We start from the raw sequence: 72,089 nt of genomic DNA on the forward strand, positions 1-72,089 counted from the left end.
CCTAACCAAAAAGTTTTGCTTTTCTTCTCTTACTCTATTGCTAAGTGCTGAAAAGTACCTCTAAAACTTTCAAAAAGTTTCTTAAAAGTTGAAAAAGTTTTTTTCTGTTCCTTAAAAAGTTCTGAAACTTTGTCTTTCTTTTTCTGTCCCTTAAACTCTTTTCTATCATGTCTGGTACAGGCCAAACTCTTGATCTGGCCAGCACAGCTTATGACCACCTTAGCTGGAAAGAAGCAAGGAGTCTCTGCATTGATAGAGGTTTAGGGGTAGGGAAGAATCATTCTAGAGGATTATTGGTTAATATGCTCATTGAAAATGATAAGTCCTTAGGTGGCACATCAGGTGAGAAATTAGCAGATGGTTCACACTCTGATTCAGGGGTAGCCCCAGTAAAAGTGCTAGATAGTATTCATCCCAACCTGCCCCATAGCAGGCCACCTAGCATGGCTGGTACTAATGTGAGTTCTCATCACAGTAGGAGTGTTACTTCTGCAGGCAAGGTTGTTAGAGTGCCATCTGTTAGGGACAGGTCTCCCTCTGTTCATTCACACCATTCTTCTGTGTCAAGGCATGCCCAACCCACCCACCCTGATGACAGACTGTTAGAAAGGGAACTCAATAGATTGAGAGTGGAAGAGACCAGACTGAAGCTGAAAAAGCAACAGCTGGATCTAGACAGGGAAGCATTTGACTTAGAAAAAGAAAGGCAGAGGTTGGGGGTTGGACCCATGGTGGCAGCAGCAGTATTACAGACAGTAATCCTGTAAAAGAGCATGATTCTATGAATCTGCACAAGATAGTTCCCCCTTACAAGGAGGGGGATGACATTAACAAGTGGTTTGCTGCACTTGAGAGGGCCTGTGTTGTACAGGGGGTCCCTCAAAGGCAGTGGGCTGCTATCCTATGGCTATCTTTCAGTGGAAAGGGTAGGGATAGGCTCCTTACTGTTAAGGAAAGTGATGCCAATAATTTTACAGTTCTTAAGAATGCACTCCTAGATGGTTTTGGCTTAACCACTGAACAGTACAGGATCAAGTTCAGAAAAACCAAAAAGGAGTCTTCACAAGACTGGGTAGACTTTGTTGACCATTCAGTGAAGGCCTTGGAGGGGTGGTTCCATGGCAGTAAAGTTTCTGACTATGAAAGCCTGTATAACTTAATCCTGAGATAGCATATTCTTAATAATTGTGTGTGTGATTTGTTGCACCAGTATCTAGTGGACTCAGATCTGACCTCTCCCCAAGAATTGACAAAGAAGGCAGACAAATGGGTCAGAACAAGAGTGAACAGAAAAGTTCATACAGGGGGTGACAAGGATGGCAAGAAGAAAGATGGTGAGAAATCTCAGGATAAGCATGGGGTCAAGGGTAAAACCAAAGATCCTTCTTCAAATCCTAAACACTCTTCAGGGGGTGGGGATAAAACAAATTCTTCATCTTCTTCTTCACAACCTGCACACATTAAAAAGCCTTGGTGCTTTGTGTGTAAAAACAGAGGCCATAGGCCAGGGGATAAGTCCTGTCCAGGTAAACCCCCTGAGCCTACCACCACTGATACATCAAGCTCTAGTGCCCCTAGTAGTAGTGGTAATAGTGGTGGGACTGCTGGCAACAGTCAAACTAAGGGTGTAGTTGGGTTCACTTATGGGTCCATCATAGAAACTGGGGTAGTCAGTCCCAAGACAGTTTCTGTCACACCTAGTGGCATTGGCCTTGCCACACTGGCTGCTTGTCCCCTTACAATGGATAAGTACAGGCAGAGAGTTTCAATAAATGGTGTTGAGGCTCAGGACTACAGGGACACAGGTGCCAGTATCACTTTGGTGACTGAAAACCTAGTGGCCCCTGAACAACACATCATTGGACAACAGTATAAGATTATTGATGTCCATAACTCCACTAAGTTCCTTCCCTTAGCTATAGTTCAACTTATTTGGGGTGGAGTTACTGGCCCTAAGCAGGTGGTAGTGTCACATAGCTTACCTCTAGACTGTCTCTTAGGTAATGACCTAGAGGCCTCAGGTTGGGCTGAGGTAGAGTTTTATGCCCATGCAGCCATGCTGGGCATCCCAGAGTAATTGTTCCCTCTCATTTCTACTGAAATGAAAAAGCAAAGGAGAGAAGGCCTGAAAACTCAGGATCCCTCTCCAACAACAGGTAAAAAGGGTATCACAGAATCCCCTAACCACCCTGCCATTCAGGATACCATTCCTGTGGTGGGAGAAACCTCTCCTGGGGTGGCACCTGTTCCAACGGAATCATCAGCTGGCATAGCTGTACTCCTTGAGGTGGAAGTACCTCTCTGTGGGATAACTAACATTGGTGAGAAAAAGAGCACCATTTTAGTTAACATGGAGCATCCCTCCAACCCTCCCAGAGAAACTTTAGTGCAGAAACCCTGCACTGCCTCACAACACTTAGGACAGCATCCCTGCCCTAGTGTGGAGCTCATAGGACAGCATCCCTGCCCTGCTCCAACTCAAGAGAAACAGCATCCCTGTTCTCTCTTCCAGCCATATGGACAAAGTTTTTGCCCAGCTATGGCTTTTCTGAGACAGCATCCCTGTCTGGCATTCTCATCACTAGAAATAGGTTCAGTGGATAATTCCCACTGCTCTAAACTAAAACTTACTGATAGAAACTCTGAAAATATATCTTCACATTGTTGCTTAGCTAAAAAACTTAAAACAGGGTGGTTCACATCCCCACAGGGAAGTAACCATATAGTGGATGATAAAGGGAGTAACCAGTCTATTGCAGAGCTACTCTCTACTTATCACCACTTAGACAATAAAGTCTCAACTGGCCAAGGTTAGCCTTATTGTCCTTCGTTTGGGGGGGGATTGTGTGAGAAAGTAGCCTCTTTCTAGCCTTGTTACCCCCACATTTGGCCTGTTTGTGAGTGTATGTCAGGGTGTTTTCACTGTCTCACTGGGATCCTGCTAGCCAGGGCCCAGTGCTCATAATGAAAACCCTATGTTTTCAGTATGTTTGTTATGTGTCACTGGGACCCTGCTAGTCAGGACCCCAGTGCTCATAAGTTTGTGACCTATATGTATGTGTTCCCTGTGTGATGCCTACCTGTCTCACTGAGGCTCTGCTAACCAGAACCTCAGTGGTTATGCTCTCTCTGTACAAATTGTCACTAACAGGCTAGTGACCAATTTCACCAATTCACATTGGCATACTGGAACACCCTTATAATTCCCTAGTATATGGTACTGAGGTACCCAGGGTATTGGGGTTCCAGGAGATCCCTATGGGCTGCAGCATTTCTTTTGCCACCCATAGGGAGCTCTGACAATTCTTACACAGGCCTGCCACTGCAGCCTGAGTGAAATAACGTCCACGTTATTTCACAGCCATTTACCACTGCACTTAAGTAACTTATAAGTCACCTATATGTCTAACCTTTACCTGGTAAAGGTTGGGTGCTAAGTTACTTAGTGTGTGAGCACCCTGGCACTAGCCAAGGTGCCCCCACATTGTTCAGGGCAAATTCCCCAGACTTTGTGAGTGCAGGGACACCATTACACGAGTGCACTATACACAGGTCACTACCTATGTATAGCGTCACAATGGTAACTCCGAACATGGCCATGTAACATGTCTAAGATCATGGAATTGTCATCCCAATGCCATTCTGGCATTGGGGAGACAATTCCATGATCCCCCGAGTCTCTAGCACAGACCCGGGTACTGCCAAACTACCTTTCCCGGGGTTTCACTGCAGCTGCTGCTGCTGCCAACCCCTCAGACAGGTTTCTGCCCTCCTGGGGTCCAGCCAGGCTTGGCCCAGGAAGGCAGAACAAAGGACTTCCTCAGAGAGAGGGTGTTACACCCTCTCCCTTTGGAAAAAGGTGTCAGGGCTGGGGAGGAGTAGCCTCCCCCAGCTTCTTGAAATGCTTTGATGGGCACAGATGGTGCCCATCTCTGCATAAGCCAGTCTACACCAGTTCAGGGATCCCCCAGCCCTGCTCTGGCGCGAAACTGGACAAAGGAAAGGGGAGTGACCACTCCCCTGACCTGCACCTCCCCTGGGAGGTGCCCAGAGCTCCTCCAGTGTGCTCCAGACCTCTGCCATCTTGGAAACAGAGGTGCTGCTGGCACACTGGACTGCTCTGAGTGGCCAGGGCCAGCAGGTGACGTCAGAGACTCCTTCTGATAGGCTCTTACCTGTGTTGCTAGCCTATCCTCCTTCCTAAGTAGCCAAACCTCCTTTTCTGGCTATTTAGGGTCTCTGCTTTGGGTAATTCTTTAGATCATGAATGCAAAAGCTCATCAGAGTTCCTCTGTATCTCTCTCTTCACCTTCTGCCAAGGAATCGACTGCTGACCGCGCTGGAAGCCTGCAAAACCACAACAAAGTAGCAAAGACGACTACTGCAACCTTGTATCGCTGATCCTGCCGCCTTCTCGACTGTTTTCCTGATGGTGCATGCAGTGGGGCTAGTCTGCCTCCTCTCTGCACTAGAAGCTCCGAAGAAATCTCCAGTGGGTTGACGGAATCTTCCCCCTGCAACCGCAGGCACCAAAAAACTGCATCACCGGTCCTCTGGGTCCCCTCTCAGCACAACAAGAATGGTCCCTGGAACTCAGCAACTCTGTCCAAGTGACTCCCACAGTCCAGTGACTCTTCAGTCCAAGTTTGGTGGAGGTAAGTCCTTGCCTCCCCACGCTAGACTGTATTGCTGGGTACCACGTGATTTGCAGCTGCTCCGGCTCCTGTGCACTCTTCCAGGATTTCCTTTGTGCACAGCCAAGCCTGGGTCCACGACACTCTAACCTGCAGTGCACGACCTCCTGAGTTGTCCTCCGGCGTCGTGGGACCTTCCTTTGTGACTTCAGGTGAGCTCTGATTCACTCTTCTTCGTAGTGCCTGTTCCGGCACTTCTGCGGGTGCTGCTTGCTTCTGAGTGGGCTCCTTGTCTTGCTGTGCGCCCCCTCTGTCTCCTCACGCAATTGGCGACATCCTGGTCCCTCCTGGGCCACAGCAGCATCCAAAAACCCTAACTGCGACCCTTGCAGCTAGCAAGGCTTGTTTGCAGTCTTTCTGCACGGAAACACCTCTGCAAGCTTCTTCATGACGTGGGACATCCATCCTCCAAAGGGAAAGTTCCTAGTCCTCTTCGTTCTTGCAGAATCTACAGCTTCTACCATCCGGTGGCAGCTTCTTTGCACCCACAGCTGGCATTTCCTGGGCATCTGCCCACTCCCGACTTGATCGTGACTTTTGGACTTGGTCCCCTTGTTCCACAGGTACTCTCGTCTGGAAATCCATTGTTGTTGCATTGCTGGTGTTGGCCTTCCTTGCAGAATTCCCCTATCACGACTTCTGTGCTTTCTGGGGAACTAAGGTGCACTTTCCACCCACTTTTCAGGGTCTTGGGGTGGGCTATTTTTCTAACCCTCACTGTTTTCTTACAGTCCCAGCGACCCTCTACAAGGTCACATAGGTTTGGGGTCCATTCGTGATTCGCATTCCACTTTTGGAGTATATGGTTTGTGTTGCCCCTATACCTATGTGCTCCCATTGCAATCTATTGTGACTATACATTGCTTGCAATGTTTTCTATTGCTATTACTGCATATTTTTGGTATTGTGTACATATATTTTGTGTATATTTGCTATCCTCATACTGAGGGTACTCACTGAGATACTTTTGGCATATTGTCATAAAAATAAAGTACCTTTATTTTTAGTATATCTGTGTATTGTGTTTTCTTATGATATTGTGCATATGACACTAGTGGTACTGTAGGAGCTTCACTTGTCTCCTAGTTCAGCCTAAGCTGCTCTGCTAAGCTACCTTTTCTAGCAGCCTAAGCTGCTAGACACCCCTATACACTAATAAGGGATACCTGGACCTGGTGCAAGGTGTAAGTACCCCTTGGTACTCACTACAAGCCAGGCCAGCCTCCTACACCCGGTCTCCCCGTTCCTGCCGCTGCGTCTCCTGTGGCCCGCCCCCCTCGTGCCCCCATTCGCCACCGCCTCCCGCTGCCCAGTTGCTCCTCCTTCCCACCTCTCCTTAATAATGGCGGCCCCTGCACAGTGCTCAGAGAGACCCCTGACCTGACTTAAGGCCAGGTACCACTCTGCACGCCGAGCAGCTCCACCAGACTGCCCTCGTGTTCCTGACCCCGCCATCGCTGCTGCCGCAAGTTCGAGGCCCTCCAGCACCCGCAGGTACCTGCCTGCGCCTCATCCCTGGTGTGTAGTGGTAGACGTAAGTATTGTGTGTTTGTCTTGTTATCTTTTGTGTTTGTCTTGTTATCTGTATTCTGTGTTTTTGTGCCATTTTCATCTTATTGTCTTTTTGCCTGTTTATTTTATTGTCTCTGCCTGTTTCTGCCCTTTTCTGCCTTGGTCTGATCTGCCCCGGTCTCCCTGTTCCCGCCGCTGCGTCCCCTGCGGCCCTGCCCCCTTCGCTCCCCCATTCGCCACCGCCTCCCGCCTTCCAGCTGCTCCTCCCTCCCACCTCCCCTTCTTAATGGCGGCCGCTCTGTGGCTGTGCCGCTGGCGAGCCAGAGGCGTGCCAGATGCAAGCCCATCTACACCCATCCGCGGCTGGACCGCGCCCAGTGCCTGTCCCACTGCCCCTCGCACCTCCCATGCCGCCAGACACCACTACACCTCCTCACAACTCCTCACGCCAAACCACCTGCATCCAGGCCTCTCCTAGGCACACCCACGGACCTTTTACTTGCCGCTCCTGTCACTTCACCTGTGCTCAAGCCACCATGCATCCCAACAATGCCTCCCAGCACAACCACCTCAGCTGCATCCCCCTCAACACCCGCTGCGTACACAAGCACGCCATCCAACTCTGGGACCTGCTCACATCAACCTCCCCAGACATCGCCTTCCTCACCGAAACCTGGATGAACCCCTCATCGGAACCAGACATCGCCATAGCCATCCCTGAGGGCTACAAGATCACCCCAAGAGACCGTACCAACAAACCAGGAGGAGGAATCACCATTGTCCACCGAAGCTCCATCAGAATCGCAACCGACACCCAGGACGCCCTAGATACCGCAGAACACCTGCACTTCAGATATATGTCAATGCCAACACCACCCTGAGAGGAACCCTCTTCTACAGACCCCCATGCCCCCACCCACAATTCTGCGACGCCATAGCGGACACTATCAGCACCCTTGCCTCCACAGACTACCTGCTCCTCAGCGACCTGAACTTCCACCTGGAGAACACCGGCGACTGCAACTCCTCAGCCCTACTGGACAACCTGGACAACCTCGGCCTCAAGCAACTGGTCACCTCGCCCACCCACTCAGCCGGTCACAGGCTCAACGCCATCTTCTCCTCCAGCAGCCACGTCAACTTCACTCACACCACCGAACTCTATTGGACCGACCTCCGCTGTGTTCACTTTTCCTTCCAGAAGCCCACCAGCCACCACCAACAGCATCGGATCCCTCACCGCAAGTGGAAAAAGATTTCCAAGGACCAATTGATCTCCAACCTTGCTCACGCCCTATCAACCAAAACCAACGACCCCAACACCGCCGCCCTCAACCTCAAACAATGGCTCGACAACTGTGCTAACACCCTCGCCCCACTCAAGAAAACCACCAACAAGAAAGCTCCCTGGTTCACATCAGACCTTCAGGCATCCAAACGCGAATGCCGGAAAGCCGAGAAGATCTGGCGCCTACAACATTCAGAAAACAACAACGCTGCCCGCAAATCAGTAATGCGCAAACATCACCAGATCATCCGAGCCACCAAAAGATCTTTCTACAAAGAGCGAATTGACAACACACACAATAGCAAGGAGCTCATCAGCATCATCAAGGAGCTCACCAACCCCAAGTCCTGCTCCGCAGACCCACCCAACTCACAAGACCTCTGTGAATCCCTCACCACCTTCCTTCACAGCAAGATCACCAACATCCATGGAAGTTTCGCACCGCCGCCCCCCACCACCTCCACGGGCAAGGTCGACCCCAACGCACCCTGCCACACCAACGTCCTGAACGCCTGGACCCCCACCAACAATGAGGAAACCACCAAGACCATGAGCACCATCCACTCTGGCTCTCCCGCTGACCCCTGCCCTCACCACATCTTCAATAAAGCCAGCCAAATCATTGCCCCCCAGCTCTGGACCATCATCAACATCTCCTTCGAGATCGCCGTCTTCCCAGAGAGTTGGAAACACGCCGAAGTCAACACCCTGCTCAAAAAGTCCAAAGCCGACCCAGAAGACCTCAAAAACTACTGACCCATCTCCCTTCTCCCATTCCACACGAAGGTCATCGAGAAGATAGTCAACAACCAGCTATCCCGCTTCCGGGAGGACAACAGCCTACTCAACTTCTCCCAGTCAGGATTCCACAAGAACCACAGCACTGAGACCACCCTTATCACCTGCACCGACGACATCAGGAGCAGACTCGACAAAGGAGAAACCGTCACCCTCATCCTCCTTGACCTTTCTGCAGCCTTCGACACCGTCTGCCACCACACCTTTCGCACACGCCTCTCTGGCACCGGAATTCACCACAGAGCCCTGGACTGGCTCACCTCCTTCCTCTCTGGAAGAACCCTGAGAGTCCACCTTCCCCTGTTCCTGTCCAAGGCCACCAAGACCATCTGTGGAGTTCCCCAGCCCCGCCATCTTCAATGTCTACATGGCTCCACTCGCCAACATCATCCGATCCCACAGCCTCAACATTGTCTCCTACGTAGACGATACTCAGCTCATCCTCTCTCTCACGAAGGACCCCGCAACCACCAAGAACAACCTCCACACCATCACCAGCTGGATTAAAGAAAGCCGCCTCAAGCTAAACTTGGGAAAAACTGAGATCATCGTCTTCAGCCCCAACAGATCAGCGTCGGACGACTCCTGGTGGCCTGCCACCCTGGGGTAGGCCCCAAAGGCCACCACCCACATGCAACCTCAGCTTCATACTGGACTCTTCTCTCTCCATTACCCAGCAAGTCAACGCCATCACATCCTCATGCTACAACACCCTTCTCATGCTCCGCAAGACCTTCAGATGGATCCCCATGGAAACCAGAAGAACGTTCACACATGCCCTTGTCAGCAGTAGAATGGACTACGGTAACGCCCTCTACGCGGGAACAACGGCCAAGCTCCAGAAGAAACTCCAGTGCATCCAGAACGCCTCAGCATGACTCATCCTCAACCTCCCTCACCATGAACACATCTCAGCCCACCTCAGAGATCTCCACTGGCTCCCCGTCAACAAAAGGATCGTCTTTAAGCTTCTGATCCACGCTCACAAAGCTCTCCACGGCACCGGATCGGCCTATCTCAACGAGCGTCTCAACTTCCACATCCCTATATCCCAACTCCGGTTCGCCAACCTCTCCCTTGCTACCGTCCCCCGCATTCACCGCACCACATCTAGCAGTAAATCCTTCTCCCACCTTGCTGCCAAAACATGGAACTCCCACCCCGTCAACCTACGTCTGACCCAGGACCTCCTGACCTTCAGGAAGCCCCTCAAGACCTGGCTCTTCAAGCAGTAGCTCCTCCCCCCCAGCGCCTTGAGACCCTGCCAGGTGAGTAGCACGCTTAATAAATCATTGATTGATTGATTGATTGATTAAATGCCCACAATGGCTTCACGATTATGCTGCCTCAGTATTCCGGGCTTGTACATTTAATTGCAGCAGCCGTGGGTTTCAAAGGAGAGCTATGGGCACCACACATTTTTATTTACAAATTAAGCACTGGTGCACCAGTGTTTATTCATTTACAAATCAAGAACGGCAGTGTGGCTTAGTTCAACACTGAACAAACATGTCCATCTCCAAAACAAGAAGTAGGGTCATTCATGGCAAAAGTGACATCTTTGTAGTACAGGTCTGAAGAGACCAAGTATGAGAGGTGCATACAGATACATAAATTATTTTTGAAAGTGATGTTTGACATCCCTTTCAAAGGCACATAGGGGGACATTACAACCCTGGCGGCCGGTGTTAAAGCGGCGGTAAGACCGCAAACAGGCTAGCGTAAAAAAAAAGGGAATTATGACCGTGGCGGAAACCGCCAACATAGACAGTCACTTTAACACTCCGACCACCACAGCGGTACAGACAAACAGCGCGGCGGTCACCGCCAACAGACAGGCGGAAGACAAAGTACCGCCCACAGTATTACAACAGGCCAATCCGCCACCTTTTCCGGGGTGGATTCACCGTGGATAAAAACACGGCAGAAACAGACATTTTAATGGGAAAACGCTCACCTCTACACACTCCACGAGGAAGGAGGACACCATGGAGCCGGAACTCCAAATACTCCCTGCGATAGTGTTCCTGCTCCTCTACGAACATCTGCAACGGCGGCGCAGAAGACAACGGTGAGTACTGCACCTACGACATAGTGGAAGGGGGAGGCAAAAGTCATGGACACACACACGCAACACCCCCCACCCCCACCCCGACCCTCGCACACTACAACAGACACACCAATGCATTTCCAAACATCACAGTAACAACCCTCCCGGAAGAATGCAAAGACAAAAGGAAATGACTACAACCATTGTAATGTATCAAAATACTGTAAGCTAATATATACAGAAATATTTACAAAAGCCAAAATATATACATCACGATCAGTAGTGCAGGTATGCACCATCCAATGTCCGTGGACCACTGGACCCAAAATGCATGGGCGAGGCCCACACTAGATACCTGTCCAGAAACGGAGAGAACACTGCAGGGGCATCAGATAGAAATACAACAGGCACCTCAGGGGGAAGGGAAGGGGGGGCACCTCAGCCGGATGACAGCACCACGCCAGATCCACGACGGGGCTCCATGCCCATTGATGTATCCTGGGGAGTGCAAAGCCACAGTCTCTCAAGTCTCTACAGTGGGTGGGTTGCCCACTGCCATATCCTGGGGAGTGCAAAGCCACAGTCTCTCAAGTCTCTACAGTGGGTGGGTCCCCCACTGGACCATTCTGGGGAGTGCAAAGCCACAGTCTCTCAAGTCGATAACAGTCTCCACTGGTTCTGGAGGGGGACTGGTGCCCAGAGTGCTTCATCCTGTTAAGGACAAAGGTAGTGGTTGGATCTCTCCACTGGTTCTGGAGGGGGACTGGTGCCCAGAGTGCTTCATCCCGTGACGGACATAGGTAGTGGATGCATGTCTCCATTGGTTCTGGAGGGGGACTGGTGCCCAGAGTGCTTCATCCTGTGAAGGACAGAGGTAGTGGATGCATGTCTCCACTGGTTCTGGAGGGGGACTGGTGCCCAGAGTGCATCACTCACCCTGTGACGGTCCCAGTTGCGTCACTGCCCCTGCCGCCCATGGGCTAGCGGGGCTTGAGTTGGCAGTCTTTGCCCTGTTCAGCGGTGCTTCCCCTGTTCGGCGGTGCTTGCCATGGCGGTTTCTGCCCTGTTCAGCGGTGCTTGCCCTGTTCAGCGGTGCTTGTCATGGCGGTCTTTTCCCAGTTCAGCGGTGCTTCCCCTGTTCAGCGGTGCTTGCCATGGCGGTTTCTGCCCTGTTCAGCGGTGCTTCCCCTGTTCAGCGGTGCTTGCCATGGCGGTTTCTGCCCTGTTCAGCGGTGCTTGCCCTGTTCAGCAGTGCTTGCCATGGCGGTCTTTGCCCTGTTTTTCATTACCAGCACATACATGTCCTACTTTTTAAATACAATGCACCCTGCCCTATGGGCTGTTTAGGGCCTACTATAGGGGTGGCTCATGTGTATTAATAATGAAGGTTTAGCCCCGGTAAAAGGTTTATTTTGTCAGGTCAATTTGGCAGGTCTGAGGCATGTTTTTAAAAGGCTACTTTAGTGGAACCATATACAAGGGACTTACAAGTAAATTAAATGTACCAATCAGGTGTAAGACAATAGTGCCATGTTTTAGGGGAGAGAGCAATGTTTAGCAGTGGTAAAGGGCACAGAGTCCTAAACGCCAACAAGAACAGGTTCAGAAAACAGGAGGGGGTGAAGACAAGATGTTTGGGGGTGACCCTGCAGAGGAGGCCAAATCCAACACATGTGTACTGTGACTTCATAAATGTGGAGATGAGTTCAGCCACCCAAGGCTCATCAAGTTATAATCTCAACATGCAAGATATTTAAGCATAAATAAAATTCAATAAATATCAAGAACACAAGAACTACAGGACAAGTACAAACTTCAATTCAAAACAAGCAAGTATTATGACTCAGTATAAAGGAGGCAGTATAAGCATTTTACATGTGACACAAGCCATTACAGCAGTAACAGTTAATGGCAACCAGCATGGCACAAGCACTACTCAATGCTCACAGGCTCTAGTCTGTCACTATCTGAATTCTTCGACGAACAAGAAGCTTTGAGGCCAGGACCATATGTGAAAGTGACACAAGCCATTACATTTCATGTCACTCCTCTCTACGTAGGGCATTTTGGATCAGTAAGGACAATCTGATCCAAGTCTGCAATAGCTACAGCTATCTATGCAAAAGCTGACTGAGGCCACAGCAGCTACAGAAGCATTTGGTACCAGTGCAGACTATATTAAGTGACATCTACAAGCACTGAGGTGAGGTGCATTGTTTAGTTAATATAAATATGTCAGGGAGACTTTGGTGCACAGGCTCATTTTGAAGTTGAGAAACTAAAAACAAATTGGGTACTGGAATAATAATACTCAATGTTTTGAGACCCAACTACTTTAGAATTACAGCAGTGAACAAGCTTAGCCATCAAAATGTACACAAAAGATGGTATTGCAGCATCCACATGTGTTCTTTTCCTTTCCAATTGAACTCATTATGTATTGGACTGAGTAGAAGGAATACTTTATAAAATGCATTGAGACATTTGAGGATGAATGAATAACAGCAGAGAGGAATATCCCATTGTACTGCATGCTCTAGGTACAGAGGGTTTAAGGATTTATTGAAATAGGGGAAAGCAATGAGAACTTTGAACCTCAGTAGACTTAGGGCCTGATTTATATTTCTGTGGACAGGTTATTCCGTCACAGCATTATTTCCCTTGGAATTTTGATACTTCTGCAGATGGGATATCCATCACCACTGTGAAAGAGTAACCCGTCTGCCAAAATCGAACTCAGGCCCTTAGACTAAAGTAGGTGTGGCTGTCAACAAATTCAAATTCTTTCAAAGGAAGCAGAAAAAAGATGAATCAATAGATGATTATATAACATGCTCAAGACAACTTTTATTATCGCTTGTGTTTGTGATACTATATGATGAATTCATGAGAGAATATTCTAGCAATACTGGGGTACAAGAAAGGTTGTGCATTAATAGTGAGGCTCCACTACATAAAGTTATGGCATTGCTAAAAAGGGCACAGTTGTCTGGAAGATGCACAAAGGCTGTAAAATTAAACAACTGCTAAAAAGGCAGACCAATAATGAAGTCAACTATGAGAAGGGCAAGAGCAAAGCTAGGGGGTGGTAATATCAGGGGTGGCTCCTTCCCAATGTCGAAGGAGCGTCTCCCCACTGGCTGAGCCAGCAGCTGAAAAACAAAACAATATTATACTATTGTTTTATTTTTCAGCTTCTGGCTCAGCCAGCATGTGCAGGGAGGGGCGGGGCCGGGCCATGGGAGGGGGGAGGAGGGGGAGTTGAGTCAGTGCACTAAGTGCGCATGCCAGTTTGGCCGGTCGTCTCAGGCCGGCCAAACTGACACGGGCATTCATGTTTCTCCAAACCGGCTGTGTTGCACAGCCGGGTTGGAGAAACTGCACAGACTCCAGTGCTCAGTCTGAGCGGCAGACCAAGCCACTCAGACAAATCCTGATGCTGCTCTCATGCTAAGTATAGCATGAGAGCAGTGCCCGGATTGCTCAGAAGCCTGTGCTGGTGCCCCAGGGACTGCTGAGAGACCAGGAGAGAAGAGGAGTAATGTTGCAGGCAGCAGCAGAAAGGTACTTTTAAAAGAATGATTATTTTTTTATCCCCCCCCTTCCGTCCGCCCCTCCCCTTGAGATTTGCTTCAGCTGCCGCTGGGTAATGTTTATCATTTGGCTCACAGTAATAATTATCCTGCCCTTAAACACAATGCCTATAATGTGAAATCACAGGTCAGGAGAAAAAGGAGAAATAATCTTGTGAAAAGTGTGTTGAGCATGGACATCATTTAGGGGTGGCCAGGGGTCGCAGCTGTGACACCCTGGCTTGCTCCTTGCGACCCCAGGCCTCAGAGGTGGCAAAATGAGTGCTTGGAACACAGTGGCAGCTCGTCGTCATGGACGTCAGTTGGGGACCCATTTTCTTGGTTTCCTGTCAATTTTCTACTGCCCAAATAGTGAATAATATTATTCGCTGTTTGTGTAATAAAAAATGGAGTACAATTAGCTGGAATATGACCCTATCTGGCAGCTAAGGTAAGTAAAAAATGTTTCTAAATGTATCTTGTATGCGTGCTTGCGGGTGAGAGTGTGTTTATGTGAAAGAGAGAGTGTGAATATGTGTATATTTGAAGCATGTGTGTGTGAGTCAAATTAAAGGTCACGTGGCGTGGCCTGTGATGTCACTTCTGCTACCCCTGGCATTTTGGTAAATTGACGCCCCAGGTGTTGAGACAAGAAATGAATCAGGCGAAAGTAAAGTGAAAACACAGTATTGAATGTAAGGAAATGCGTAATATTAAATGTCAAGGGTTTACAAGATAACAAGAAACCAGACTGCAGGATTGCCATTGGGGCAGCACTGAATATCAATGTACCTTACGATGGATCACCCTATACTATATTTCACGAAGGTTTGTGAAAGAACAAATTTGCAGCTAAACTAGGAAAAATAGTGAAGCCTACAGATGTAACCTTGAAGAACACAGCGGTGAAAAGAATTGACATGTGATATTGCACCTTTTTCTTTAGATTTAAGAATCAGAAAACCTCAGTACATTTTAAGCAGTGAATAAAGGCCTTTTGTATCAGGCTAGAGGGACCATAGAAAACTATTCTTAGTACCTCATGCATCTGACTAGCAAGGAACAAGTATTAATGGCGAGTCCTTGAGAAGATACATTGGTGAGTGGCTCTTAAAAGAATTCCCTAAAGCTTTTAGTGAACAAATATTCAAATTAACAGGATTTAAATGCTCTATCCGAATAAAATATAACGCTGTACTTCAGACACACAAAATGAGAAGCTTGCCTATAAATTTACAAGAGGTAGGTATTCATAAAACTGAAAAATGAAATCAATATCGATGGGATGAAACCTACAAGCAAATTGATTCAAGCAATTGAGGAAGCTCTCGCACCACCAAATAACGACGAATTAAGATTTGTTTTAGGCTCCGTATTATAATACCTATTGTTTACCAGAGATATTGCTTCAGAAACATGTAAATCGCGTCATCTGGTGAAAGACAAAAGTTAAATTTGCTTGGGATGGAGACTACCAAAGACATTCATGGCAATAAAAGAATCTCATTATTGAGACGGACTATTACAGGGCAGGGTCAGAATGGCCCACAGTACAATCTGGCAGTGCTGAAAGGGATGGTCTGACAGGTCAGTGGGTGAGCCATGTTTTTTAACTGTTTGTGGGCTAGGTTTATGGTCTGATTTGCACTGCTGAGTTCCCTTATCGTGCCACAAATATTGCCTGCAGTGAAGGCAAATGTTTTCAAATTCCCATACTTTCAAAACGGCCTCAATTTACAGAATCTAGGACTTTTTTTTTAGCCAACTGACTCTTTGGTGGGGACCAGTTTTATTTTTGTGCCCCAGCCTATTTTCTGTCCCAGGTCAGCATTTTTACAGGAGTTTGACCCTTGTGCAAATAATGCTGTGATGACCACTGCCAGTGGTAGAGGGTTGCATGCTGTGCTCTTCCAGAGATGACAATTGAAAGGAAAGGATTATTAGTTTTAATCGAGATCAATCGAATATCTGTCCCGAGCATGTGTGTATGGAATACAGTATTTCTGTCAACTTGCATGGGGAAGGAATTCAATTTGAGATGTGATCACAAATGTTTGTCATGTTTACTTACCATTGAGGATATGTAAAAAGCTCCTGCAAGAATCAAGAGATTGTCAATCTGATTATAAGGCCATATGTGCCTTGCTGTATAAGTGCCTTGAGTAAAGAGTGTAACAGCTGATTGTTTTATCCCTGCAACCATTGGCAGTGGAGGAAGTCGATGAGAACAAGTGCACTGAGTAGTATGTAACAAGTATTATCTAAAGACTTGATTGCTCCAGTCGTGGCTGCTACCAGGAAGGGGTGAGCAGCACGCCGAGCGGGGACAGTAAAAAAAAAAAACTTTAAAAACGTACCCGCCGTCTTCTTGTTCCGCCACTCCCGCTCCGGCCACCTTTTGTCTTCTTCGTCCCTCCCCAATCAATCCCAGTGCTTCCCTCATGCTGTTACATAGCATAAAAGAAGTGCCAGAATTGGCCTGAGTGGGAAGAATTGCTGCTCGGGGCGGGGGGGAGTGGGACACTGCACTTGGCCTCCACCCGGCTGTAAAATACAGCTGGGTGGAGAGTTCTAAGTGCGCATGTCAGTTTGGCCAGCCTCAGACGGCTGGCCAAACTGACATGTTCACTTAGAAGCGTACCACCACTCCTCCTTCAGTTGTCAACCTGGAGGATGGCAGCCCCGTCTCCCCTATGAAAGCAGAAATAAAGGGATAATAAAATACTTTTATTATCCCTTTATTTTTCTGCTTTCAGCAGCGGGGTGATGCTCCTCCACTATAGCGGAGGGGCCGCCCCTGGTTGGCTCTTATTCAAAGGAAAATTGACAAAATGGTTAAGAAAGGGATAACGACGTATTAAAGTTCAATGACAATGAGAGAAATGAGTGGCTGGAATAATCAAACCTTACCAAGAATGAACGGAATGTTAGGAGGTGAGAAGTGAAATAATTGGCCCGATTCAGTTAAGGTCAAGAATTTAAGAATGATGTCATGAAGGGCTTGTGAGGATTGAACACACATAGGCAAGAGCACAATATTTGTATTGATGGCCATGCATCAACATAGCAGTGGGAAGAGAGGTGCATGGTTGTGTTGTTTGGGAATGCATCAGCAAATGACAGAAAACTCTTGGACCAAGGCTGAGTCCTTTCAAATGTTTTATGTCTTGGGAAAGAATTACATTTGACATTATTGGCCAATATGGTTACAAGAAGTGAGAGCTAAGTCAGTGCGACTCCTCTGACTTCCTGGTCACAGCCTGCCTGACTCTGAGTTCGAGGCCCTCCTCCACCCGCAGGCTCCTGCCTGCGCCTCATCCCTGGTGGCCATCTACAAGTATCTTCTGTCTCTCTATCTCTGTCTCTCCTTACTCCTGTTTTTATACTTCTGTCTTTTACCTCTGTTTTTTTTTTTTTTTTTCCTGTCTCTTCTCTTATTTTTTTTGTCTCTTCTGGTCCCCTCTCCCTCCTGCGCCGTTGCTACACCTGAGGCCCCACCATCTCCCCCGCCGTGAATCGTGTTTCCCACCCTCCCACCTCCCAGCCGACTGGACCCCATGCCTCCCTCCCCTTCTTAATGGCGGCCACACGCAGTGGGCGTGCCGCTGGCATGCCGAAGGCACGCTAAATGCAAGCACGTCTGCACCCGTCCGTGCCTGGACCGTGCCTAGCGCCAGGAACCCTAAATCTCTGATAAGCCATTCCATGGCCACACTCTATTATGACTCCAAGACCCTCCACCACCTTAACACCAGATGTCTCAGCACCTGCTGCACCGCATCTCCTAAGGTCACCCCTGAAACTTTTTCCTGACAGAACTGCAACCTCAGTTTCAGCCACAACAAACAACTGGAACACCCCAAACCTGAAACCACCAACGCCCGCCACAACCTCATCAGCTGCCTCCTTCTGCATATACGCTCCCTCCATAAGCACACCACTGAATTTTGGGACCTCATCGACTCCGCCCGTCGAGACCTGGACCAACCCTACCTCTGAACCAGACATCGCCATCGCAATCCCAGATGGCTACAACATCCTAAGGAAGGACCGGCCCTCCCGTCCGGGCTGAGGACTGGCCATCGTACACAAGTCCTCACTCCGCATCACGGTCTACACAGAAGAACACTGCACCACAATGGAACACCTACACTTCCTAATCCATGCCACTCACAACTCCTCCCTCCATGGCACCCTGGTCTACAGACTGCCCGGCCCGGCCCAGCCTTCATCGATGCCATTGTAGACATCGCCACCCCCCACACCCTGGCGTCCACTGACTACCGCCTCCTGGGTGACTTGAATTTCCACCTCAAGGATCGCTATGACCGAAACACCACTTCCCTACTTGACAATCTCGCCTTCCTTGGCCTCAGACAACTGATCACCGCACCCACGCACACCGCAGGACACACACTAGACCCCATTTAAACCACAAGCAACCGGATTACCATCAAGAATATCTCCACCTTGGACTGGACCGACCATCATTGCCTACACTTCGCCATCACTGCACCCAACAGCCGTCTCCCGTCCCTGGGGCCCCCGAGAAATGGAACAAAATCACTGATGAGAAACTCACCACGACCCTTGCCAAAGCAACTCCACTCCCCCAGCGATGACGCCAACGCCGCAGCACGCATCCTCAACTCCTGGATCATCGAATGCGGCAACTTCTTAGCCCCCCCCCTGATCAACTTCGGTCAAGCGCATCCCAAAAATAGCCATATGGTTCACCACCGAACTCCAATACTCCAAATGCACCTGCAGGCACCTAGAGAAGAAATGGAGAAACAGCAAACCCAGCCAAGACCTTGCCTCCTCCAGAGCGGCCACTGCCACCCATCACCAACTCATCAAGAATGCAAAAAAAGATGTACTCCATGAACGCATCAACACCTCCCCCACAACATGAGAGAACTCTTCATGGTAATCTACAAATTCACCAATCCTCCCTCCAAAGCCACCAACATCCCCTCTTCGCAAGACCTCTGCAACAAATTGGCCTCTTTGTTCCACTGCAAGATTAAGGACATCTATGACAGCTTCCTCCCACAGAACCCGCCCAGCATCAGAACCTATGACTGCCCCAGCCCCCAGAACCACCCAAATCGTCCACCATAGTCCACTCTCACCACAGAAGAGACTGAAATCATCATGAACAGCATTCACTCAGGAGCTCCTACCGACCCCTGTCCTCACCACATCTACAACAGAGCCAGTGCATCCATCGCCCCCGAACTCCACAATACTCTGGACTGCTCTATCAAAACAGCCACCTTCCCCCTAGACTGGAAACACGCTGAAGTCCGCCCCCTCCTGAAGAAACCCACAGCCGGCCCATTAGAGCTCAGGAATTTCCGGCCCATCTCGCTTGTACCCTACCCAGCCAGAGTCCTGGAAAAAGCCATAAACACAGCTGCGACAATTTCTCAAGGACAACAACTCTCTGGATACCTCTCAGTCTAGCGTCCACAGCAACCACAGCATGGAGAAAGCTCTTCCTGCAGCCACTGATGACATCCACACACTCCTCAACCGCAGCCACACCGCAGCACTCATACTCCTCGACCTCTCAGCATCCTTCGACACAGTCTCCAACAGCACCTTATGCACCAGACTCCACGAAGCAGGAATCTGCTGAAAATCCTTGCAATAGATTCACTCCTTCCTCACTGAAAGAGCACAGAGAGTCAGGCTCCGACCCTTCATATCCAAACCAACAGAAGTCCTCTGTGGAGTCCCTCAGGGATCCGCCCTGAGCCCAATGCTCTTCAACATCTACATGGCCCCGCTTGCAGCCATTGCCAGAGACCACGGATGAACATCATGTCATACACCAATGACACCCAACTCATCATATGCCTCACTGAAGACCCAGACAAAGCTAACAGGAACTTTTACACCGGAATGAGAGCTAGACAAGACCAAGCTCATCATCTTTGGAAACTCCACTTCAGCCTTGGATGACTCCTGGTGGCCCACATTGCTCAGCGCACCGCCTACTCCAACTGTCCACGCCCGCAACCTAGGAATCATCCTCCACTCTCCCCTATCAGAATGCAGTCACCTCTTCTTGCTGGCAGACCCTTCGCCAACTCTGCAAAATCTTCAAATGGATCCTGGTCGACAGCCACAAGATAATCACCCACGCACTAGTCACAAGCAAGCTCGACTGCAGCAACGCACTCTACGCCAGCACCACAACAAAGAACATCAGAAAACTACAACTCATCTAAAACACCACTGCCAGACTCGCCCTGAACCTCCCCTGCCAGGAACACATCTCCCAAAACCTGAGGATCCTCCATTGGCTCCCAATGGAGAAGCAAATCAATTTCAAACTACTCACACACACTTACAAGGCCCTTCACAACATCGGACCGGCCTACCTGAACCATCACATCTCATTCCATAACCCTGCCAGACCCTTCTGCTCCCCACAGCAGGCGCTAGCCACCATCCCAGACATACGGAAAACCACAGCCTGAGGAAGGTCTTTTGCCTTCATCGCAGCTAAGAGCTGGAACCACCTGCCCATGCACCTCAGACAAAGCTCATCACTCACCATCTTCAGGAAGAACCTCAAGACATGGCTCTTCGAATGAGACCCAGACCCACTACTAGTGCCTTGAGACCTTAACGGGTGAGTAGTTGTGCTTTATAAAAACTGATTGATTGATTGAATATTAGATGTGTTCCCAATGTGGCCAGAGTTAGAAGTGGTCGAGAGCATAGACACCAGAAGAGTGCGGAGTGTGTCATATGAGTGTGTGATAAATGTGTGGAACGTAAATGTAGAATGATGAGTTTAATGTGTCAGAATGTACTGTTGTAATGGAGTAGTAGTTGAGGGTTGGGCAGACTGGGGCAAAATGTGGGTTGTTGCTTCTTGCTGAGGATATCTCTTTTAATAAGTTACTACCTCAGCCGAAGAACTTTGGGGCATACTTACAATCCCTAGCGACTCCTTGCACCACATTAGCGTAATTTTTTTAATGCTAATGTGGCGCTAGAAAGGCATTTTTGCCACGCCAGATTTACAAAGTGGTGCAATGCATGCATTGCGCCACTTTTTGCCCCTTGTACCACATTATGCCTGCACCAGGCATAATGTATGCCGAGGGGGCGTTCCAGTGCAGGGAGGCCTGAAAAATGGCACCGTGAAATCTACAAGATTTCACTGCACCATTTTTTCTGTCATTTTTAATGCCTGCTTAGAGCAGGCGTTAAAATGACACACCCATTGAAATCAACGTGCCTCCCTGCACTTTGCAGCAAAGCACTAAAATAGCGTAAAAAAGTTTAACGCTATTGTCCTAACGCCTGCCACAGTGCACTGTATTGTAAATACAACGCACCCATGGTGTTGTTAGGTGGGATAGGGGAGATGCAAGAAAAATGGTGCATCATTGCTGATGCACCAGTTGCTTACAAATCTGCCCTTTGTCTTTTTATTGTATGAATACTGTAACATAACAAAGAGTTATAAGGGTTCTGGAGTTAATATTTTTGACGGAAGAGGAGCCACTGCTTAATTTGTAAAAAGTGAAGTGCCAGGGCCCTCGTCGGGAGGCCACTACTGCTTCCACCACCCATTGCTCCAGGCAGCACTGCTAGTGACAGTACAACACAACTACTAACTCTCAAACTCTTTCAGTGTGGCAATTCGACTGTTCCAGGCCCCCACAGCTATATGAATGGCTTGGGTGACAGCTAGTAATCATTTTTAATGTATATTGAAGTAATAAACAGCTGCTTTGATCATCTCTAAACAGCACCACGATGTGGCAGGCTGCCGTAAGTGCTGATGTTGACAATCACATGCCGGTGCCAAGCACCGGAAATCACCGGCTCAAATTAAGCACTGAGAGATGCCCTTCATTTTTGTGTGCAACAATGGAATGCTAAGGAGATGAGATAAAATGAAGGAATTTTGATGGAAATGGTGATTTGGACAAAAGTTTACTTCTTTCTATCAACCAAGTATAAATGGAACTGTGAAGCCTTTTGATAGGGTCATCAAAGGTACATCAAGTTGACAAAGAAAGGTATATTTTATTGGAGAAAAAGACATAAGAAAAATGTAATGGACTTATCATGACCAAGAATAGAAGCACAGTTTTCTGAAGTTGCGGTGTGGACGTCTGAAAAGATGAAAGAAACAGGGAGAAGCCCATTTATATGATAAATGCTGACAATAGCTCAGAAGCACAATTCCTCAAGACATCAAGATGATGGTGGGTGTTAGCCAAGAAAGATGTCAGTTTTAGAAGGGAAAAACCTGCATTTAGTGAATGGAGAGAGGTAAAGAAAGTGTATTGTAATTCAGTGAAGTTGGATGATGTGAAGGTGTGGAAATTAGCAAACTTGCCTTCAGTAAAAAAACAGATAGGGTGGGGGATTGTTAGTGTCAAAAAGGAAGTTGGGCAGCAAGTGTGGGACTAATGGGGTTCTTGAAAGTGAGAAAGATGCCTGCAACTTCATCTGCTGAGCTCTGCAAAGAATCCTGCTGGAGCCTGTCGCTCTTGAATGCATACATGATCTCTCTAGACAGCATCATCCTCTGTCAACATCAATGTACTCGATGACACGCAGCTCATTCTCTCCCTCACAGACAAGACGTCCAGTACCTTGAACAAGTTCAATGCCTGCATGACTTAAATTTCCCACTGGATGAAGACTAAGGGGGTCATTATGACCCCGGCGGTTGGTGGTAATATGGAGAAAAGTACTGCCAACAGGCTGGCTGTACTTTCCTCCATATTATGACATTGGCGGTTTGGCTGAAGCCAAACCGCCTATGTACCACACCGATTGCCACAGCAGTAATGGCTGCCAGGCTGTAGACTTCAGTCTCCAGCTCGGCGGCTGTCACTTGCCCGCCTGCAGGATTATGACCCCGCCTACCGCCATGGTTTTCGTTGCATCCTTACTGCACAAAAACCATGGTGGTGGGCACTATCAGTGACATAGAATCCCTTCCCTGTCACTGATAGGGGTCTTCCCCGCCCCCCCACCCCCTCCAGAGGTTTTCCCCCACCCTCCCTTCCTTTTCAGACCCCCCTTCATACACACCCCTCCCTTCACACACGCATACACACACCCATTCCCACATTCATCCACGCATGCATACATCCATTCACACACACATCCGCACACACTTACATACATACACGCAGACACGCATTCACACAACTCAACATACATGCACTCACCCCCCCAAACATGCACACACATACAACACGCAACACACACCCGCATACACGCACGCACAGACTTACACACACACACACCCACACACACAACAACCCCCTCCCCCCTTCCCTGTCGGAGCACCCACTTAACTGTGTCCAGGGGGTCCTCCGGCAGGAAACCGGACGGGGTGCTGCTGCCAGCAGCAGCGCCCGTTAGCAGAACACCACCAGGCCATATTAATTCTCATCGTATAACGGGTGGCGGTCTACTGGCATGGCGCTGCTGCTGGCAGCGGCGCCACCTTACCGCCATCCGTCGCCATGGCCACAGCCGGGTTTCCACCATCCTTCTGGTGGAAATCCGGCTGTGGTCATATTATGGCAGACGGCTGGTACCCGCAGCGACGGTCTTTTGGCGGCCGTCGCCGCGGCAGTAGGTGTTTTTTACCGCCAGTGTTATAACGAGGGCCTAACTGTCTGAAAGTGAATACCGCCAATAATAAAATTGTGATCTTTAGGAAGAGCACTTCACAGTGGGAATCCACCTTGGCCTGAATTACAATAAGGATACACGTTCCCTGTTTGCTCCGTGACGCACCTTCAAAGACGTGCGCCGGGTGCAAACAGGAAAAGTGCAACCTATTATGTTGCGTGCATTTCCCTCAGTGCAGCCGTGAACTCGTGCTGCCCTGGGGGGCAGCGCATTCAGTGAACTATGGAGCGGCTGCTTTAATCAGCTGCTCATTGTTTCACTATATAGGTGGTACCCTTCTGCACTTTCAAGAAGGATTAAAGATACGCTTGCAGGATGGTACAGTGAGTGATTGCACCCACCTGCAAGAGGATGTCTGGGGGTCCATGGGACTCCCTTTCATCAGTCGAAAGGGCTGTCATCAGGTGGCGCACTGACAGATTTTCAAATGGCTCGCGATCAGCACCTGGAAAACCATCATGCATGCCCTGGTCACAACCAAATTGGACTATGAAAACACCATCTATGCCGGGATCAACAAAAAACTCACAAGAAAAGGTGCAGACCATTCAGAACCCAGTGGCCAGAATCATTCTCAAACGTCCACATCACAGTCACATTACACCACACAGGAAGGCAGTCTGCTGACTCCCCACAAACAAACAAGCACATTTCAGACTCCTCACCCACACTTTCAAGGCACGACATAACACTGCCCCAGCATGACCCAACAATGACATATGTTTTCCCAGACTTTCCACACACCTCTGTTCATCCAGACTCCTAATTGCACACATCCCATAAGTACGGAAAACAAGATCCAGCTGTCAAATCTTCTCCTACATTGATCCTAGAGCATAGAAGGACCTGTCTCTACACATAAAGGCCTCCTCCTCGCTTGAATTAAGGAAGAAGCTGAAGACCTGGGTTTTAGAGTAGTCCCCAAGGCCCTATGTTTATCTAGACTCACACCCGCTCAGTGTCAGGATACCTACAGGGTGATGCTGCACTCTACAAATCTAGATAACAGAACAAGGATGAACTCTCAGATGCAAATATGACGAGACTTATGAAAGGAGTGCGCAACTGTTGTAGATGTTAACACGGTTAACAATGAGGATGGAAGTGGTAACAACGTGAGTGTCGTTCTAGGAAATGCGACACATGGGGAAGGAGGGTATTTTTAGCCAAAGTTTGAGGTTTGCAGGACATTCTGGGTAGAAAAGCATAGTAATGCCACCTTCTACTTCCCTGGGAATGTAGTTTTCAGAAATGTTTCCCTGGGTGGCAGCCGAGCCCGGGCCCAAATATCACTGCTACTCATGTAACCAAAATGGGTTGATTCTGATAGTGAAAATTTGATATCCACCAATTGAGATTTGGAGTGCTAGACCTAGCCACACAAGAAGGATCTCATTTTTATTGGGGTAAGTGCTAGAACACCAGGAGGTAGGAATTTTGTGAATACTTGAAAATTCTGGAAATATCACAGAAATGTGAAGAAAATGCTTGGGGGCATATTTATACTCCGTTTGCGCCGGAATTGCATCGTTTTTTTTGACGCAATTTCGACGCAAAACTAACTCCATATTTATACTTTGGCGTTAGAAGTGTCTAGCGCCAAAGTCCATGGAGTTAGCGTCATTTTTTAGCGTGGACACCTCCTTTGCGTTAATTATATGCAAGGTAGGCGTTCCCGTCTAAAAAATCGACTCCGAGGCATGTGCGTCGGATTTATACTCCCGGGCAAAATTCACGCCCGGGAGTGGGCGGGTCAAAAAAAATGACGTACGGCCGCTTTTGCGCCATTTTTTTGTGCCTGCAAAAGGCAGGCGTTAAGGGACCTGTGGGCTCTGAAGGAGCCCAGAGGTGCCCTCCCATGCCCCCAGGGACACCCCCTGTCACCCTTGCCCACCCCAGGAGGACACCCAAGGCTGGAGGGACCCATCCCAGGGACATTAAGGTAAGTTCAGGTAAGTGTTTTAAAAAAAAAAAAAATTGGGGCATAGGGGGGCCTGTTTTGTGCCCCCCTACATGCCACTATGCCCAATGACCATGCCCAGGGGACAGAAGTCCCCTGGGCATGGCCATTGGGCAGGGGGGCATGACTCCTGTCTTTGCTAAGACAGGAGTCATTTCTATGGGGGTTGGGAGTGGAAAAAAATGGCGCAAATCGGGTTGAGGCGAAAAAATTGCCTCAACCTGACTTGCCCCATTTCTTGACGCCCAAGCCCCATATCCCCCTACGCCGGCGCTGCCTGGTGTACGTCGTTTTTTTTTTAACGCACACCAGACGGCGCCGGCGGCTAACGCCGGCTAACGTCATTCAATAAATACGGCGCCCGCATGGCGCTTCAGAATGGCGTTAGCCGGCGTTAGATTTTTTGACACAAAACTGCGTTAGCGCAGTTTTGCGTCAAAAAGTATAAATATGGGCCTTGGTGTTTGCCAAATTTTGAGGTTTCCAAGCCCTCAGGATAAGAAAATGTAGGGGGATTGATGCAAGTGACGCTACCCTGGGCTCCCCTTAGTGACATTTTCAGAAATGTCTGGATTTAGAAGCTTTCTTTGGGTGACAGCCGAGCCTGGGTCCAACTACGGCAGATGCCCACATCGCAAAAATTGGTCCATTTTGATGGCAACAATTTATCAGGTTTTGGAGCCTTTCTTGTTGCCAGTGCTAGACCCAGCCACACAAGTGGGGTAACATTTTTATTAAGATAAGTGTGGGAATGTCTAATGACATGAATTTTGTGGATCCCTGTAGATTCTGGAAGTTTCCTCACAAAAATGTGAGGAAAATTTGTGATTTTAGCCAAGGGTTTAGGTTTGCAAAAATTTCTGGGTAAGAAAACATAGAGGGATTCGCACAAGTCACTCTACCCTTGACTCTCCTTTGTGTCACGATTTTTAAAATGTCTGAATTTAGTCCGTTTCCCTGAGTTGCAGCAGACCCTGAACACAAATACAGCTGCTACATACATAGACAGACTTAGGGCCTCATTACGAGCCTGCCGTTCGCTAGACTACCAGTCTCGCGGATGGCAGTAGGACCTCTGCCATTGCAGCAGTCCCAGCAACACATTACAACCCTGGCTGTCAGGCCGCCAGGGAACTTCCAGATCCACCAGGATCAGAGATCCCCGTGGTCTGGAGGTAGGTGGCGGTCCAAATCCACCAGGGCAAGCAGCGCTGCCCTGAGGATTACAACCTCGTTCTCCGCTAGCCTTTTCATGGCGGTAGCACTCACATGAAAAGGCTGGCAGAGAACAGGTGCAGAGGGGGCCCTGCACTGCCCATGCACTTGGCATGGGCAGTGCAGGGGACCCCTGGCCAGCACCATAGCGATGTTCACTGTCTGCAGACAGTGAACATTGTGAGGGTTCTGGTGCACCATGCAGGCTACAGCATTTCCACCGGCTCAAATACGAGCTGGAGACAATGCTGTAGCCTGTTTCCTGCTAGGCCAGTGGGCAGAAAGTCAGGTTTCCGCCCATTGACCTTGCATGAAACTCGTAATAACTTTGGCGGGGAGGTCACCGCGTAGGCGGCTGCCACCCTGTTGGGAGTTTGGTGGACAGAGTTTTCCATCCGCCAAACCCATAATGACCCCCAGAGTCTATTTTGATTTCAAAAATTTGATATTTTCACATTCGATTTGGAGTTACCTAAACTCTCATGTGATACAGAAGACATTTTCCTATATGTGTTTTTTCCTGCCCAATAGCTTATATTTGGAGGCTTAAAATGGAGGGCAATTTAACTAATAGATCTGCTACTCACATCTCCCAACTGGGTCCTTTTTGATGTCAAGAATGTGCCTCTGCTTTGCATTTTTGACCATTCCTATCACGGGTGCTAGGACCAGTCACAGAAGGGTACCATTTATTGCAGAAGAAGTGTAGGAAAGCTGAGTGATAAGAATTTTCCTGAGGTTTCCCTCACAGTAACGTGAGGAAATGAATGATTTTAGCCACAGTTTGAGGCTTGCAGGGCATTCTGGGTAACAAAATGTAGTGGGATCCACACAGATCACACCACTCTGAACTCCCCTAGTTGTCAGGTTTTCAGAAATGCCTGGATTTAGAAGGATTCCCTAAGTGGCAGCGGAGCCTGGGCCCAAATACTACTGCTGCCCATCTTGCCAAACTGGGTCTATTTTGATTTAGAAAATTTTGGGGCATATTTAGGGGCATATTTATACTCTGTTTGCGCCGGAATTGCGTCGTTTTTTTTGACGCAATTCCGACGCAAAACTAACTCCATATTTATACTTTGGCGTTAGATGCGTCTAGCGCCAAAGTCCATGGAGTTTGCGTCATTTTTTAGCGTGGACACCTACTTTGCGTTAATGATATGCAAGGTAGGCGTTCCCGTCTAAAAAAGTGACTCCGAGGCATGTGCGCCGTATTTACACTCCCGGGCAAAAATGTCGCCCTGGAGTGGGCGGGTCAAAAAAAATGACGTCCAGCCGCTTTTGCGTTGTTTTTTAGCGCCTGGTCAGGGCAGGCGTTAAGGGACCTGTGGGCTCGGAAGGAGCCCAGAGGTGCCCTCCCATGCCCCCAGGGACCCCCCCTGTCACCCTTGCCCACCCCAGGAGGACGCCTAAGGATGGAGGGACCCATCCCAGGGAACATAAGGTAAGTTCAGGTAAGTATAATTTTTTTTTTTTGGGGGGCATAGGGGGGCCTGATTTGTGCCCCCCTACATGCCACTATGCCCAATGACCATGCCCAGGGGACAGAAGTCCCCTGGGCATGGCCATTGGGCAAGGGGGCATGACTTCTGTCTTTGCTAAGACAGGAGTCATTTCAATGGGGGTTGGGAGTCGAAAAAAATGGCGCAAATCGGGTTGAGGCGATAATTTTGCCTCAGCCTGACTTGCCCCATTTTTTGGCACCCAAGCTCCATATTCCCCTACGCCGGCGCTGCCTGGTGTACGTCATTTTTTTTTTACGCACACCAGGCAGCGCCGCCGGCTAACGCCGGCTAACGTCATTGAATAAATACGGCGCCCGCATGGCGCTTCAGAATGGCGTTAGCCGGCGTTAGATTTTTTGACGCACAACTGCGTTGGCACAGTTGTGCGTCGAAAAGTATAAATATGGCCCTTATACTCTGTTTGCGCTGGAATTGCGTTGTTTTTTTTTACACAGTTCCGACGCAAAACTAACTCTATATTTATACTTTGGCGTTAGACGCGTCTAGCGCCAAAGTCCATGGAGTTTGCGTCATTTTTTAGCGTGGACACCTACTTTGCGTTAATGATATGCAAGGTAGGCGTTCCCGTCTAAAAAAGTGACTCCGAGGCATGTGCGCCGTATTTACACTCCCGGGCAAAAATCACGCCCGGGAGTGGGCGGGTCAAAAAAAATGACATCCAGCCGCTTTTGCGTAGTTTTTTAGCGCCTGGTCAGGGCAGGCGTTAAGGGACCTGTGGGCTCGGAAGGAGCCCAGAGGTGCCCTCCCATGCCCCCAGGGACCCCCCCTGTCACCCTTGCCCACCCCAGGAGGACGCCTAAGGATGGAGGGACCCATCCCAGGGAACATAAGGTAAGTTCAGGTAAGTATTAATTTTTTTTTTTTTTGTGGCATAGGGGGGCCTGATTTGTGCCCCCCTACATGCCACTATGCCCAATGACCATGCCCAGGGGACAGAAATCCCCTGGGCATGGCTATTGGGCAAGGGGGCATGACTCCTGTCTTTGCTAAGACAGGAGTCATTTCAATGGGGGTTGGGAGTCGAAAAAAATGGCGCAAATCGGGTTGAGGCGATAATTTTGCCTCAGCCTGACTTGCCCCATTTTTTGGCGCCCAAGCTCCAAATTCCCCTACGCCGGCGCTGCCTGGTTTACGTCATTTTTTTTTCGCACACCAGGCAGCGCAGCCGGCTAACGCCGGCTAACGTCATTGAATAAATACGGCGCCCGCATGGCGCTTCAGAATGGCGTTAGCCGGCGTTAGATTTTTTGACGCACAACTGCGTTGGCGCAGTTGTGCGTCGAAAAGTATAAATATGGCCCTTTATGTCTCCACCTTGCATTTTGGAACCTTTCCTGTCACAGACATGAAGCCCAGCCAAAAAAGTGGGGTTATGTTTTTATTGGAACATGTATGGAAATGGTGGGTGATAGGAATTTTATGGATTCATGCAGATTCCAGAACTTTCCCTCACAGAAGTAGGAGGAACATTTGTGATATTAGGTAAATTCTGTGGTTTGCATAGCATTCTTGATAACTAAACGTAGTGGAATCTAACCAAGTTACACCACCCTGGACTTCCTTGTACATCTAATTTTCAGAAACCTCTGGGTTTAGTATGGTTCCTTAGTTGGCGGCAATGCCAAGGCCCAAATACCACTGCTACTCACATCACCAAAATGAGCCAATTTTGATGCTGAGATTTTGATGTCCCTTGTTGCATTTTGGGCCACCAGGGAACTTCCAGATCCACCAGGATCAGAGATCCCCGTGGTCTGGAGGTAGGTGGCCGTCCAAATCCACCAGGGCAAGCAGCGCTGCCCTGAGGATTACAACCTCGTTCTCCGCTAGCCTTTTCATGGCAGTAGCACTCACATGAAAAGGCTGGCAGAGAACAGGTGCAGAGGGGGCCCTGCACTGCCAATGCTCTTGGCATGGGCAGTGCAGGGGACCCCTGGCCAGCACCATAGCGATGTTCACTGTCTGCAGACAGTGAACATTGTGAGGGTTCTGGTGCACATGCAGGCTACAGCATTTCCACCGGCTCAAATACGAGCTGGAGACAATGCTGTAGCCTGTTTCCTGCTAGGCCAGTGGGCAGAAAGTCAGGTTTCCGCCCATTGACCTTGCATGAAACTCGTAATAACTTTGGCGGGGAGGTCACCGCGTAGGCGGCTGCCACCCTGTTGGGAGTTTGGTGGACAGAGTTTTCCATCCGCCAAACCCATAATGACCCCCAGAGTCTATTTTGATTTCAAAAATTTGATATTTTCACATTCGATTTGGAGTTACCTAAACTCTCATGTGATACAGAAGACATTTTCCTATATGTGTTTTTTCCTGCCCAATAGCTTATATTTGGAGGCTTAAAATGGAGGGCAATTTAACTAATAGATCTGCTACTCACATCTCCCAACTGGGTCCTTTTTGATGTCAAGAATGTGCCGCTGCTTTGCATTTTTGACCATTCCTATCACGGGTGCTAGGACCAGTCACAGAAGGGTACCATTTATTGCAGAAGAAGTGTAGGAATGCTGAGTGATAAGAATTTTCCTGAGGTTTCCCTCACAGTAACGTGAGGAAATGAATGATTTTAGCCACAGTTTGAGGCTTGCAGGGCATTCTGGGTAACAAAATGTAGTGGGATCCACACAGATCACACCACTCTGAACTCCCCTAGTTGTCAGGTTTTCAGAAATGCCTGGATTTAGAAGGATTCGCTAAGTGGCAGCGGAGCCTGGGCCCAAATACTACTGCTGCCCACCTTGCCAAACTGGGTCTATTTTGATTTAGAAAATTTTGGGGCATATTTAGGGGCATATTTATACTCTGTTTGCGCCGGAATTGCGTCGTTTTTTTTTACACAATTCCGACGCAAAACTAACTCTATATTTATACTTTGGCGTTAGATGCGTCTAGCGCCAAAGTCCATGGAGTTTGCGTCATTTTTTAGCGTGGACACCTACTTTGCGTTAATGATATGCAAGGTAGGTGTTCCCGTCTAAAGAAGTGACTCCGAGGCATGTGCGCCGTATTTACACTCCCGGGCAAAAATCACGCCCGGGAGTGGGCGGGTCAAAAAAAATGACGTCCAGCCACTTTTGCGTAGTTTTTTTGCGCCTGGTCAGGGCAGGCGTTAAGGGACCTGTGGGCTCGGAAGGAGCCCAGAGGTGCCCTCCCATGCCCCCAGGGACCCCCCCTGTCACCCTTGCCCACCCCAGGAGGACGCCTAAGGATGGAGGGACCCATCCCAGGGAACATAAGGTAAGTTCAGGTAAGTATTAATTTTTTTTTTTTTTGTGGCATAGGGGGGCCTGATTTGTGCCCCCCTACATGCCATTATGCCCAATGACCATGCCCAGGGGACAGAAGTCCCCTGGGAATGGCCATTGGGCAAGGGGGCATGAGTCATTTCAATGGGGGTTGGGAGTCGAAAAAAATGGCGCAAATCGGGTTGAGGCGATAATTTTGCCTCAGCCTGACTTGCCCCATTTTTTGGCGCCCAAGCTCCATATTCCCCTGCGCCGGCGCTGCCTGGTGTACGTCATTTTTTTTTACGCACACCAGGCAGCGCTGCCGGCTAACGCCGGCTAACGTCATTGAATAAATACGGCGCCCGCATGGCGCTTCAGAATGGCGTTAGCCGGCGTTAGATTTTTTGACGCACAACTGCGTTGGCGCAGTTGTGCGTCGAAAAGTATAAATATGGCCCTTTATGTCTCCACCTTGCATTTTGGAACCTTTCCTGTCACAGGCATGAAGCCCAGCCAAAAAAGTGGGGTTATGTTTTTATTGGAACATGTATGGAAATGGTGGGTGATAGGAATTTTATGGATTCATGCAGATTCCAGAACTTTCCCTCACAGAAGTAGGAGGAACATTTGTGATATTAGGTAAATTCTGTGGTTTGCATAGCATTCTTGATAACTAAACATAGTGGAATCTAACCAAGTTACACCACCCTGGACTTCCTTGTACATCTAATTTTCAGAAACCTCTGGGTTTAGTATGGTTCCTTAGTTGGCGGCAATGCCAAGGCTCAAATACCACTGCTACTCACATCACCAAAATGGGCCAATTTTGATGCTGAGATTTTGATGTCCCTTGTTGCATTTTGGGGCCATTCCGGTCGTGGCTACTAGGTACAGCCAAATAAGTGGGGTACAGTTTTTATCAGTAGAAGTTTTGGAACCCAGCATTTTAGAAATGTTGTAGATCATTGTAGAAACCAGAATGTTTTCTCACATGACTATTAGGAAAATGTGTGCTTTAGCCAAAGTTTGCAGGGCATATTGGGTAGAAACATAGTGGGATCAATGCATTTCACACCGCCCTGGATCTCCCTTGGTGTATAGTTTTCAGAAACATATGGGTTCAGTACTTTTCACTGGTTGGTGGCCGAGTCCAGGCTCAAATTCCAATGCTTCCCACATTGCCAAAATGGGTCAATTTTGTTGGTGACTACTTGATGAGTTCACATTTGCATTTTGGGATTTTTCCTGTTACAGATGCAAGTCCCACCCGTACAAGTGGGATATCAATTTTATCAAAAAAAGTGTGAAAATGCAGAATAATAGAACATCTGTTATTATTCATTGAATTTCTCTTAATTTCTAGCCTCTAAATGTAATCCAGTATGCAGGAAAGAACACATTAAGGAAAATGCCATCTGTATCAGATGATACAGAATTTGGGCACATTATCACAGAGAATGTGTCCAAACAACAGAGTTGTAGAAATCAGAATTATTCCTAAACTCCGTATCTTGGGAACATTAATTTTTTTTATTGGTTTCCTCCATACTCATTTTTCATTCATTAGATTTTACCATACGAATCGATGCATTGTTGATTCACAATAAAAAATGATTATACACTGCAGCTCAATTTTTGGCTTTAGAGATTGTGTGCTTTTGGACAACCAATAAACACAATATATCCCTGGGACTAGAACAGTCCGATGGACATAACGATGTATTACTTTTGTAGATTTGCCATCAGGGCAATCAAATGACAGATAAAAACATTGTCAGCTATTTCTATTGTTTCTTACTTTTTTACAATATCTTTTATTTCAACAGTTAGTTTCTTTGGGTAAACAATGAGTGCTTTACACAAATTACCCCTTGCTGAATTTGTAACTTTTAGCTGGTGTTCTGAAATGTATAGCTTTCTTGGTTCATTCTTGGGTTTCTTACCTATTTCCACCACAAACTGAAAGTAGATTGAAACGCCAAAGTGGGAAAAATGGACTACCATTGAGAAAAAAGTGAATCCTGTGTTATAATATTTTTTTTCATTTTACAACTCTAGTTCAGTGGTTCCCAACCTGTGGTCTACGACTGCTTAGAAAATTAAATAATATTAATAGATTAGGTCCACAGCTTTTAGTAATGACTCTGTGGGGGATCCTTGTATTCCAATAATGATTCAGCTGGGGTCCCTGGGTTCCAGTAATAATAAAGTGGGGCTCCACAGAAGTAAAAAAATTGGGAACTACTGCTCTAGTTGATACTGGGAAGACAGTGACCTTAGCTCAGCAGGCCTTTTTGTGGATGCCATTTTTACAAGAAAATCCTATTTTGTGGCTGTTTTCTCTGGTCCCTCCAGGGCAATCCAAAAATCCTGCAAACCTTTAGAATCCCTATCATGTGGAAAAGGTTTGGTCTCCCTACCTTTTGTGACAAAAAGTGTGAAGTGCCCCTAGCATCAAACAAGAATTGCCAAAGCCAATAGGTTTTGCCTACGCAAGATCTATTAGGGTTGCCAATGTTTTGAAGATGTTGCAGAGCAGCACAAGCTTCTGTGCAATATATCTCAACGTAAATAAAAACAAAGCACTATGATGTAGCCAGTATTTTTTATTTACTTTAAGCTGTCCTGCACAGCAGCCCACACTACTGTGCAACATCTTTAAAAAAACATTAACAAAGCCAAGTAGCTCTGCCTGAGATATTTGGCTTTGTTAATGTTTTAAAGATGGCTCACAGTAAATAAAAATAAAGCTCTATGGTGAGGCCAGTGATGGCTGTCATAGCATTTTTTGTTCCAAGGCAGGGTATGGAGGGGGTCAAAGAAGGGGGCCAAAAAAGGACACAACATCAGGTGGTAGAGATGGCAGCAATGAAGCAGGAGGGGAAGGAAGAGACAGGGCAAATGACCAAGACATGCAAGGGGGATGAGGGTAGGGAGGGTAGAGAGGGCTTGCAAAAACTTGCACTTTTGAGGAGTTCCTGATTAAAAAAACAAGCACCTCTACAAGTGGCAGTCAATGGAAGGACTCTGGCTGGAGACACAGAAAATGGTACGTGGTCCAAGCTCCATGGACGCCAGATGTGAGAAATTGGGTAACTGGCTAAGGGGGGAGAAACCCTACTCAAGCAACAACCACAGTCCCGTATTAACCTGTGCTCAGCTCTGTGGTAGCTTGGCACAGAGCAGTCAGGCTTAACTTAGAGGCAATGTATAAAGTATTTATTTAGGTTATTTAGCACTTCAAACAGTAATAAAGTGAAAACACAACACAACAAAAAAAAAATGATTTAGAAAAATAGAGCAACATGAAATAAATAATTTGACACCTTAATGACAAAATCCAACCAGTACAACGGGAGAAATGCCATTTGAAAGATTTAAGTGAAAATATTGGCTAAAAGCACAAAGCCCCACTTGCGGGTATCTGGTCATAAGAGACTATGAGAAAGTCACACGTTCAGGCCAACTGTGATGGAGCATGGGTCATATACAGGGACCAGGTAAGTCCCGGCTGAAAAGTTACCTTCTCAGTTCAGCACCAAGACTCCCATTGGCAGCGGAGGGGTCCGTGAGGAGCAAGGAACACAGTCGGTCTTCGATGCAGTGTGAAAGCAGGCCTGGCATCACTGACGATCATCACTGTACCATGAAGATCCTATTGTCATCGTGGGCAGCTGGGCAAGAGCTTCATGATGGCATCCCCGCAAGCAGTCTAGGCTGTCGTGTGAAGGGTCAGGTTGTGAGAGCAGAGATTTTTACTGATAAAATGTTGAGTCTTTATGTAATTATACTTATAGATTAATGTGCGAATTAATCAGATAATAACATTATGTTTAAGAAAATGTGACTAATTGAATGGCCACCATCTTATGTAAGGCCTTTATTTTGTCCATACTAACTTAAGCTGATGAAATTATTCTGTTTTTACAAGAAAGTGTGTTTCTTAACTAAAACAAATGGTAGAAAATAAATGTGTATTTAGTGGCCTCTGCTGGACTGAAGTAAATGCAGATGCAAGGTCATTGTATAATGCAAGCTGTATAAAATGTTTCTAGTGTGTTCTGTAGTTTGACTAACTTCATTGTTTGAAGATATGTTTCTAACTTGTATGTCTTTCCTCGAGGGTAAAGAAATGGTGAAGTAACATATTTTTTAATCGTTCTTCCTGTGACTTCGTATTTTGGGTGAAGTGGAAACAAAGGATCCACAGATGAGGCGGAAGAAGAGGAAGTCTAGAATATAAAATGTATTAGTTTAGATTTCATCAATGGAATAAAAGCAAATAGAAGAGCTTGGAGTAAATTAATTGTTTAATTTTGATATCTGTTTATGTTCTAACTTTCTCACCTTATGCTTTATCCAATCATTTTCATTTAACAAGTTTAATTTAATGTTCAGTCACCATTGTTTGTGGGTCATTCTGCTTTGGGATTCTCGTGTATCCTGAGACCTAGGGATTCTATTGCTTATGAAGAATGTATTCTTAGATGGTTTAGTGCATCTTATAGTCCAACCTTTTTAGACCATTACCCCTGTCCTTATTCCTGTTTCTATCCTGATGTTGGTGCCTGATGTTGCTGTCCCACTGACGAAGTAGATGTTGTTGCTAATTACTGTAGTATTTGGTAATGTATAATCGAGAATTGCTTTTTGTCTTTTGTTTTTCAAGTACCAGGTGCAATTGTTTATTTACTGCTGCATATTTGTGATAGCATCTTAGCTAGATGTTTTCTAAATTTGTGTTACTAAAACTTTTACATGAAGCCCAACATGTCAATGCTAATTAGTGGTTAGTGAGGGGGCCGTTTCTCACATCTCATGATTTGTCTTTGATATTTTCTTGTCTTATCATTATTCAGGTGTATTCAATTTCTCTTGCTCAGATTCTACTGCTACGGTTTTGTGTTATAACCATTGAGATAAATTTGTCTTTTTGCATTGATTAAACTCAGATATATCCGGCGTTGAAATCAGCATTTTTGTTGTTCCTCTATATGTATCATTTGTGTTTAAGAATTATTTTTGTGACCTTAGCGTTGTTAATATAGGGAAATAAATTATTAACTTCTTAGTAGGCTGGCGTGGTTATTGAAGTTGAATTGATAATCATATGTTATATGTGATGTTTGTGACGTATTCTGAATGAAATTTTTTCACAACAGATTTGGTTCGGTTCATCGACCTAGTGTGTGAAACCCACTATCCAGACTAAAATATAACTAGGGTTTCTCTGAGTTAACAAGGTTGATGGAACTTCATCTTGGAGGGCTGTGTAAGCAACAAGCTTTGTGTGCAAACAGGGCCATTCACAGTTGTTAAGAGCCTAAAAACTTCAGTTCAACTCCACTGAGGCCACAAAAAGGGTCCAGGACTGGGGGACACCACTTGGGGGTCAGGGGCTGGTTCCAGCTGGATCTAAGTGGTGGTGCAGGTGGTTGGGAGCCTGTTATGTCCCTGTGGCTTTGATCAGGAGGCCCTTGGAGTCACTCTGGGTGTTCTGGTTTCATGTGCAGGTCCAATCCCTCTGACTCAGGCAGGCAGGGCAGCAGGACAGCAGTCCAGCAAGGCAGAAGTCTAGCAAGGCAGTAGTCCAGCAGGACAGCCCTCCAGCTGAGTTGCAGTCCTTCCAACAGCACAGCAGTCCTTCTTCCTTGCAGACACTCCGTAGGTCCAGAAGTGTACTGAACATTTGCTGTCTATGGTCCAATGTTTATACCAGGTGCCTCCTTTGAAATGGGAGAAGCTTCTGAAGGTTTTCCTTTAAACTGTACCGGTTTCCTGCCTCCCTTGCCCTAGTGCTAGACTAATTACATGGGGTGTGCATCCCCTTTGTATGAAGGCGGGACACAGCCTATTCAAGTGTAAGTGGGGCTGTGTCCAACTCCAGCCTCCCATCCTGCCAGTGATGGCACATCCAGGCACACTTAAGCTCTCAATTGTGTGGAGCACACAAAGTCTAACTGTCAGCTACACCCAGTCATGTGACCCAGAGACAGTCTACAGGCACTAGGTGCCCATGGCAGGAAAATGCTAAATTTCTAAATGTGGCTTTATACATCTGTAGTTTAACGATTCCCTACACACAGATTTTTCCTAGATACAAACCACCAAATTCAGGAGTAGATATATTATCCAATTTTGTTAGAGATCAGACCATTAGAACCTCAGTTGCCCTAGTTTCTGTTTTTAACCTTGACATATGCACCAGTTTTCATCTTTGGTACCTATAGTCAGTTTTAATCATTTTTAAGCCTCTCTCGCATCCATTCATTACTGGCGATTATTCTATAAAAGATCTCCGGCAAAAAGCCCATCAGGCATTGCAGTGCCGCCCTGACGAGGAGCATGGCCCGATGTTGAAGCATGTCACCTTTCGGTGTAGTGAGTGCTTTTGTTCCTGCAACACCAATGTGTTAGGGGACCTCTCAGACTCCTGCCTTAGTTGGCAGTACAGAGTCTACCTCCTTGGAAATGCATGTCTTTAGTGAAGTTACATACAGGCACTAAATGCCTATGGCATGAAAATGATAAATCTCTAAATGTGGCATTTTCAAAATTATAATTTAAAATCTGACTTTACCATTAGAGGGAATTTCTCATTGCAATTCCACAAACACCAAACATGAACGAGTTACATGTTCCCATTTGGAAGTTACAGATTATTAAATGTAGTAAGGTTATCCTATGGGAGAGGTAATCCTTGCAGTAGTGAAAAATGAATTTAAGAGCTTTTCTCTACCAGGACATATAAAACTTAAGAGTACATGCCCAGCTTTTTAAATGCACTGCACCCTGTTTTTTTTAATCTACCCAGGTCCTCCCTAAGGGTGACTTACATGTATTAAAAAGGAAGGTTTTGGCTCCAGCAAAAGTTTTTTTTTGCCTGGTCAAAATGGCAGTTTAAAACTGCATACGAAGGCTGCAATGGCAGGCCTGAGATATGTTTGTAGAGCTACTTAAGTGGGTGGCACAATTAGTGTTGCGGACACACTAGTAGCATTTAATTTACCGGCCACGGGTATACATTGTATGACTTTACTAGGAACTTACAAGTAAATTAAATGTGCCAATGTGGTGTAAGCCAATCTGACCATGTTTTAAGGAGAGACAACAAGCACTTTAGCACTGGTTAGGAGTGGCATAGTGTGCAGGGTCCTAAAAACCAATGAAAACGGCTTCAGAAAATAGGAGTGTGAAAGCAAAAACTATGGGGATGATGCTGCAGAGAGGACCAAGTCCACCACCGGATGACGAAAGAACTGAAGAGAAAAAAAAAGCAGCCAGAGACCCTGACCAATGAGAACCAAGGAAATGAGACAGACGTGGGAGTCAACCAGTGATAAGTGACAGTAAGTATGGGATGGGCTTCAAGCCCATTTTTAAGCTTTTTAAATTTTTTTACAATAGCTTTCACTGACAGCACGTGCGTGCACTGTAGGCAAAACCTAAAAAGGCTTCCACAATTGTGGTAGAAAAACCTCAGAGGCTAAAGGGTTAATTCAACAGTTGCAGAAATGTGTCATACACATGTGGGGCTGAATCAACATTTCAACCTGTTGAACTTGAATAAATGAGTATATTAAATTGTGTGATAATTACACAAGCAATTAAGCTCCAGGAGTCAATAAAAAATCTTAAAAATTGTAAATAGTCAATATTTTCTGTTGCATCCATTCGAATGCAAAAGGTTTTTTTTTTTTAAATGGAACTGAATGGCTGTGGTTCACATCAATAGTGCAGCTATCTAGGAAAGAAGGATTGCAGTGCCCTCTGCCCTCACTTCAATCCCATTCTCCGGCTGTAACTGCACTCTCATGTGTCAGACCTAACTGCTGTCAGGCTTGTAAAACAGGTTTCAGAAAAGCAAGTGGTGAGAAGGCAGCTGGATTGATATTGGTTTTCACAGCTGGCAGGAAGGAAATTGTCCAGCTCCAACAGCAAAATGAATCTCTTCAAATCGTCCCCGCTGAGAAGAGATGTAGGAGCGAGGAGAGGTCAGAAAGGGAAGAACAAAGAGGGAAGGATAAAAGAAAAGAGGGAAAAACAAGGGAAAGGAGATAGGCAAATATGGGAAAAAGAAAAGGGAGCACTGGGAAAAACTGATATATGAAATGCAAAAAAAGATTATGCGCATGCGAAAAAGAGGAGCGGAGGAGGCAAAGTAAAAGGAAAGTGTTGAAAATGTACACATTGTAAACATAGCAAATGCACTTTTATGCACGCGTAAAAACTTTGCAAAAGTGCATTTGCTTTTTCAAAATATATTTTTTTCTTTTTTTCTCTGCAGAGAAAATATTTGTGGGAACTTGCCCTGCAAAGATCTGTTTATACCCACTAACATGCATTTTGACTTACTTTTCATGGTATACTGAGGGTGGAACACTCACTCCTTCCAGGCGTAAATTTAAACCATACCAGTGTTATTATACCTGTGCGCAAATACATTTGTGAGTAAAAATTCCCATTGCCTGGCTTTACGCTTGTAAAGCAAGTCAAATACACACCTATTTTCAACTAAGGTGTGGAAATGGTTTCGAGAATCAAGACACTTTCTCATAGCAAAGTAACCATAAATTCTTTCCAAACACAAGTGTTGTTGACAACCCTTTCCGCGCAGTGACCCTCCCTGAATCTGGACACTAGAGTGATGTATAGATATTCTGCATAGATGGACTGAGGGACTCTGGCGATGGTTGGTACATGAGTTCTTAAGAAGGGAGGTGGTGACTATTATCTAAGTTCAAATCTAAGGTCTTCTTTTGCTGCAGTTTTATAGGTCAGCTCTTGGTGTTAGCTTTCCAACATTCTGGCGAGCACTGAGGGGCATATTTATGGAAAAGTGGCATATCATTCATGATGCACCACTTTTCAGTGGCATATCATTCATGATGCATATCACTCATGATGTGCCACTTTTCAGTGGCATATCATTCATGATGCGCCACTTTTCAGTGGCATATCATTCATGATGCATATCATTTATGATGCGCCACTTTTCTAGCGCCCCATCGCGGGCCCCTAACAACACCATGTGTGCGCCGTATTTACAATACAGCACACCGTGGCTTTCGTGTCCACATTAGCGTCAAAATTCATGGTGCTAATGTGGCGCTTTGCTAGATGAGTGCCGTAAATTATGGTGCTAATGCAGCAAAGCCCAGGGAGGCCTGTTGTTTTCAACGGGAGCGCCATATAATAATGACGCTAAAAATGGTGCACTGAAATCTAGTAAATTTCACTGCACCATTTTTTCTGGGCCTCCTTATGTGGGAACACCCCCCCCCCCCTTGCGTACATCTTGCCTGGCGCAGCCATAATGTGTTGCAAGGGTTTACAAAGTAGCAATGCTTGCATTGCACCTCTTTGTAAATATGGCGCGTGAGAAATGCCACCTTAACGCCACACGTGTGTCCAAACAAATGACAGAAGTCTGGCACAAGGTGGCACTAGGGGCATCCTAACTATGCCCCTAGCTTTCATGTTAAGGCACTACAAAACATTTGTATGGCTGCACTCTGCGCATGGTTTTGCAGTGTTCTCCCGTGCAGCTGAGCAGGCATTACCGTGACACCTCTGCTAACCCGTAATAAGAAAAGGACCTCTCTACTCAACTGTATTAACTACTGTAGTAAGTGGAGTGTAAAACACATAGCCAGCCATCCAGCTCCATTTCTTCTGAAAATTTACAATCCTCAGTCGAAAAGGGAACATTTATAGTGCAATGTTTGTCTTTATTGCCAGTCTGGAGTTCATAACAGCAAAGCCGGATTCCATCTGCATGTTACCACACATTGGAACCAACAGCTGGCTCCAAAAGTGCTTGCAATTATTGCATTAAAGAGCATCAAATTCAACTATGGCCTCACCACGCATTACATGCTACATAGTGGCATGTCTCTTTTCACGATAACCATTTCACACCTGTTGTGCATACTGAAACTGGAGTATCTCTTTCATAGAAATCATAGACATAAAAGATGGGTGGGGCAGCGTGATGTTGTGACACTCATTATGGTTCGCGCCACAAACCATAACTCTCATACTTCCCATGCAAACCGTGACTCACCCACCAAAAGCAATGCTCAATACCTCATTATTGGTGTACAGGATGACCCCACAAATTACATCGATGGTCACACTGGTGACATCAAATATAACTGTACCATAAACTTTGTGAATTCCCACAATTATGGATACAATATGATCTGTCTGCTTGTGTGTGTGTTGTAATTTAAAGATGTGGTGTCAAGCCCTCTTAGTTATTGTTATAGATATTGTTATAAATATACAGGGAGTGCAGAATTATTAGGCAAATTAGTATTTTGACCACATCATCCTCTTTATGCATGTTGTCTTACTCCAAGCTGTATAGGCTCGAAAGCCTACTACCAATTAAGCATATTAGGTGATGTGCATCTCTGTAATGAGAAGGGGTGTGGTCTAGTGACATCAACACCCTATATCAGGTGTGCATAATTATTAGGCAACTTCCTTTCCTTTGGCAAAATGGGTCAAAAGAAGGACTTGACAGGCTCAGAAAAGTCAAAAATAGTGAGATATCTTGCAGAGGGATGCAGCACTCTTAAAATTGCAAAGCTTCTGAAGCGTGATCATCGAACAATCAAGCGTTTCATTCAAAATAGTCAACAGGGTCGCAAGAAGCGTGTGAAAAAACCAAGGCGCAAAATAACTGCCCATGAACTGAGAAAAGTCAAGCGTGCAGCTGCCACGATGCCACTTGCCACCAGTTTGGCCATATTTCAGAGCTGCAACATCACTGGAGTGCCCAAAAGCACAAGGTGTGCAATACTCAGAGACATGGCCAAGGTAAGAAAGGCTGAAAGACGACCACCAATGAACAAGACACACAAGCTGAAACGTCAAGACTGGGCCAAGAAATATCTCAAGACTGATTTTTCGAAGGTTTTATGGACTGATGAAATGAGAGTGAGTCTTGATGGGCCAGATGGATGGGCCCGTGGCTGGATTGGTAAAGGGCAGAGAGCTCCAGTCCGACTCCGACGCCAGCAAGGTGGAGGTGGAGTACTGGTTTGGGCTGGTATCATCAAAGATGAGCTTGTGGGGCCTTTTCGGGTTGAGGATGGAGTCAAGCTCAACTCCCAGTCCTACTGCCAGTTCCTGGAAGACACCTTCTTCAAGCAGTGGTACAGGAAGAAGTCTGCATCCTTCAAGAAAAACATGATTTTCATGCAGGACAATGCTCCATCACACGCGTCCAAGTACTCCACAGCGTGGCTGGCAAGAAAGGGTATAAAAGAAGGAAATCTAATGACATGGCCTCCTTGTTCACCTGATCTGAACCCCATTGAGAACCTATGGTCCATCATCAAATGTGAGATTTACAAGGAGGGAAAACAGTACACCTCTCTGAACAGTGTCTGGGAGGCTGTGGTTGCTGCTGCACGCAATGTTGATGGTGAACAGATCAAAACACTGACAGAATCCATGGATGGCAGGCTTTTGAGTGTCCTTGCAAAGAAAGGTGGCTATATTGGTCACTGATTTGTTTTTGTTTTGTTTTTGAATGTCAGAAATGTATATTTGTGAATGTTGAGATGTTATATTGGTTTCACTGGTAATGATAAATAATTGAAATGGGTATATATTTTTTGTTGTTAAGTTGCCTAATAATTATGCACAGTGATAGTCACCTGCACACACAGATATCCCCCTAACATAGCTAAAACTAAAAACAAACTAAAAACTACTCCCAAAAATATTCAGTTTTGATATTAATGAGTTTTTTGGGTTCATTGAGAACATGGTTGTTGTTCAATAATAAAATTAATCCTCAAAAATACAACTTGCCTAATAATTCTGCACTCCCTGTATACTCACACAGTGTAGGATGTACTCACGACCACACCCTTGATTATTACTAGTGTCATAAATGAGCATACAAATCAGAGGATATATTGCATTACCATTAATGTTATCAATGCAATGGCTTGGAATCTAGTATTTTCAGTGGCTTGAGTATGTGTTGTATACTGTTATTTAATGGTGTCAGGGGCATATTTACAAGAAAGTGGCGCTTCACAGATGATGCACCACTTTTCTTGCTCCCCGTTGTGCCCCCCTAATGACACCATGAGTGCACCGTATTTACAATACAATGCACCATGGTGCACGTTAGGCCAATTGCATAAAAAATGTTGACGCTATTGTGGAGCTTTGGTGGATTGGTGCCAAAAATGATGGTGCTAATCCACCAAAGTCAAGGGAGGCCCATTCTGGGCCTCCTAATGGGGGAACGGCCCCACTTGCATACATTATGCCTGGCACAGACATAGGCCCTCATTCTGACCCTGGCGGTCGGTGATAATGCGGCGGCCAAGCCGCCAACAGGCCGGCGGTCCAAAATATGCAATTCTGACCCTGGCGGGAACCGCCAACACAGCCCGCCGCATTAACACTCCGCCCGCTACGGCGGAACAAACAAACAGCGCGGCGGTCCCCGCCAACAGCCAGGCGGCAGACAATGTACCGCCCACCCTATCACGACCCACCAATCCGCCACCTTTTCCGGGGCGGGAGCACCGCCGATAAAAACACGGCGGAAACAGACTACGAACGGGAAAACGCTCACCTCTACGCACTCCACGCGAGATTCCGGCAGTATGGAACCCGAGTTGCAGGTCATCCCCGCACTCCTATACCTGCTCCTGTACCAGGAGCACGCCCGGCGGCGCGGAAGACATCGGTGAGTACTGCACCTACGACACAGGGGAGGGAAAAGATTACCGGCACACACCCACCCACCCATACCCACTACAACACACACATCAATGCATTCCCACAGATCACTGTCACAACCCACAAACCCCCCCCTCCGAAATAATGCAAAGACCAAAAGAAGAGATCATAAACGGGCAGATATATTGAAATATGGACACCAGTAATCCCAATAAATAAATAAACTATGTACAAAATATATACAGCTACTAAATGTAGTCCAACCACTGTCCGTGGACCACAGGGGTCCTGTGCAAAGGGGCAAGGCCCAGTCCCACGACAAGAACTCCACGGAGAGAACACTGCAGGGGCATCAGAAAGAAAATAGGACAGGCACCTCAGGGGGAAGGGAAGGGGGGGCACCTCAGCCACTTGAGTACACGACGCCAGATCCACGAGGGGACTCCATGACCACTGGCCCATCCTGGGGAGAGCAAAGCCACAGTCCATACAGTCCATACAGTGGGTGGCCTGCCCACTGGGCCATCCTGGGGAGTGCAAAGCCACAGTCCATACAGTCCATACAGTGGGTGGCCTGCCCACTGGGCCATCCTGGGGAGTGCAAAGCCACAGTCCATACAGTCCATACAGTGGGTGGCCTGCCCACTGGGCCATCCTGGGGAGTGCAAAGCCACAGTCCATACAGTCCATACAGTGGGTGGCCTGCCCACTGGGCCATCCTGGGGAGTGCAAAGCCACAGTCCATACAGTCCATACAGTGGGTGGCCTGCCCACTGGGCCATCCTGGGGAGTGCAAAGCCACAGTCCATACAGTCCATACAGTGGGTGGCCTGCCCACTGGGCCATCCTGGGGAGTGCAAAGCCACAGTCCATACAGTCCATACAGTGGGTGGCCTGCCCACTGGGCCATCCTGGGGAGTGCAAAGCCACAGTCCATACAGTCCATACAGTGGGTGGCCTGCCCACTGGGCCATCCTGGGGAGTGCAAAGCCACAGTCCATACAGTCCATACAGTGGGTGGCCTGCCCACTGGGCCATCCTGGGGAGTGCAAAGCCACAGTCCATACAGTCCATACAGTGGGTGGCCTGCCCACTGGGCCATCCTGTGGAGTGCAAAGCCACAGTCCATACAGTCCATACAGTGGGTGGCCTGCCCACTGGGCCATCCTGGGGAGAGCAAAGCCACAGTCCAAACAGTCCATAACAGACTCCACTGCCACTGGAGGAGGCATGTTGGCCAGAGGACATCCTGCAGCCCTGCCCGAGACAGATCCTGCCCTGCCACGTCTGCCAAAGGGCCAGCGGTTCTTGCCTGGAAGGGCCCAGTTCAGCGGGTCTTGCCTTGAAGGGCCCAGTTCAGCGGTGCTTGAGACGGCGGGGCCCAGTTCAGCGGTGCTTGAGACGGCGGGGCCCAGTTCAGCGGTGCTTGAGATGGCGGGGCCCAGTTCAGCGGTGCTTGAGACGGCGGGGCCCAGTTCAGCGGTGCTTGAGACGGCGGGGCCCAGTTCAGCGGTGCTTGAGACGGCGGGGCCCAGTTCAGCGGTGCTTGAGACGGCGGGGCCCAGTTCAGCGGTTCTTGAGACGGCGGTCCCCAGCGGAGCGGTACTGAGAAGGCGGGGCCCAGTTCAGCGGTGCTTGAGACGGCGGGGCCCAGTTCAGCGGTGCTTGAGACGGCGGGGCCCAGTTCAGCGGTTCTTGAGACGGCGGTCCCCAGCGGAGCGGTGCTGGAGACGGCGGGGCCCAGTTCAGCGGTGCTTGAGACGGCGGGGCCCAGTTCAGCGGTGCTTGAGACGGCGGGGCCCAGTTCAGCGGTGCTTGAGACGGCGGGGCCCAGTTCAGCGGTGCTTGAGACGGCGGGCCCAGTTCAGCGGTTCTTGAGACGGCGGTCCCCAGCGGAGCGGTGCTGGAGACGGCGGGGCCCAGTTCAGCGGTGCTTGAGACGGCGGGGCCCAGTTCAGCGGTGCTTGAGACGGCGGGGCCCAGTTCAGCGGTGCTTGAGACGGGGGGGCCCAGTTCAGCGGTGCTTGAGACGGCGGGGCCCAGTTCAGCGGTGCTTGAGATGGCGGGGCCCAGTTCAGCGGTGCTTGAGACGGCGGGGCCCAGTTCAGCGGTGCTTGAGACGGCGGGGCCCAGTTCAGCGGTGCTTGAGACGGCGGGGCCCAGTTCAGCGGTTCTTGAGACGGCGGTCCCCAGCGGAGCGGTACTGAGAAGGCGGGGCCCAGTTCAGCGGTGCTTGAGACGGCGGGGCCCAGTTCAGCGGTGCTTGAGACGGCGGGGCCCAGTTCAGCGGTTCTTGAGACGGCGGTCCCCAGCGGAGCGGTGCTGGAGACGGCGGGGCCCAGTTCAGCGGTGCTTGAGACGGCGGGGCCCAGTTCAGCGGTGCTTGAGACGGCGGGGCCCAGTTCAGCGGTGCTTGAGACGGCGGGTCCCAGTTCAGCGGTTCTTGAGACGGCGGTCCCCAGCGGAGCGGTGCTTGAGACGGCGGGGCCCAGTTCAGCGGTGCTTGAGACGGCGGGCCCAGTTCAGCGGTGCTTGAGACGGCGGGGCCCAGTTCAGCGGTGCTTGAGACGGCGGGGCCCAGTTCAGCGGTGCTTGAGACGGCGGGGCCCAGTTCAGCGGTGCTTGAGACGGCGGGGCCCAGTTCAGCGGTGCTTGAGACGGCGGGGCCCAGTTCAGCGGTGCTTGAGACGGCGGGGCCCAGTTCAGCGGTGCTTGAGACGGCGGCCGGTCTATGGCCAACTGCTCATTGCCTGGTGGTGCCCTCCTGGGCAGCGGGGATGGTGCTCCTTCAATGCCCACCTGGGCTGTGGGTGGTGGGGCCCTCCTGGCCAGCTGGGCTGGGTCCTCCCTGGGCAGCGGCTATGGGGGTGGTGGGCTCCTCCTGGGCAGCAGGCCTGCAGCCTGACCTCTCCGACTTGCTGCCCTTGCCCTCCTTAGTCGGGAGTCTGTGGCCCTTTCCTCCCTTTGGAGCTGTGGCTGGTGACTGTGTATGGGTGGTGTCCGGGGGGGATGTAGAAGCCGGGCTCCTGCGGCGCCCCTTCCGCCTTCTGCTCCTCTTACCAGGGGGTGGGCTGGCTGTCCCCTTGCTGCTGGGCGAAGATCCAGACATGCGGGCTGGTGGGCTCCAATACCCCTGCACCCTTGTCAAGGGGGCTGCAGGGCTGGTGGTGGCTGAGGTGCTCTTCTTACCCCGACGAGAAGGAGGGGGGGGCTCAGGGTCAGGAAAGAAGTTAGCAGTGGCGAGGAAGAGTTTCTTGGGACAATGGAGAGTGGTAGGTACAGTGGGAATGGGAGTGGAGGGAGAGGATGTGGTTGTAGGTGAGTCACGTTTGCTGTCTTTGGGTGCAGGTGCAGGAGGGATAGGCTGTCGTGAGGTGGATGGCTGTTGGGTGGGTGGGTGGCTGCGTTTGTGTGGTGTGGAAGAGGGGGTGACAGACACAGTGGGAGAGGACACAGGGGACGTGTAAATGGCAGTGGGGGTGGTGACTGCACGTGTGCGGACTGGAGTGGAGGGTGTGCTGGTGATGGAAACACTGGCTGATGGTGAGGTGAATGGAGGTGTGAGTGTAGACGTCACAGGGAGGGAGGAGGGAGACGAGGAGGTGGGGGTCACAGAGGTGGTAGTGACTGTTGGCATGTCTGCATCGGAATGTTGCGTGTGTGAATGTCTGCGTGATCTGTGGTGCTTATGTTTGGATGAGCTTCTCTTGGGTGTTGAGGTGTGTGCAGGCTGGTCTGATGGTGTGGGTGGGACAGGCAGAGGAACAGGAGACTGGGAGGAGGGAGTTAGTAGAGGGAGGCAGGAGACAGGGACAATGGCTGCCGTCAGTGCTGAGGCCAGAGCCTGGAACGATCGCTGATGGGCAGCCTGACCCGAATGAATGCCCTCCAGGTACGCATTGCTGCGATGAACCTCCCTCTCCACCCCCTGGATGGCATTCAAAAGGGTAGTCTGCCCAACAATGAGCGTTCGGAGGAGGTCAATGACCTCCTCACTGAGGGCAGCGGGGTAACAGGGGCAGGGCCTGAGGTGCCTGGGGCGAAGGAGATGCCCGGCTTCCTGGCAGAGCGGGCACGGGGCGAACGCTGAGGGGCTGCTGGGAGGGCGGAGATGGTGCGCTGGGTGGCGGCTGTACCTGTAATGGCGGGGGGCACGGATGGTGCCACCCCCGCAAGGGAGCTCCCTTCCGAGGACGTGTCTGTGTCGCTGCAGGGTCCAGTCGTCCCCGTTGTGGAGCTCCCCTCGCCCTCCGTCTCACTGGTCCAGTCAGACTCTGTGGCATGGCCCTCCTGGGCCATGTGAGATGCAGCTCCCTCCTGCCCCGATGCCACTTCTCCTCCGCCTGATGATGCTGATGCACACAAGCACAGAAAGACAAACAAAAAGGGGGGGGGAGAGAGAAATAAAGGGATATTGAGTACATGGATCTCCGGTACAGTTAGCGGACATGACAGACACAGATGCCCCCTGCACTAAGTTGCGCACTTGGGGTCCGCTACGCATTCCGTGGAACATGCCCTACACGCCTAGAGTTGACAACTGCACCCATGGATGACACGGCCCAGGGATGGCTGTACTGACAAACTACTGAGGGTGGTGGCTGGGGACACAGGGGCTTACGGGGGTGCCCAGCCTACAGATATCGCCCTGGCCTAGGGGGACCCACAGCCCTCCTCCCCCACCCAGACACCTCCACTGCGCGACAACAGAGTAGATAATGCTTGTACTCACCCCCTTGTGTCTGCTGTGCTGCCCTCACGCGCCCATCCAAATCAGGGTAGGCCACCGCCAGGATCCGGAACATCAGGGGGGTCAGTTGACGGCAGGCACCCCGCCTACGTTGGGAGGCCATCCCCAGCAGAGACTCGGCGGTCTTCTTGGTCCCGCGGCGGATGTCCTCCCACCTCTTGCGGCAGTGGGTGCCCCGTCGATGGTGGACCCCCAGGGTCCGGACTTCCTTGGCGATGGCACGCCAAATCCCGATCTTCTCATGGGCGCGGACCTATGTGACACGTACAGGGAGGGAGAAATACCACGTTCAAGTTTGTCTGCATTTTCGTTGCCAGTGGCCCAACGCCCCCCATCCCCGCCAGGCCCCCCGCCATGCCCCCCGCCAGCCCCAACATGCCCCCCATCCCCGCCAGGCCCCCCGCCAGCCCCAACATGCCCCCCATCCCCGCCAGGCCCCCCGCCAGCTCCAACATGCCCCCATCCCCGCCAGGCCCCCCGCTAGGCCCCCCGCCAGCCCCAACATGCCCCCCATCCCCGCCAGGCCCCCCGCCATGCCCCCGCCAGCCCCAACATGCCCCCCATCCCCGCCAGGCCCCCCGCCAGCCCCAACATGCCCCCCATCCCCGCCAGGCCCCCCGCCAGCCCCAACATGCCCCCCATCCCCGCCAGGCCCCCCGCCAGCCCCAACATGCCCCCCATCCCCGCCAGGCCCCCCGCCAGGCCCCCCGCCAGCCCCAACATGCCCCCCATCCCCGCCAGGCCCCCCGCCATGCCCCCGCCAGCCCCAACATGCCCCCATCCCCGCCAGGCCCCCCGCCAGCCCCAACATGCCCCCCATCCCCGCCAGGCCCCCCGCCATGCCCCCCACCAGGCCCAACATGCCCCCCATCCCCGCCAGGCCCCCCGCCAGCCCCAACATGCCCCCCCATCCCCACCAGGCCCCCCGCCAGGCCCCCAAGCCAGCCAGTGGCCCCAAATCCAGATTGAATTAAACTCACTTGTTGGTCTGGAGGACCGTAGAGTAGCGCATACTTGGGGAGGACCCCATCCACAAGTTTCTCCAACTCCTCTCCAGTGAAGGCAGGGGCCCTTTCCCCAGGCGCAGCAGCCATTGTCCCTTCCAGACCGAGGTCACAGCAACACTTGCAGTATAGGTCCTCTCCTGTGAAAGTTCAAGTCGCAAGTGGATAAGTAGATAGAAAATGGCGGTCACGTCCGCGGCGGTGCGTACCGCGGCGGTGCGTACCGCCACCGCCGCCGCCCTTCGCCATTGGCTCCTGAAACCCATAGGCTTCAATGTTAACCAATGCGGCTTCGCGCCGCGGTCTTCGCCCGCCGCCCGCTGCGGTGTGCCACGCCAGCGCATTGACCTCACATCCCATTGTCACACTTCACAGGTCAGGCAGCCGCCATTTCGAGGGTCCACATGGCTCAATTTCAACTGCGTCACACAGGCCTAGGCCTTGCATAGCCACTCAGACACGCCATTCACTGCATAGAGAATCGTTTACTGTGCTAGCTGTGAGTACGTACCTGTGGGTTGCTTGACTGTGTGCTCCATGTTGTCCTTCCTAGGCACCGTCCGCTGGGTTTGGCGAGGAGACGGATGAATCCTCCCGTGTACCGACCGCTGGTGGACCTGTCGACAATGGAAGAACGCCACATTATCCTGACCTACCGTCTTAACCGTGCCACTATACATGAACTGTGTGCCCAGCTGGAGCCCGACCTGATGTCCCCCATCCGCCAACCCACAGGGATTCCCCCTCTGGTGCAGGTCCTGTCAGTACTCCATTTCTTGGCAAGTGGGTCATTTCAGACAACAGTGGGAATTGCTTCTGGGATGTCTCAGCCCATGTTTTCGAAGGTGTTATCCAGAGTGTTGTCTGCCCTGATGAAATACGTGAGGAGCTACATCCTTTTCCCTGAGGTGGGCGAATTGGCTGCAGTGAATGGTGATTTCTATGCCCTTGGACATATTCCCAACGTCATTGGTGCCATTGATGGGACCCATGTGGCTTTGGTTCCCCCAAGAGACAGGGAGCAGGTGTACAGGAACAGAAAAAGATACCATTCAATGAACATCCAGGTGGTGTGTTTGGCTGACCAGTACATCTCGCATGTAAATGCCAAATTCCCAGGGTCAGTGCATGACGCCTACATCCTGAGGAATAGCAGCATCCCTTACGTGATGGAACAGCTAGAGAGACACCGTGTATGGCTATTGGGGGACTCTGGGTACCCCAACCTGTCGTGGCTACTGACCCCAGTAAGGAATCCCCGGACCAGGGCAGAGGAACGGTACAATGAGGCCCATGGGCGTACTAGGAGGGTGATCGAACGCACCTTTGGCCTCCTAAAGGCCAGGTTTCGGTGCCTGCATATGACAGGTGGATCCCTAATGTACTCACCTAAGAAGGTGTGTCACATCATCGTGGCCTGCTGCATGCTTCACAACCTGGCTTTGCGCCGCCAGGTGCCTTTCCTGCAGGAGGATGGTCGAGACGGTGGTGTTGTGGCAGCGGTGGAACCTGAGGAGAGTGACGAGGAGGAAGACGACGGGGCTGAAACAGACAACAGGGACAGAATCATTGAACAGTACTTCCAATAGGACACAGGTAACAATTCAAAGATAATTTAGTAAATGTGAACTACTCTCCTGCATCTCTGCTGCCTGTCTATTTGCCCCAGTGTATGATGACTGAGTTGTGGCTTTTCCCTCCCTATTTCAGATCTGGGGTCCCCACTACGAGTCCTGTGCTTCGTTTCCCCATGGACTACAGCTTTGTGGCAGCTGTTTGTTGACTTCACTATGTACAAGGACATATTTGCACTGTCATGTCAATTACAATATTTTGAAATCACAGCCAGACTCCAGATAGTTTTGTGCAAAATAGGTGTTTATTTAAGTGCTCAAAATGGGATGGGTGGTTTCAAGTGGGTGGGGGCTATGGTGAAGGAATGTCCATGGCAGAGTCCAGAGTAACAGTCACACAGGTGCATTGTCCAGAGGCCTGTGGAAAGATGGAGCATGGGCAGTTCAAGGATGGACAGGGTGACAATGTGGGACAGTGGGATGACATCAGGTGGTATCCTTTGCTGGCGGGGGTCTTGACATCCTACTCTGTCTTCTTGCGAGATCTCAGGGCCCTCTTGCGGGGTGGTTCTTCTCCTGCAGGAGGTGGGGGTCTGGTGGGCTGCTGCTGTGCGGGGGCCTCCTGTCCACTAGCGCCGGCGGAGGTGGTTGGCTGTTCTTGGTCCAGGCTAGTGGCAGGGGCCCTTTGGTGTTGTTGAGTGTCCGTCCTGGTGTTGATGAGGTCCTGCAGCAGCCCTACCATGGTAACCAGGGTGGAGGTGAGGGCTCTGATGTCCTCCCTGTACCCCCGATAGTGTTCCTCCTGCAGTACCTGGATCTCCTGGAACCGGGCCAGTACCATCGCCATCGTCTCCTGGGAGCGGTTGTATGCTCCCATGATGGTGGTGAGGGCCTCGTGGAGAGTGGGTTCCCTGGGCCCGTCCCCCCCCTGTCGCACAGCTGCCCTCCGAGTTGCCCTGTTTCCCTGGGCCTCTGCCCCCTGGCCGGTGTGCCCACTACCACTGCCCCCAGGTCCCTGTTGTTGTTGGGGTGGTGGGTTATCCTGGGTGCCCTGTAGTGGTAGACACACCGCAGATTGACGCGCCCTGGAGACAGAGGCATGGGCCCGCTGGGTGGGAGCTGTGCTGGTGTTCCCAGAGGGGTTTGGGTCTGTAGTGGCCTGGGCCTGTGTGAGGGGAACCGACTGTCCAGAGGTCCCCGATGGTCCGGGCTGGTCATCGGTGTCCAGGTCGACAGAGCTGCTGTCATCGCTGACGGCCTCTTGGGTGGGGGGTGTGGAGAATTCTGGGCCCTCCGCGGCGGTGTGTTGACGGTCGGGTCCTGCAGGGGTATAGAGGTATGGTTATAGTTTCAATGTGTGGCATATGGGTGTATCTGTGGGTTCCCGTGTCCCCAAGTGCTGGCATTCGTGTGTGGGGGCTTTGGTGAGGGTGGCTTGTGGGGGGGATGTGTATATGCATTGGGCATGCTTTGGTGATGGGTGTCCATGCTTAGTGGACGCATGCAGGCCTAGGTTTTTGGATGTGTGGGTTGTGATGGTGAGACATTGGCAGGGAATAGGTGTGCTGGGGGTGGGGTTGAGGATGGTGGTGGGGGTGAGGATGGTGGTGGGGGTGAGGGTGGGGGTGAGGATGGGGGTGGGGGTGAGGGTGGGGTTCGAGGATGGGGGTGAGGGTTGGGGTATGATTTGGCATGCAGGTGGGGGGGAAGCAGTATTGAAGCTTCAACTTACCAGTATCCATTCCTCCGCCGACTCCTGCGAGGCCGTCAGGATGCAGGATGTTCAAGACTTCCTCCTCCCATGTTGTAAATTGTGGGGGTTGAGGTGGGGGTCCTCCGCCAGTCTTCTGCACGGCGATGTTGTGCCTGGATACCATGGAACGCACCTTCCCCCGTAGGTCGTTCCATCGCTTCCTGATGTCTTCCCGATTTCTGGGGTGCTGTCCCACAGCGTTGACCCTGTCGACAATCCTCTGCCATAGCTCCGTCCTCCGGGCAATGCTGGTGTATTGGATCTGTGTGCCGAACAGCTGGGGCTCTACCCGAACGATTTCCTCCACCATGACCCTGAGTTCTTCGTCTGAGAAGCGGGGGTGTCTTTGGGGTGCCATGGGGTGGTGTGTATGATGTGTGGGGTGGAGTATGTGTAGTTAAGTGTGTTGAGTGTGGTGGTGTGTGTTGTTTTGTGTGTGGATAGTGTGTGGGTGATGGTGTTGAGTGGCTGTGGCTGCTAGTTTGTGGATGGTGGTGTCTCGCTCTGGCCTTCTTTCAGAATTTTTGGTCGTAGGGGTTTGTGGGTGATGTGGGTGTGTGTTTTATATTGTATTGTGTGTGTGGGAGTGGTGTGTGTATGTGTATCAGGTGTGTGGAATTCAAATCGGCCAATGTGGCTGAGTTTTGTTCGTTTGTGTGTATTCTGACCGCGGCGGTGTGTCCCGCCAATGGAAAACCGCGTTTGAAAGACCGCCGCGTGGATTCGTGGGTCGTAATGGCATGGGCGTATTTCTGTTGGCGTGACGGTGGAGGTTTTGTCACCTCCACTTTTCCGCCGACCGCTGGTCTGGCGGTCTGTTGTGGCTGTCGGATTTTCGGAGGTTTGCCTTCTGCGGGTCAGAATGACCGTGGCGGGTTTCCGCGACCGCGGCGGGATTATGGAGGATTTCTGACCGGCGGTAGGTGCCTTTTACCGCCGAGGTCAGAATGACCACCATAATGTGGAGCAAGGGGTTACAAAGTGGAACAATGCTTGCAATGTGCCACTTTGTAAATATGGTGCAACAAAAATGCCTCTTTAACGCCACATTAGCGTGAAAGGAGGCACCAGGGGCTTGTAAATATGCCCTTTAGCATTTCAAGATCATTAGTTTTGCATTTGATGTGAGAATTATGGTTTGCATGACTGTTTTGTGTGACAGGGCTTGTGCAATTTACCATATCCGGTGGTTTCCAGTGCTTTTTGTTTTTTAATTAATAACCATGACTATACTTCAACTGTATTTTCGAATGAATTTCAGAGGTTTCTTTAAACATACACAAATGTGTTATAACCAAACCCATCCCTAACTTCACCTTAACCGTATATTTTCAGGGCATCTTTGATGATTATTACAAGCAACTCCTATGAAATTATTCTCTTCTCTACTGTGCAGGGCCTTCGGCACTTGCCTTGTTTAAATTACTTACAATATGTGAAGCTTCATGCATATCCATCAAGTGGGTGCATGATTAAAGGGAAAGGAAGTGTTCATTTGTTGATATCTTTGGCACTCTTTGAAAGTTTGACAAATCTTTAGTTGGTTCATCAGAAATTTAACTGTTTAGTTTTCTGTTGTTATGTTAAGTTAAGCCCAGTGCAGCAACACCTGGTTTCTAGTAAATCTGAAAAAAGAGTAAAATGTTAAAGGGGTAGGTCGTACAATCTTTGGTTTGCTTGTAACTTTGCCCACATTTGAAAGATGTGCAAGCGTGTGGATATATAAGAATGTAGAAGGGCTTTTGTCTTGCAATTCCATTGGCAGTGGTGGTTGTCCACTTGGGGGTTTGCTGCCTGCGGCAAACCCCTATTGCGCACAATCAAAAGCTACCCACAGTGGGGGTTAGCAAAGGTGGGTTTAAGCAGGGTCTGGCCGGTGGCCACAAGCTGAAGTCAGCCTCAACTGCACATGGCTGATGGTGATCCAGAAAGGGGGTAAGGGGCGACATGATACAGAGGCATTATTATTCAGAAGCACAACTACCCTAACACACCCCATACATCCACATACGCACCAGTAAATCATCTTTGCCTTTCCCTCTAAGCAATACTGTTGATATGAACTTTTGGTTAGCTTTGGTCATAACACCTTAATGTAAGTTTAAAAACCGTCAGACATTCACTCAGTAGTAGTTAAGAAATAAAACACCCTCCCTAAAAACAATCCACAGTTAAGGTTAGCTCTGCAAGCCATTATTTGCATACGTGGAAGGCAAGCCATAATTCACATACTAAATGAAATGCCACTGACCTGACAATATGTATTACAATGCATAAGAAGACTTCACATTTTTAAAAAAACAACACATGCGCAAACAAAAAGTTGATTCTGTATCTGTGGTTGGGTCATTCATAAAGTGTATGGTAAGGTAATATATCATGTCACTAGTATAGTAATTCATTCATTTGAGAAGGCATCTGTTACATGAAGGGTGAGGTCATAGCCATTGCATTTGGTGGGTGAGTTAAGGTTTGCATGGTAGGTGTGAGAGCTATGGTTTGCGGACCTCACCAAAATTGGAGAATTTCAGGGATTTCAATTTTATTTGATTGCCAAATTATGGCTGAACGTCTAGCTATCTATAACCATATATAGCTATAGACAACCCTGGTGGCTAGCGCCAATGGAGTTATGGTTAGGTCAGAGTTTATTTTGCGCAGTTTGACAAATCTGTACAAAACTTTCCAAAAAAAATACATCCACTCTGAGTTCTTCATGGTAAGATTTTTAGCAGTTCTGTCAAACAGAGGCCAAGAAAAAGGGAATCCCAAATTTCCATTTTACATTTGAATTACCATAGGATTCTTTGTACCACAATACAGAAAGAAAAAAAGTGGCTAAATTTCATGACACCGTGTTTAGCACAAATGTAGCATCCCATTGGAGGATGAGGTCACGTCGGATGTTTGTGTACCTCCTGGAGTCTGCGGTGATAAGGGCAAACATCTTTACTTGTGACGTTGTGTTCATGCCAGGTGGTCAATAGATAAGATGGAAGGTGATAGTTTGTGAGCATTGGGAAATGGCAGAACAGACCTCTGGATAATTCATGGCCATGCTATTCAACAAATGACTGCAACACCCCCACCTTGCTAGATCAGCCTGTCAGTGTCCAGATGCAGTATTGTTATGCTGTCAGTCATTGAGGAGCAACATCCTAGTGTACATCCAACCTTAGATCATGACAACCAGGCAAGAATGCTCTACAGGACTCAGTGAAAAGAGAAAGGGCTGGTGGGATGGATGGTCTGTTGATGCTGACATGAGGAGGGTGGAGTGGTCACCACTTCTCCCTATGCTACTGGTGTGCAGAGGGGTCCACACTCCTGCATACATTTTGAGAACTGGTGGCAGGGAGGGGAAAGTCAATGTCATCTGCAGGTGCTGGTGTCGGCGAGTGATGGATGCTCGTGTGCCATGTAGCCACCTCACCCTGTAGGCCTGCAGTCATCTAGCCAGACTCCGGCTCTCTGCCTTCACTGCCAACTGGACACAGTAGGTGTTGGAGCCTGCAATCTACCACATTTATCGGCCACCCTTTCCATGTGGTGGACTGTCAATCCAGGCACATTTCAAATAGGAGCATGCTGTAGTTACATGGCCAAGTTCACCCTGGCACGAAGTCCTGTTTCTCACCCTTTCGCAAACAATGTGTGCACTGGCACGAGCGGTCACTGAAGCCCCTTTCTGGAATGTTGGCATTTTCTCCTGCATCTGTATTTGTTATCAATTTTGGGGCCAGATTTTCAAAAAAGTGGTGCTACATTACATGTAGCGCCAGTTCTCTTGCGGCCCCTTGCGCCCCCTACTGCCACCGGGTGTGCATCAGAATGTCTGATGCTATTGATGTACTGTTCAGGGTTAGCACCAGAATTTTGTCTCTAACCCTGAACAGTAAATAAGGGCCCATTGAAAACAATGGCAAGCCCCCTTTCAATGCCTGCTCTGAGGAGGTGTTAAAAATGCCAGAAAAGAATGGCGCAAAGAAATCTCTTAGATTTCTTTGCGCCATTTTTGTGGCCCCCAATGGGGGAATGCTCCCCCTTGCATACATTATGCCTGGTGCAAACCTATTGTGGCACTCATTGCACGCATTGTGCCACTTTGTAAATATGGTGCAGAGTTTTTGGCCATCTAACGTCACATTTACGTGAATAATTACACTAATGTGTTGTTAGATGGCACTAGGCCCTCTTAAATCTCGGCCTTCGTGTTTAAAGATTGTGCTGATACAATGTATACCGATGCCAAGTCGTTTGTTCCAATTTTCTCATACAGCATCTTTTGATACTGACATGTTGGCTTTCACGTGTAACATGCCATCATGTGTGCCTGGAATGTTAGGCTTCGTTATCACTATCTTCGTAAAGCAAATGGCCTGAAGCTTTGAATTAGATACTTTTTTCAAACTTCGATTTTGCTACATTTCCTCTATATTTAAAAAAAAAAATGAAAAGAAAAGTAGCAACTAAACCTAATAATTTGTATTAATATGTGCAGAAAGAAAGAAGGAAAAACATTTACAAAAATGGAAGAGTTCAGAGAACATTATAAAATTAAACTTAAACTGTAATCAGAGTGCAGTATAAAAATAAATTGTGGTTTGCCAAAAACTCCTCAAATTCTGAATCACTACTTTACTCGCAAGGTTTAATAACTCACAAACATTGGCTACAAATTCGGAAGAACTAAGGTCTGTTGTGCTGTTCCCATTCACAAACCAGGGATGCACAGTTTGCACTGCATCTCGTCTGCGAACAGGAATGCAAATTGCCATGCATGACCGGGTCGCACTGAATACTGTGCATTCACAGCAGGCCACGAAACAAAATAGCCACTGAATATTAATTAGGCATGTCCGAGTTTCTGATTGGCTGAAAATGCTGGGATGGAGCCACTGCCTGCTCCCCGTGAGACTTCCGGCACAATCCCGAAGCGGTTTATGTCCCATGAGGACAGCTCCCCTTTGTAAATCAGATGCCACCATCTTTGAGGTTTCATGATCTGATCCGTGGTTTACAACTGCACTTGTGGTTGGAAACCATTCATGCATGCAATACCAGTCACAGCTAGGAGGGGATGCCCTTTCCTGCCCCAAGTTGATAATGGTTTTCCAGTTCAGAAACGGATTTAATACATACCCGAATGTAAATGCAAATTCTTTGATTTTCTGAATTGGAAAAATGCACAACTGCAAAATGGCTTGGTGCATTGGGCCATAAAACTAAAATATCCATCAAGAATGCAGGTTAGAACTAGGGGCGTGTGGCATGCTCCGCTCTGCTGGAGGAGCTAACTGAGTTTTTGGAACTTTGCGCTCCGCTTGGAGCGCGGCGTTGTCCAAAAAACTCTGTTAGCCCCACCAGCAGAGAGGCGCACACCCAGTGCGCGCTGCAGCCCAGTTGTGCTGCACAACGCAAGAGCAGACAGTCGGCACTTGCTTTGTGCAGCCCATAACTGGGCTGCAGCGTGCACTGGAGCAGAGGAGGGAGGCAGCCGCCGTACAGGAGGACCCCCCGGGAAGACCCGGGTAAGTCCCATACTCCTCTTCTCTTTTTTAGGTCGTTGTTTGTGCATACTGGTGCACAAACAAGGACTGAAACAGCAGCTTTCACTGCCTACAGCCCTGCCTGAACTCAGGCCAGGGCCGTAGGCAGTGAAAGCTGCCGTTTGACGCCTCTTGTGCACCGGCCTGTACTGTGTGCAGTTCACATGGGGCAGGCCGGTGCACAGCAGGCCTGGCAGCTGTAGTTTCAGGCCTCTTGGGCACCGGCCTGTCCTGTTGCACATCCCACAGGAGAGGCCGGTGCACAAGAGGCCTGAAACAGCAGTTTTCACAGTCAAGGCCCACTCCTGAATGCGTCCGATCTCAGAAGCGCAAAGCATGGTCGGGCCCCTGCTTAGCGCTTCCGAGATCGGGCGCATCCAGGAATCCACAGGTCACGGAACTCCGCCCCTGCGGAATTCCACTGAGTTTTTTTTTCACTCTGTGGAATTCCACGGAGTCGGACTCCATGAACTCCACCCAGGCCTAGTTAGAACTACTGCACAAAATAACTCATGAGGACAAAACACAGGCAGAGGCTAAGACCTAAAGCCAACATGCAGCTTGTCTCCGGTGCACCACTATCAAATGGAAAGACCCCAGCACCACGTGAATTGCCGACCCTGCCGACGTTGCTTCCTGCATCCAGAGTTGTTCATAAGCTCTTCATTTAAAGTTATGATATAAACACATCCTTTCTAAGGCACATCTGTGTGTCCTTTCTGGTCATAGTGTAGTTGGCCTTCCACTGTAGTAACAAGACTACTGGATTATGGGTGGCTGCACCACCGAGTATGGGGGACTGAGTCTGATCCCACACCGTGTGACAGCTGTCAGCCTAACCCTTCCGGCCAGCTAGGAGCAGCTCACCATTACTAAGGGTAAAGATGATTTGTGTCAGCCTATCGCATGACATTCAAACTCCTCAGGGAAGTTGTGGTAGAACTGATCGTACCCTTTCTCTCAGTTATTCAAGTCTCAACTGATTTCTTGGGCCCTGTATTGCTGTCTGATATGACATCACTGCACTCTATTTGGCACACTAGCACACACACAAGCACACACACACACAACCTTACTTCGAAAACACAAAATAAATTTATTAGGAAACATGGTTACTGTGTTTTGTTAACGTGGCTGCAATCTATTCCGTGTATAGAATGCACACTTTGTAGAGTTTAATTCACTGACTGCCCTGCATCATGATCAGTGGAAAGTGCAACATACTTACACAGCTACACTACTTTCCCCCAATCTATCTTCATAGGGGATTTATGTTTTTACTTAAATAAAGGATGCAGGAATAAAATGGGGATGTACAATGCCAAGCAGCGAGCATGAGATACAATATATCTAACTACTGTCATTGAGAACTACACCTAATATAAATGTGGTTTTGGTGTAGACCTGCCCTTGTACACAAACTAAGCGATGTTCCATCTCATTACCATCCAAAGTCTTGCATGTTGACAAAACAAATCTCCACGTTTTACGATTTCGCTACTCTGCAAGGATGGAAAACAGATCATGGCCCAGAGCTATGCAATGGTTGCACTCATCCACATATGTTACACACCCTTGTTACAATGTAACTAGTTATTTATATTTTAAAATGGGGGGAGCTCCATTCGTAGGATTCTCTTCAAAAGGTCTTAGTACCCATAGGTAATCAATTACAGATATCCACACCATTCCTTTGTAGTCAATTTATCTCGAAGTAATTGCAGTCGAAACAATGTATTCACTAAGGTAGTAGTATGCAAATATGCATTCACAATTACTGTCAATCAATTTTCTTCACTACATAAGAGCCATGTGTCTCCAGGATGGTTCACAGGTCTGATTATCAAGTTCCACCCATCAGTATTCTTTAAGACTTGTCCATCACTTGATTCCCACTTTTCTTCACATCAGCTATCAGCCAAGACATGTTTCATTAGAATCAACTTCTCAAGGCTTGAGCTCTTCTGTGCATTATCCATCAATCGCAGTAGGCACACAGTTTATAGGATGTGAATCCTCAGAGACAAGAGGAGACTAGAGATGTTTCATGGGCAGTTCATTATATATCGTCTTTGGACCTCTGGAAAATGAATTAATTTGACCCCCCACAAAACAGTTTAACTTTATATTATGTCTGGCTACCCACAGTGCACTATATCTCGATTGGGGGAGCCACTAGATTTTTAGGATGACCTCTCCATTGATAAAGGTCCATATTTCTCCCTTTCTCACTTTCCCTCTCTTCTAGACAATCTTTTCTGCCCCTTCTCAGTGCCTCAAGGTGACCCGAGTAGGCATCAAGCACTATATGGCAGTCCAACATATTGTGTACACATATCACAAATCTTTAAAGCCTGCACCCACCTTCCTCTGGCTTCGTGCTCATGTAAGTAATCGAATACATATGAAGTATGGCTTCATCGCTTTCAGAGGACCTCCACAAGAAAGTTCAAGGGCACACAGAGGTCACTCTAAGCCCATTCCCCAGCCCCATCCTCCTCTGCTGTCAGCTCTGCTAAACAGGTTTCAGTGAATCTGATGGAGAAAAGGTTGGGGGATGAACATTGCACTCAGAGGTGGCAGAAAGGAAATTGTACAGCAATAGAAGCAGATCGTATCTGCCACGATCCCACCAATACTGTTGTCAACTGAAGAAACTGAAGGGCTGGTAAGGAAGAGGAGGAACTGAGGAAGACAGGTAGGAGCAAAGAGGGGGACGAAGGAAGGCTTGAAGCAGAAGGGGAGAGGAGAGGACAGGAGAGATGGACAAGCAAAAGCCACGCAAAGAAAGAAAGAATGGGAAGAAATAGTAATAAAAAAGTGAAAGAACTATTGCACTAACTAAAGATAGAAACAAATAGAATAATAACAAAATAAATAAATATAGTAACATGAAAAAAGAAAGAAAGAAAGAGGAAGGAAAGAAGAAGAAGAAGAAGAAGAAGAAAAAGAAAGAAAAGAGAAGAAAAAAAGAAAGAAACTATGTTATGCTTGTTTCATGGGGTGAAGCGTGCAGGACACTGATACCAATACGCAAGATGTTAAACGACAAAGAGAGAAGAAGCTATTCATCAGACTAATAAAGTTCAACCACTGACTAACAATGAATAAATCATGAAGTTCAAACATAGTGCTACAAGGAAAAAAAAGATTAGATAATAATGATTCGTTAGTAGATGTTAGAAATGGGGTCTTTGGTTGGCAGTCAGGTTACCCCCTGTCCAAACAAGGACCCTCATTCTAGTCAGGGCAAAAGAGAATCACCCTCAGCTAACCCTTGGTTACCCCCTTGGTAGCCTGGCAGAGCAGTAGGCCTAACTTCAGAGTGCTTGGTGTAAAGTATTTGTACCAACACACACAGTAACTTAATGAAAACACTACAAAATGACCCAACACAGGTTCAGAAAAATAGGAAATATTTATCTAAACAAAACAAATCCAAAATACACTAGTCTGGTTATTAATAAAAATGCAAAAAGAGTCTTTAAGTAGTTTCAAGCACACACTAATGCTGTTAGCCTGAAAAAGTACCTTGGGTGCGTCCAAAATAACCCTGCACGGGTGAGTGTGTGTCAAAAAGGGCTTGCGATGCGCTGATTCCACTCACGAGCGGGACCTTGCGTCATTTCTCCTTTCGCTGGGTCGGGCGCGTAGTTTCTTCTCTCCGCAGGAGAGCGATGCGTCAATCCGGTCAGCACTCTCGGGTCCGGGCAGGCCTTGCGTTGTTTTTCCACTCCCAGAAGTACTTGAGTCGGAAATTCAGCCACACGATGATCCGAAAGCCCCGCAGCGCGGGTTGTGATCTCCCAGCTTCCGTCAGCGATGCTGCGCATTGTTTCTCTCGCTCCGTGCATCGATTCTTCGGTTGCGTTTCCTGCGAGCTTCGATTCCCAGCTGCGGAGCCGGCGGCGAGTCGTTTCATCAGCCGCAGATCGGAGTCGCAACGATCTTTTTCCCGCTCTGTGCATGGATTTCTTCCTCTTAGGCTGCCAGCTTCTCCTTTCAGGGTCCCAGGAACTGGATGGGCACCACAGGGCAGAGTAGGAGTCTCTCCAGAGACTGCAGGTGCTGGCAGTGAGAAGTCTTTGCTGTCCCTGAGACTTCAAACAACAGGAGGCAAGCTCTAAATCAAGCCCTTGGAGATTTCTTCTCAAGATGGAAGGCACACAAAGTCCAGTCTTTGCCCGCCTACTCTGGCAGAAGCAGCAACTGCAGGATAGCTCCACAAAGCACAGTCACAGGCAGGGCAGCTTTTCTTCCTCAGCTCTTCAGCCCTTCTCCAGGCAGAGGTTCTTCTTGTTAACAGAAGGGTTTCTAAAGTCTGTGGTTTTGGGTGCCCTTCTTATACCCAATTTCTTCTTTGAAGTAGGCCTACTTCAAAGTAAAGTCTCTTTTCAATGTGAAATTCTGCCATGCTCAGGCCAGGCCCCAGACACTCACCAGGGGGTCGGAGACGGCATTGTGTGAGGGCAGGCACAGCTCTTTCATGTGTAAGTGACCACTCCTCCCCTCCCTCCTAGCACAGATGGCTCATCAGGAAATGCAGACTACACCCCAGCTCCTTTTGTGTCACTGTCTAGTGTGAGGTGCACCCAGCCCAACTGTCAAACTGACCCAGACAGGGAATCCACAAACAGGCAGAGTCACAGAAATGGTATAAGCAAGAAAATGCTCACTTTCTAAAAGTGGCATTTTCAAACACACAATCTTAAAATCAACTTTACTAAAAGATGTGTGTAGGAAGTAGGAAGGTAGTCTCTTTCTAGCCTTGTTACCCCCACTTTTGGCCTGTTTGTGAGTATATGTCAGGGTGTTTTTACTGTCTCACTGGGATCCTGCTAGCCAGGACCTCAGTGCTCATAGTGAAGACCCTATTTGTCAGTGTGTTTTATATGTCTCACTGGGACCCTGCTAGCCAGGACCCCAGTGCTCATAGTTTGTGGCCTGAATGCGTTCCCTGTGTGGTGCCTAACTGTGTCACTGAGGCTCTGCTAATCAGAACCTCAGTGCTTATGCTCTCTCTGTCTTTAAAATTGTCACTGCAGATTAGTGACCATTTTTACCAATTCTGATTGGCACACTGGAACACCCTTATAATTCCCTAGTAAAAGGTACCTAGGTACCCAGGGTATTGGGGTTCCAGGAGATCCCTATGGGCTGCAGCATTTCTTTTGTCACCCATAGGGAGCTCAGACCAATATTACACAGGACTGCCACTGCAGCCTGAGTGAAATAACGTCCACGTTATTTCACAGCCATTTTACACTGCACTTAAGTAACTTATAAGACACCTATATGTCTAACTCTCACTTAGTGAAGGTTAGGTGCAAGGTTACTAAGTGTGAGGGCACCCTGGCACTAGCGAAGGTGTCCCCACATAGTTCAGGGCAATTTCGCCGGACTTTGTGAGTGCGGGGACACCATTACTAGCGTCCACTACATATAGATCAATACCTATATGTAGCTTCACAATGGTAACTACAAATATGGCCATGTAACATGTCTAATGTCATGGAATTGTCCACCCATGCCAAATCTGGTATTGGGGTGCCAATCCCATGCTTCCCTGGGGCTCCAGCATTGACCCCGGGTACTGCCAAACTAGCTCTCTGGGGTTTTCACTGCAGCTACTGCTGTTGCCAACCCACAGACAGGCTTCTGCCCTCCTGGGGTATGGGCAGCCCAGTCCCAGGAAGGCAGAACAAAGGATTTCCTCTGAGAGAGGGTGTTACACCCTCTCCCTTTGGAAATAGGTGTTAAGGGCTGGGGAGGAGTAGCCTCCCCCAGCCTCTGGAAATACTTTGAAGGGCACAGATGGTGACCTCCTTGCATAAGCCAGACTACTCCGGTTCAGGGATCCCCCAGCCCCTGCTCTTGCGCGAAACTGGACAAAGGAAAGGGGAGTGACCACTCCCCTGTCCATCACCACCCCAGGGGTGGTGCCCAGAGCTCCTCCAGTGTGTCCCAGACCTCTGCCATCTTGAATGTAGAGGTGTGAGGGCACAATGGAGGCCTCTGAGTGGCCAGTGCCAGCAGGTGATGTCAGAGACCCCTCCTGATAGGTGCTTACCTGACTAGGTGGCCAATCCTCCTCTGAGGGCTGTTTAGGGTCTCTCCTGTGGGTTTCTCATCAGATAACGAATGCAAGAGCTCACCAGAGTTCTTCTGCATCTCCCTCTTCGACTTCTGCCAAGGATCGACCGCTGACTGCTCCAGGACTCCTGCAAAACCGCAACAAAGTAGCAAGAAGACTACCAGCAACATTGTAGCGCCTAACCCTGCCGGCTTTCTCGACTGTTTCCTGGTGGTGCATTCTCTGAGGGCTGACTGCCTTCACCCTGCACTGGAAGCCAAGAAGAAATCTCCTGTGGGTCGACTGAATCTTCCCCCTGCTAACGCAGGCACCAAGCTTCTGCTTCACCGGGCCTCTGGGTCCCCTCTCATTTTGACAAGTGTGGTCGCTGGAACACAGGAGCTGGATCCAAGTGACCCCGACAGTCCAGTGGTCCATCTGTCCAAACTTGGTGGAGGTAAATCCTTGCCTCCCCATGCTAGACAGTAATCCTGTGTTCTGCATGAACTGCAGTTGCTAGGGCTTCTGTGTACTTTTGCAAGGAATCCTTCATACACAGCATAGCCCAGGTCCCCAGCACTCTGTCCTGCATTACTCAACTCGCTGAGTTGACCACTGGCTTCGTGGGACCCTCCTTTGTAGTGTTAAGACAACTGCCATGCTCAGTTTTCTTGTACCCGTGTTCAAGTGTGTCTGCAGGTGCTGTCTGCTTCTGCATGGGCTCTCTGTGTTGCTGAGCGCCCCTTCTGTCTCCTCCTCCAAGGGGCGACCTCCTGGTCCTTCCTGGGACCAGGCAGCACCCACTTTCTTTAACAGTGACCCTTGCAGCTAGCAAGGCTTAATTGCAGTATTTCTGCGTGGAAATAACTCTCCATCCACCAGCACGCTGTGGAACATCTTTTGCGCAAAGGAGAAGTTCCTGGAATCTTCCGTTGTTGCAGAATCTTCAGCTTCTTCCTCCCGGAGGCAGCCATTTTGCACCTTCATCCGGGGTTTAGTGGGCTCCTGCCCCCCCCCGGACACTTTTCTGACTCTTGGACTTGGTCTTCTTCCTTTACAGGTCCTCAGGTCCAGGAATCCGTCTTCAGTGCTTTGCAGTCAGTTGTGGTCTTTGCAGAATCTCCTATCACGACTTTAGTGTGTTTCTGGGGAAGTAGGGTAACTTTACTCCTACTTTTCAGGGTCTTGGGCTGGGGCATCTTCAAACACCCTTAGTGTTTTCTTACAGCGACCCTCTACATACTACACTAGGCCAGGGGTCCCTAAGTGGTTCGCATTCCACTTTCTAAGTATATGGTTTTTGTTGCCCCTAGGCCTAATGCATCCTATTGTATTCTACAGTGTTTGCACTACTTTTCTAACTGTTTACTCTGATTTTGGTTTGTGTGTATATTTTGTGTATTTTACTTACCTCCTAAGGGAGTATATCCTCTGAGATATTTTTGGCACATTGTCACTAAAATAAAGTACCTTTATTTTTAGTAACTCTGAGTACTGTGATTCTTATGATATAGTGCTATATGGTATAAGTGGTATAGTAGGAGCTTTGCATGTCTCCTAGTTCAACCTAAGCTGCTCTGCTATAGCTACCTCTATCAGTCTAAGCTGATAGAACACTACTAATCTACTAATAAGGGATAACTGGACCTGGCACAAGGTGTAAGTACCTTCAGGTACCCACTATAAGCCCGGCCAGCCTCCTACAATGTATTTTTAAATTGTGAGCTCAGAGACCCCAAACTCTGCATGCCCATCCACTCCCAAAGGGAATCCACACTTTAATCAGATTTAAAGGTAGCCCCCATGCTAACCTATGAGAGGGACAGGCCTTGCAACAATGAAAAGTGAATTTAGCAATATTTCACTGTCAGGACATAAAAAACACATTACTATATGTCCTACCTTAATCATACACTGCACCCTGCCCTTGGGGCTACCTAGGGCCTACCTTAGGGGTGTCTGACATGTAAGAAAAGGGAAGGTTTAGGCCTGGCAAGTGGGTACACTTGCCAAGTCTAATTTACAGTTAACACTGCACACACAGACACTGCAGTGGCAGGTCTGAGACATGATTACAGAGCTACTTATGTGGGTGGCACAACCAGTGCTGCAGGCCCACTAGTAGCATTTGATTTACAGGCCCTGGCACCTCTAGTGCACTTTACTAGGGACTTACTAGTAAATCAAATATGCCAATCATGGATAAACCAATTACATATACATTTTGAAAAGGAGCACTTGCACTTTAGCACTGGTTAGCAGTGGTAAAGTGCCCAGAGTAACAAAAACAGTAAAATCAGAGTCCAGCATACATCAACAACCTGGGGAACAGAGGCAAAAAGTTCAGGGAGACCACGCCAAGGATGAAAAGTCAAACAGTAGACATCAAAGATAACAATGCCTCATTTAAGAAGTGTTGGTATTAAGTGCAGCAGAGAGGAAGGTAGAGTAACCACATAATGCATAAAATAGTGGAGTCGCTGTGCATGGGGAAACTTAAATTCACAGAATTGACCTGGAGTACCCCTGGAAACATGTGACAGTCACAGGCATCTATGCAGGCGTAGCTTTATGAGCAGTGCTTAATTTGTAAAAACGTAAGTGCCAGGGCCCTTCTTAGGAGGGCACTGCAGCTTGTGCCATCCATCCCCCCTGCCAGCATTGTGAATGACAGTACCAACACAACTGATAACCATCACATTTTTTCAAGTGTAACAATTAAGGCTACACCAGGCCACCCAAAGCTATTAGAAAGGTGTGGTAAACAGGAAGTATTAATTTGTAATGTATCTTAGAACATTGGAATGTTGCGAGCTCCATTAGAGACAATGGAGTGCTCCGGGCTTTTACTGGCTGGTAAAAGCCCAGAGCGTCAACATTCCAACGTTCTTTAAAGGCCTCACGGAGCCGGCGGGGATTTCAATCCCCTCATGCTCCATGAGGACTTTGTTTTATTTATCGGAACATTCTGCCCTCTAGTGGCCAAATGTTCTAATAGCCTTATAGCCCTTCCTAGCTAGGCTATACCGGCAATTGAAGTCCCGCTCCCTTCTGCTCCGGCCTTTAACACTGGAGTGGGCTTTTGGTTGCTGGTAGAGCCCGCTATGGCGGGCTCTAAGGCTATATTGAATTGCCAAACACTGTTGTTGTGTTCATCTTAAAATTAAACAGACAACTCCACCCTGTGGTGGACAGTCATTAGTGCCAGTTTTGAGAATTAAGGCCCATATTTATACTTTTTGACGTTGAACTGCGCTAACGCAGTTCAGTGTCAAAACGTTTCTCGCCAGCTAGCGCTATACCAAGATGCCGGCCGGGCGTCAAATTTATGGTATGACGCTAGCCGGTGGTAAGGTCTGGCTAGCGTCATAGAAAAGGACGCTAGCCGGGTGCGGGAGGCATAGGGAAACAGGGGGTTTAGCAGCAGAGGATGACGCTAGGCAAAAATAAATACCTCTGCCCACACTAGCGTCATTTTTTGAAGTTAAAACCCCATGCACATGACTCCTGTCTCAGTTAAGACAGGAGTCATGACCCCCAGCCCAGTGGCCATGCCCAGAGGACTTATGTCCCCTGGGCATGGCCATAGGGCAGAGTGCCATGTAGGGGGGCCCAAGTTAGGCCCCCCTATGGCACTTTGAGAAAAATTAAAAATGCTTACCAAGACTTACCTGGGATGGGTTCCTCTATCCTTAGGTGTCCTCCAGGTGTGGGTGCGGGTGGGTGGGGGTGTTCCTTGGGGCAGGGAAGGGCACCTCTGGGCTGTTTCCATGGTCTCTGACCATGGAAAAAGGCCCACAGGTCCCCTAACGCCTGCCCATACCCAGGCATTAAGTAATGGAGCTAAGCATGCTTAGCGCCATTATTTAAGGCCCTCCTCCTCCCGTGCGTGATTTTTCCCAGGAGGATAAAGAAGGCGCTAGAGCCTTAGAGTAATTTTTTTCCCAGGAACGTCTACCTTGCATCTCATTGATGCAAGGTAGTTTTCCGCAGGCAAAAAATGACTTTTACTCCAATATTTTGGCGCTAGACACGTCTAGCGCCAAAATATAAATATGGAGTTAAGTTTGTGCCAGATTTGCATAAAAAATTATGCAAATATGGCGCAAACAGAGTATAAATATGTCCCTAACTGCTGGTGCCGAGCACTGGAAATCACTGTCTCAGATTAAGCACTGTGGATGCCTAAAACTGTATATCTGCCACGATGCTTTGATATAATGCTCTGTACAGTGGACAGGAAGCTCCTGTTGGAGGTGTTTGTGGGCTAAGATTAAGACTCCCAGTTTTCGGTTTTCAAGATAAATACAGACTAAAAACAATATGTTTGCTGACTGTATTTATTTTTAAAAGAAGAAAAATACTGAAAATTGTCATTTGGCTGCTTAATTTGCTAAAATGTGAAAGTCATCAAAGTCTGAATGCATGTTTATCAGTTAAATAAAAATGGAAGTATACCATTTTACAACTCTGTTAATTCTCAAAACACTAAAAAAATATAGCATACTAATATGATGGGCAAAAAAATAAATATGAATAAATACAGATGAAAATGTAAAAAAAAATACATGCCATAAAACTGGAAGCCCTAGCTATGATCCCCCCAACACATAACTCTCACAAACCTGTATAGGCATTTAGTGCCCTCCTTTTATGAAAGGACCAGTTAATGATGATGCCCCTGGTTACTGGTGCCTGTGAGATGATGCTCTTCATAAGGCACCATGCATGATTCAGGAGGATTCTAGAAGTAAAGGCATCTTTCCTGGTAAGAAACTTATGCAGATTTGACATGCACAGATTTGACACAGTGCCAACCTTGCCGAGCTGTAAAATGACAGTGCTTTACCAGTCCAAAGCTGTAATACTGTGCCTGGAGTGGTAGATTGCTTTTGTCATTTTACAGCTCAGTAAGGTTGTCACTGTGTCAAACCTATGCTTAAAGACTTTGCTGTACAAATGGCAAAAGACTTTGTCACTATCTAGCTGAGCGTGGATATCACTGTGCTGATCCAATGCTTAAAAACTTTGCTAGATAAACAAACATTTGAGGTGAGCAAATCTAGAGTGTCGCTGGTGTTGCAGGGTGTTCCTTACTAGAGCTGCTCTCCACCTAAACTTGGGAACTACCCAGAGTTCTCTCTTCTTTTTTGCATAATTTATGTGTCACTCTAACCCTGAAAGGGATTTGTTTTGATATATATATATAGATCGGTAGATAGATATAGATGTTGATACATAGATATACATATGTATGTGTATATATATATGTATAAATATATATATATTTATATATATTTACATATATATATATCTATACATATACACAATATTTACATATATATATATATATTTACATATATATATGTATATATGTATATATATATATTTAGTTTAATGTAAGTCTACACTTTAAAGGACATTTACACTTGGTAATGGCGACAAAAGTAGTGTATTTATTCCTAAGTGTAAAATTTCAATTACACATGCAAATATACTCATGTCTGAGTTTATCTCTATGAATAGACCCTGTAACTTTCTATGATCAGCTGAATCTTAAATGGTTCTCGTGTTCAATTAAAATATGTCTTTGTTCCATGAAGGTGTGTTTCGTAGCCATAAGATGCCTTTTTGGGACGGAATGGTTTTATTCACAGTCTTTCAGTACATCGGTAAGGTAGAGTAAGAGATGTTCAAGTTTGTCTTCTTCTTGAGTCTTGGACAGTACTGCTCCCAAGGCCACAGTTTTGGTCACAACTATGAACTCCTTTGCTGAATGTGGATGGGATAAAGTGGGAGCTTAAGAAAAGGCTTTCCTGGGTTTACAAAAAACTTTGTTCTGCTCGAGCATCCCAGTGAAAACCTTTCTGTAGATTTTCTTCCTTAAAATGTTCCTGTAATTCGACTGGATAGGTTGGCAAAGGCGAGAATAAACTGCTAGTAGAAAATGTTGAAACCATGAAAACATTCTGAGGCCTTTTCATAAACTACATTTGCAAAATCACATTCACAAACTCAGTTGCAGAGTTGACACTTAGACCTCTCCTGTCTTTTTCTGTGCAGGGATTTCTGCCCAAGTGCAGAGTCTCCGCACACATCCATGAACATTTTAGAGGCAAATGTGGTGGTGAGAGAGGAGAGCAGCTGGAAATGGGGAATACTTACTACTAAAGGGAAGAGGAACAGGAAGGAGTAGGGAGGGGTTCAGGGAGAGTCAAGAAGGTGTTGAGGATGGGACATCTACAAACCCACAAAAGAGCAAGTCAATTCCTATTCACAAACTGCACTTCTAATGTCACTATAGCCAAAAAGGGACCCAAAATGTTAGTATGTTGTCGAACTTGGAACTTAGGTAGGTCCAGCACCACACATGGGCATCCCCTAGCACTGCAACACCCTTACGTAGAAATGAATGAAGTTAGTGCCTTGAAATAAAACCCCATAATAAATGATTAATTTATATTAAATGATTTAAAATAGTTACAATTTGTAAAGAAATATATAGAAATAGAACACATATATTTAACTTAATTAGAATATATTTTAATAACCTGTTTTTGCCTTTAAAAAATTGATGTGACAATAAATCTGATTAAATATAAGTCCATTATCTTTAATTATTTCTATACTCCACTTGTAATACCTATGCAGGCAATAACATGCAGCCAGCAGCTGCCCTCAAGAAAGGTTGCAGTGAGGTAAAAGCATCAAGGGAAAAGCCTCTTGAGGTAGTGGAGTAGTTAAAAGGAGAACCTCGGTAGGAGAAGAGGCAATAAAATAATTAGGACACTAAACTACTTAGAACTGAGTAGAAAAGGAACCTAGAATCCTTGTAGAAGAATTTTGAGGAACATTAGCCCAAGAAAAAAGGAAAAAACCAACAGGGAAAATCTAGAGCTAGGGGTAAAGAATATGACAACATACCACTATATGTGTTCCAGTGTATTCCACCTTGAACTCAGCAGCCTTATAGACTAGAAAAATAGAAAACTACAGAAGCCATCTTTGATTGAGATGTCATCATCAGTTTCTGAACCACCCATCACCTAGGACAAAGAACATAAATAAAGTCTGACGACTCCTCTTTTTGATCTTCTGGGAAAACAGAAAAGGCAGCATAAAGAATTAAGG

Source organism: Pleurodeles waltl, chromosome 10, assembly GCF_031143425.1.
Source record: "Pleurodeles waltl isolate 20211129_DDA chromosome 10, aPleWal1.hap1.20221129, whole genome shotgun sequence".
Classification (NCBI taxonomy): Eukaryota; Metazoa; Chordata; class Amphibia; order Caudata; family Salamandridae; genus Pleurodeles; species Pleurodeles waltl.